General features: G+C 39.7%; 1 protein-coding gene across 3 annotated transcripts; it reads left to right on the top strand.

The window, feature by feature from the left end:
• The first annotated feature begins 17,088 nt into the window (after positions 1-17,088).
• Positions 17,089-43,483, top strand: CDC7 (cell division cycle 7). 3 transcript variants are annotated; one of them, XM_060624951.2, is made up of 12 exons: positions 17,089-17,214; positions 17,922-18,116; positions 26,014-26,097; positions 27,530-27,665; positions 30,828-30,921; positions 31,007-31,149; positions 32,520-32,769; positions 33,369-33,464; positions 34,239-34,417; positions 35,272-35,354; positions 38,031-38,180; positions 41,707-43,483. In XM_060624951.2, the coding sequence occupies exons 2-12, from the start codon at positions 18,002-18,004 to the stop codon at positions 42,099-42,101; spliced, it is 1,725 nt and encodes a 574-aa protein (XP_060480934.2). In that variant the 5' UTR covers positions 17,089-17,214; positions 17,922-18,001; the 3' UTR covers positions 42,102-43,483. The 3 variants fall into 3 exon arrangements, with proteins under 3 accessions (XP_060480934.2, XP_078307806.1, XP_060480935.2); XM_060624952.2 differs by having other exon boundaries at positions 17,098-17,214; positions 17,939-18,116; XM_078451680.1 differs by lacking the exon at positions 33,369-33,464.
• The last annotated feature ends 28,606 nt before the right edge of the window (positions 43,484-72,089 follow it).

Genomic DNA, 72,089 nt, shown 5'->3' with positions numbered 1-72,089 from the left:
GACGCTAAATGTTAACAGCTTTAGTTAATGGGACTTAATGAAATTAACAATTTTGTCTCACTATTGGTGCTGTGTATTTAAGTTAGAGGTTATTTGAAGATTTAAAAACCTGAAACAGGGACACATGGGTGGCTCAGTCAGTTAAGCATCCAATTCTTGGTTTCGGCTCAGGTTATGATCTCCCAGTTGGTGGGATCGAGCCCTGTGGTCGGGTTCTGTGCTGGCAGCAAGGAGGCTGCTTGGGATTCTCTCTCTCTCTCTCTCTCTCTCTCTCTCTCTCTCTCTCTCCCCCTCTCTCTCTGCCCCTCCCCCACTCTTGTACATGCACACTCTTTCTCCCTCTCTCAAAATAAATAAACTTAAAAAAAAAAAAAAACTGTAACAAAGTACTGTGTAGCTTTTAAATGTTTTGGAGACCAGTGAGGCACGTTAAAACTTCCTACCTACTTTATTTGAGGCTGTTGAAGTGGTTGTTTGTTTTTTGTTTTTTTTTTTTTTTGAAGATTTTATTTTTTTAAGTAATTTCTACACCCAACATGGGCCTCACAACCCTGAGATAAAGAGTCACACACTTTACCAACTGAGCCAGCAAGGTGATCCTGAAGTGATCATTTAAATAAGCTATATCTAGAGTGATCATAGGCTCCAGTTTTCCAGGAGTAACACCAGTTTATACCTGTTGTTCCATCATAATAATTATTAACGATTCCCCCTTTCACCCTCAAAACTATCCCAGTTTGAACAATTTTGTATAAAGTATTACTAACGTGTACTGCTTATGCTTACATATTCTTTCTCAAAAAACCCAAAAACCTCCTATGTTGAGTTTTCCTGTGTACAATCTTTTACTCAGGGTAAAGAAAGAACAAAGGGCATTTCTGTCTTTTTTTAAAATCTTTATTCCAAGACTACTCAATAGACTTGATTTATTTAAGTGAATTATAGAAAATTGACCCATGGGCATAACAGAGTTTCTTTATTTTCCGTCTTTCTTTCTTTAAGATTATTTTGTCCCCGTATGGTGTTCATTTCTGAACATAGCACTCTTAGCAATATGTTAGCATTCAAGTTTTGCAAAAAAATGCTATGTGGATATAAATAATTCTTCCTGCCATGAAGGTAATATAATTACTTACATTTTTTCCTTTGCTTTATTCACTTCAACAATTCTTCATTGAGCTTGCTTTTTTATTTTTATTTTTATTTTTTCTTCCAAGATTTTATTTAATTTTTTAAATATTTATTTATTTTTTAGAAAAACAGAGCATGAGCAGGGGAGGAAGAGAAAGAGGGAGATACAGAATCTGAAGCAGGCTCCAGGCTCTGAGCTGTCAGTACAGACCCTGATGTGGGGCTCAAACTCACGAACCATGAGATCATGACCTGAGCTGAAGTTGGACGCTTAACTGACTGAACCACCCAGGCACCCCTTCCCCCAAGATTTTATTTAAATTCAGGTTAGTTAACATATAGGGTGGTATTGGTTTAAGAAGTAGAATTTAGTGATTCGTCACTTACGTATATCCCAGTGCTCATCACAAGTGCCCTCCTTAATGCCCATCACCCATTTAGCCCACCCTTTCCTTTGTCTCTGACTCAGAAATCTCATGTCTTCTGCCTTCACCCATGAAACTGTGACAGCCTAACTTGATAGCTCACAGGTAGGGTAAAAGCTGGGCTCTTTCCAGTTCTTGACGTGAACTTCTTCAAACCCTGTTGACCACAACTCTCACTTCAGCCACTCCTGCAGCAACTTGTTCCTAATTTTGGGCAGAAGCAATTTGATAGTACCTTTGCTTCAACATGTGATATGTCCTTCTACCTGTCTGCTGTGGGGGACCTCTGACACCCCTGTGTAGAACACCCAGAAGATCCCCCTCCATGTTCCGGCATGTGCAACCTGCAAAAGAAGAGGAAGTTGACCAATGGGAAACAGAAACCAATGGATACAAACTTGCTTCCTCTTTTAAACCCAGATGAAAAGTTCTACATACATTTCTACAATAAAAGCCCCCTCGGAGGACGATATGTCAATCACCCATGGGGTAGCCAACCCCTTAACACATCCTCGTTGCCTTCTCTGCTTTCCTGCCTTGTATGCCTGGCTCCCTAGAGTCATGTTTAATAAACGTTACTGGCCTTAAGGAGAACCCAGACAAAGATACCATCTTATATGTCCTGGCTTTAGCAATTGTTATTTTCCCATAAGTTAATATCCAGAATATTTGAAGAGTTATTGTTGCATCGGTGTTAGGACTGATCTGTTTAGTGTAAAGAGTCTGGGATCCTGGGTTCTAACAGAATACCAATGTTTTTCAAGTGTGTTAAGAAGAACATTTAGTCCTTTTATTAACTTCTATTATAGGACTTACTTCCTAATCTCATACTGAAAAAGAGCAAATGTAAAATGCTAACCGCATAATGGCATGGAAGAGGGAAGTGGGCATATTCCATAAACACATTAGTCTTTATAACTGCCTACTTAAGTTTTACTTAAAAAAAAAAAAGAGGCAGGAAAATTAGAATGCTGGTTGTTAGACCAATTTTACAATAAAGTGCTCACTTTGTTCAAGCAAAATGTAAAGTTTAAGGGAATTTATCCTTCATTTTTAACATTCATAGTGACTATCCATGGGTAAACTGCAGTGGAAATGTGGTGGAAAGAACGCATTGGCCAGGGGTCTTGCTACGAGGAACTATCTTGTAAAGTTAACTTGCTTTGACAAGTTCCAGATGTGCTGCATCTTACCAGAATTTCTGACATACTGGAGTCGAGCATAGATCATGGAGATGTGATTTCTTGCTATATAGAAGATGAGTGTTTATATAAGCAGTTGTTGTCTCCTTCTAGGATCTAAAAATAGAATATATGGGGTCTTTGTTGTAATCTTTCTTGGTAAGACTGTTTATTTAGGATATTATCATTTATACGTCACATGTAAGAAGGCACCTACCATTTTAATTCCAGCACCTCTGTTTTTCCTTTTATTTTTTGGTTGCCACCCTCACTCACTTTCTCAGTACACAGCTCACCATCTTCGGCGATGGCTAATAGGCAAGGGATCCTCTTCAGCTCCCGGTAGCATGTTCTGAGATCCCTGTTATCCTTCTGAAGAACTTCCAGGTTTCCAAAAAGGTACCATAAAAATCATTTTAAAAAGTGTCTTAAAAACTGAGAATAAACTGAGGGTTGATGGGGGGTGGGAGGGAGGGGAAAGTGGGTGATGGGTATTGAGGAGGGCACCTGTTGGGAGGAGCACTGGGTGTTGTATGGAAACCAATTTGACAATAAACTTAATATTAAAAAAATAGAAAAATAAAAGTTTGTGATGTAACTTATTTTAATTGGCTCCAAATTTTATGGCATGTGTACTACTTCATGTGGCTAGGGGAGACAATGTATTAGAATGTACATGTAACAATGTAAGCTGGACTTAAACTGTTAAGAAGGATTACAAGCACTGCTATTGAAGGACGTTGAAGTGATTTTATTGGCTTTACCACAATTCCCAGCTTTGCAAAGACAGAAAGAAAAAACTCACTTCACTTCAAGGAGGCACTGAGTATTTGTTTGCGTCTCTTCCCTGGTGTCAAAATTAAACATCCAAGGCGCCATCCATCTACAGTAAATTGTGCCTGTGCCTCCATTTTAAATTACATTTTAATATTTGGGGGAGGAACAGAGATTTACAACCTAACTGTAAAATTCTTCTTTGGGATAAAGTTTGGTCTTTAAAAATATTTAAAAATATTTATTTGTTTACTTTTGAGAGACAGAGAGAGACAGAGAACGAGCAGGGGAGGGTCAGAAAGAAAGGGAGACACAGAATCCGAAGCAGGCTCCAGACTCTGAGCTGTCAGCACAGAGTCCAACAGGGGGCTCGAACCCATAAACTGTGAAATAATGATCTGAGCCAAAGTCAGAGGCTTAACCGACTGAGCCACCCAGGCAACCCTAAAATTTGATACTTACAACAAAAAATTATTCTACATCTGAAAACTCACTAGCATTGAACCCCAATTAACATTACTGTATTAAATTATATCTTGATAAACCATCTTGAAAATAATGCACATTTACTCCTTTGAATTTTTTAAAATAAAAGTTGACTAATTAAAATCTTATCCTGGAATTTAAAGACACACAAGGGTATTAAAAGTTCTATACAATACTGATATATCATTTTAAGAATTTACTCTCTAGTAAATTCTTTTTTTTTCCAGCAAAAGGGCATCAAGACAAAGGCCCTGAACTTGGAATTTCTAGGGATTTTTCAAAACCTTAAATCATCTTCTTTAAAGATAACAAGGAATGGGAAGTCAAACCTTTACGACTTCACTGGGGTGAATATTCTTCCCATTAATGGCTAAACTGAAATTGTCAGACCGTTTCAGAGTGGTACCAGATGCTACAGTGTTTCAGTGCCTGGAGATGAAACTTGACACATCCCAGGATCTGCTCCTTGACCCCCCAGCCATAGTAGTATTTTACTTAACATTGGAGCCCAGTAAATGGGAAAAAATATAATGAAATAAATAAATAAATAAGACAAAATAAAAATGAAACTCAACTTTCATAAGTTTGCATTTAAATTTTAAAAATATGAATTTGTTCCTATGGTCTCTGAATTTTAGTGACAATGACAAGATTTATTCCAGAGTTTTTGAAATCTATATGTTTTAGGGGAAAAAATACGTTGTTTTCTTTGTATGCTGCAGTTACCTTCAAGTATAACATGATGTTATTTTATCCTATAAATATTTTTTCTTCTTTGTCAGATTTCCAGATATTTCTTACAAAGCTTCCTATTCTTCCTATTTTTAATTTTTAAACTGGGTTACAACTACCTACAGGTACCACAAAGATGGACAGATGAACAGACAGAGAAGACAAGATAGATTTTTATACTGAACAGCTTGGCTTCCTTTTTTCTTTTTTTTTTTTTTTTAACCTAATTCTAAGATAATTAAATCTCTTTAAACTATGTCACAAAATAATAAGACAAAAATCAGTATCTTCTTTTTAATAATAGAGCATGCAATTACTTGTACTTTCAAATTGAATTTAAAATTTAACTTAACCTGAGCCATTTATTTGCTAGCTGTGTTGAATGAAATGTTTTTAAAAATATAGTTGATATCTACTGGAAAAACTGGGTATCCACATGCAAAAGAATGAAGTTGAACTTGTACCTAAAACTATATACAAAACTTAATTCAAATGGACCAAAGTCCTAAACAGAAGAGCTAAAACTATATATCTCTTAGAAGAAAACAAAGGGCAAAACTTCACAATATTAGATTTGGCAATGATTTCTTGGCTCTGACACCAAAGGGCACAGTCAACAAAAGAAAAAATAGACAAACTGGATTTTATGAAAATGAAAAAATGTTGTGCATTAAAAGACACTATCAACAGAGTAAAAAGGCAACCCACAGAATAGGAGAAAATATTTGCAAATCATATAGCTGATAAGGGACTAATATCCAGAATATATACAGAACACCTAAAATTCAACAACAGCAAAATCTAGTTCAAAAATGGGCAAAGGACATGAATACACATTTCTTTAAAGAGGATATACAATTGATCACACTTGATCATACAATTGATATACACTTGAAAAGATGCTCAACTTCACTAATCATTAGAGAAATGTAAACCAAAACCACAGTGAGATACAACCTCACACTCATTAGGAAGCTTCTATTTAAAAAACAAAATTCAGTGCCCAACTCATTGCCTATGACAGTGCTCATTAATGTTTCTTCTCTTTCTCTCATTATACCAATAATTCGAGCATACATCAAATGGGATTGAGAGGAAGCTCTTGGAGGTTTTCCCATAAAACACTGCTATTGAGCTTTCCTAATTTCTGTTCAGGATGCCTGAATGGGAGGAAAGTCCTATAGTTTGGTCACTATAATTATGTCCCCCAATGTCAGGAAATGCCCATTTCCCCACACTATTTTAATGCAGGACTAAGCTTAAATATTATCTACCTACCTCAACTACAACCAAACCCTGAGGAAAGGGGAACAGTTGGAATCATTTATCCCAATTCTCTCTCAACCATCCACCAGGTTCTTGAAAATAAGGAGACCTCTTTCTTACAGGAGAAGCAGCCAATAAAGAAAGCAGTGCCGCCAGCTGCCAGACTCATGTGACCCCACACCTTATATACAGGGCATATCTATCCTGAATGTTCATATTCTCTCACCATTGACTCTAGAGTAGCATATTCTCCTGTTTTGGGTGTTTTCTCAAAGAAGAGATATGTCTGGAGGCAAGTGCCATGTTAGTGACTTCTTGGACCAATGACTTTGACTGCTACTAGCTCTCCTCTTCAGGAGGAAGCCCAAAAGGTAGAATCAACGCTCAATCCATCACCCAGATAAAGCAGGACACACATAGGAAGCACCTTGTGTGTCCAGGGCTCACGTTGTCCCCTCCCTAACCCCTCCTTCCAAGAGGACCCACTGCTCACTAATCTACCTCCTGTAAAAATATCTACATAAAAATAAGGTAAATAGTTTTCATTGGCTAATTTGTTCCTACATCCACACATTAGAATCACTGACCTAGTTAATATTGCTTCAACCACTTTCTCTTGCAAAGGAAACCACACTGGCAATTCTAGAAACAACATTCTTTCAGTCAAGTCAGCAATAACGAGAACATGGTTGCTACTTTTCATTCTTGCACACCTTTTAATTCATAAACAAACTATAGTCTTGCTCTCCTTTCAACATCCCTCAAGGAGATATAAACACAATATAGAAATGACTTGTACACAGCATAAAGCCTTATGAAGAAGTAGACTCGAAAAATTGAAGCTTTTCCAAAAAGAGACGATTTCAGGTCATCTATTTCAAGTTCTCGCTCTTGCTGACTCTAAACATTTATTGAATAGGTCATGCAGCTTGTAACCTCTTTCTCTTATAGTTTATTTTCTGTACTCTCCTCAAAGTGATGTTAATACAACTCAAGTTTATATTTCTCTTACCCTGATTTAACACCTTTATTAGCCCATTTTGAGGGCTAATTATTGCCCATTTTGAGAATAGCATACAAGAATGCTCATGATGAGGTCTGTGTCTACTCTCTGGCTCATCTCTCTCCAATCTTTTTCTATTTGTGTTGAAATAATACTAAATCACTTATAGTTCTGTGAAGACATTTGTCTGTTTCAGTTCTCCTTCAATGGCTAAGAGAATGCCTCTTTCTTTCCCTACTACTAGGTATAGTGGTAAACTCATATTAATTTTTCAAACCTCAGCTTGGACTTCAATTTCCCCAGAAAAAGTTCTCTGATTCATAGTTAATAACTCCCTCTTCTATGCATTTATTCCATTTTACTCATTCATTCATTGGACAAGATTCAGTAACATTTGACAAGTATTTCCTGACTTACTTAATATATGTCAAATATTGTGCTAGGGAATCTCATCACCACTGTTATCCTCCTGGCTAATACTCTCATAGAGTTCACCATGTGCCAGGCACTGTTCTAAACAATACACATTTATTAATTTATTCACCTAAGCACAACCTTGTGAAGTGGATACCATCACCATTGTATAAATGAAGCAACTGAATCCCCAAGAGGTTAAGTAAGTTGCCCATGGTCACCCTGGCAGTCCAGCTTCAGAATGCATGTTCCACACCAGTCTCGTCCCCATCATAAGAGATAGCAAGTATAATGACAAAGGTCTACATTAACAAGTAATTATAGCAAAATGTGACAAAAGAAAGAGTACAAGATGTTATGGAAGAATACACCTAGAGACCTAACCTGTTCAGTTGGTGAGGCTTTCTTTTTTTTTTTTTTTTTTTAATTTTTTTTTTCAACGTTTTTTATTTATTTTTGGGACAGAGAGAGACAGAGCATGAACGGGGGAGGGGCAGAGAGAGAGGGAGACACAGAATCGGAAACAGGCTCCAGGCTCCGAGCCATCAGCCCAGAGCCCGACGCGGGGCTCTAACTCACGGACCGCGAGATCGTGACCTGGTTGAAGTCGGACGCTTAACCGACTGCGCCACCCAGGCACCCCTGGTGAGGCTTTCTTGAGAAAGAGGTGCTTAAAGTCATATCATAAAGGATGAATATGAAAACTGTCTCCTTCAACCCCCAGATAGACTTCATGCCACTTGAGAGAGGAGTCCTCTTCTTACTCATCTCCATATGACAGGATCTATTCTATTGCTAGGCATGAGTATGAGAAAGTGTTGAATGAATGAATTAATTAAAATGTATGACTACAATAAAAAATTTTTTTAATGTTTATTATTTTTGAGAGAGAAAGAGCAAGCAGGGAAGGGGCAGAGAGAGAGGGAGATACAGAATCGGAAGCAGGCTGGAGCCACACCGATGTGTGGCTGTCACCACAGAGCCCGATGTGGGGCTCAAACTCACAGACCACGAGATCATGACCTGAGCTGAAGTCGGCCGCTTAACTGACTGAGCCACCCAGGTGCCCCTGTATGACTACAGTTTAATGTAAGGTATGATTAATCAATGTATGATTAATTAAAATCTATAAGCTCTACCAGAAACCTTAAATGTTTTCTTAATCTGCGTAACATTTCTGCAAGGCAGTTATTTTTTACCTCCTGCATTACTAGTTGAGAAACTGAACTTCTGTTCATTCATTTATATATTTCAAAAATCCTTGCTATTCCACTGCAGTTTCAGAATTGAGTCATAGCTCTTTAACTTTTAAATAATTTATACTTTGGGGGCACCTGGGTGGCTCAATCAGTTGAGCGTCTGACTCTTGATTTCTGCTCAGGTCATGATCTGAGGGTCATGGGATTGAGCCCCATGTTGGGCTCTGTGCTGAGCGTGGAGCCTGCTTAAGATTCTCTCTCTCTCGGGGCGCCTGGGTGGCTCAGTCGGTTAAGCGTCCAACTTCGGCTCAGGTCATGATCTCACGGTCCGTGGGTTCGAGCCCCGCGTCGGGCTCTGTGCTGACAGCTCAGAGCCTGGAGCCTGCTTCAGATTCTGTGTCTCCCTCTCTCTCTGCCCCTCCCCTGTTCATGCTCTGTCTCTCTCTGTCTCAAAAAAATAAATAAACGTTAAAAAAAAATTAAAAAAAAGATTCTCTCTCTCTCTCTCTCTCCCCCTCCCTCTCTCTCTCTCTCTCTCTCTCTCTCTCTCTCTCCCCTTCTCTCCCTCCCTTCCTCTGCCCCTCTCTCCTGAACTCTCCCATGCTCTCTCTCTATATATATAAATAAATAAATATACACACACACATAAAATAATTTATGCTCTTATTTTTGAAATGGCTTCTTCCCATGAAATGCTATGTTCCATGTATATTTTACAATGAATGTGTAGAATTTTATTTTATAAGGTAGGGGTTTATTTCATTTACTTATTTTTGTTGTAGTCCATTCAGGCTGCTATACTAAAATACTGCAGATTTGGGGGCTTAAAAAACAAACATTTATTTCTCACATTTCTGGAGGCTGGCAAGCCCAAGATCAAGGCCCAGACAGATGAGAACATATTCCAGGTCCACAGATAGCAGCCGTTCTGCAACATCCTTACCGGGTGGAAGGGACCAGGGAGCTCCTTGGGGTGTCTTTATAAGGACACTAATCCCAATGGAGTCGTCTGCTCTTAGGACTTAATTCCCTTGCAAAGGCACCACCTCTTTACACCTATCACAGTAGGGACTAGGTTTCAAAATCAACATGTGAATGGAGGGGGCACAGAAACATTGAATCTACAGCTTTTGATTGCCCTAAGAGAAAATTTCTGTTCACATCCAAAAACTACATATTTGCTTTATCTTTATCCTAGGTTATCTATCTTTGAGGATTTCCTGAGAGAGTGCCTCAGCTTAATAATGGAGGTAAAACACAAACAAACAAAAAGTGGGAGAGGGGATAAGACCTCCAATAACTTTTCCTGTTACTAGTTGACTGCGTGGAGAGAAAGAAAGATGAACAGAATTCTTTGAACGTTACGCTGGGAACTTATTCTGAGTTGACTATACAGCTGACAGGAACTCCCTGCTTTTTCTCGAGTGACAGACTGTACCCGATTCAAATTCCTCAAGACCCAAGGTCTCCACCTGCTGGGTACCTGCTTTTTGCAGATAAGTTGTCTATAATTACTTGGCGTCTAAACACAGATTGCCTGATGCCCAAGTAGTTTCAATCCCACTAATCAGATTGTCCCCGTGAGTTCCCTATAAAGAAAGAAGAACAGTAGGAGGGTAGGACAATCTTTGCTGCAGAACAGACTCCCAATCTCACTGGCAACAAGAGGTCCATGACTTCTCTTGTTCACCGTTAGCTAATAACTTTTCCCAGTAAAGTTTATTCCTTTACCCAAACTGTGTGCCTCCGATACTATAGAATTCATTCTTAGCCACCTTGGAGGGCAGCCCTAAATGATTCCTTATTTGTCAAATAAAAATTTCTGCTTTACTTAGCACTCAGGAGCAAAAGGTTTTGAGAGGGAGCTGTGTTAAAGGGTAGAGGGCGAGAGGAGGTGCGCTGACAGGGGAGAGATTTCTAACACGATAGGATAAACATAAGAGGACTTGGGGCCATATGGTACCCAGGCCCCAGCCCAGGTAGACAATAGCTAATTGTCCCCCTAACTTGCTCACTCCTCTAATGGAAAATGAGCAGGTTTGGGGACATAAAGAGGAGAATCATAAATCCTGACTCATTTACTGTTGCATGAACTTATTGATCAGGTTCAAGTTCCAACTCAGCTGTTCAAAAAACTGCTGCAATTATTTATCTGAATCCGATTTCATTTACCTCCGAGACATCATTCTGCTGAGATGGTAGGAAATTCAATCTCTGCATCCCCTCTAATCCTGGCAGGAATTATGCAAAGATTCGGGGTGGGAGTGGGGAGTCTCATGCAGGACCAAGGCACTGGGGAAACCACCTGTTAGTGATAAGGTACCCACTGTCCAGCCCGCTTGGTCCTTCCCTGCTCCTGTCAACAGGGATGATGAGCATCTTGCCAGGCCTGGGAAGCAGTCTTCCTGTAACTGCTGAGTCATTTCTCCATTCAAGATTTCCACCTCCCCCTCCAGTGGACAGGACCTACCAACCTGGTCACACCCCTCTGAAGGACGCTTATCTCCTCCCCTATTTACTTTTTTTAAAAAATTTTTTAATGTTTTATTTATTTCTGAGACAGAGAGCGACAGAGCATGAGCAGGGGAGGGGCAGAGAGAGAGGGAGACACAGAATCCGAAGCAGGCTCCAGGCTCTCAGCTGTCAGCACAGAGCCCGATGTGGGGCTCGAACTCACAGAGCCCGAGATCATGACCTGAGCCGAAGTCGGACGCTCAACTGACTGAGCCACCCAGGCGCCCCAATCCCCTATTTACTTTTTCCCTTCCATGCAGAACATCTAGAATAATAAGATTAAAGCCAGCACAGTGATCTGTATTTTCATATGTTAATTCCCTTTTCTACTTCCACTTTCTCTTTCTTACTTCCCTTTCCCATTCCCTATCTCTTACTTTTGAAGATGAAGAAGTCAAAACATTTATTTTACATAGTCATTGTCTTTTCTCTGACCCAGTTTAGAACCATAAAAGGACCTATGTAATAATAAGCCCTGTTCTGATATCGATTGCCGAAAATCATTGCAGAGCTTTCTCATGCCTTTGAAATAAGACTACCTCCTAGATCCTTAACTGTCTCCTGTGGAAGTGGAGGAAAGAGAAAACAACCTACTGGATAAACAAACTCCCTCCCTCAGAATATGAATTCATCTAAATAGGATAAAAAGACTCAGTACATATATTCTACACTTGAAACTAATATAACACTGTATATTAACTAACTGGAATTAAAGTAAAAGCTTAAGTGGGGGGGTAGGGGAGAAGGGAAAATGGCTAAAGGGCATTGAGGAGGAGGGCACTTGTTGGATGAGCATTGGGTGTTCTATGTAAGCGATGAACCACAGGAATCTACCCCCAAAACCAAGAGCACACTTTACTAACACTGTGTGTTAGCCAACTTGACAAGAAATCATATTTTAAAAAATAATAAATACAAATTAGGAATAATTATTATAGAAAAAAATAAAAATAAAAAATAAAAACTTAAAAAACTCAGTACATGTTGATGATGACTGCAAAAAGCATTAGTAAAACAACTACTCTGTGGCTAGCATGGAATTAAGTGCTGTGAAGAATTAAAGAAATCCTTGGAAGACAAGGTCCTTCACAAGATTGCAGTCAAGTTGGAATATGAAACACACAGAAGAGCAGTGTACCTCAGAGAACATGAAAGTATGTTTAATAAGGAACTAAAGTGTCCAATGCAGTTAATTAGAAAACAAAACAGCATGTGATAAGTTTACTTGTAGATGGTCCATAAAGAGTTAACCATGAAGAAAGGGACAAATCCTCAGCTGGGATATCTGAAGAAATGGAACCTTCACTAACTTTGGAGGATGCATAGGTACAAACAAAAGATAAAAAGAAGACACACACACACGCACACACACACACACAGGCCTGTGGAGTCTGAATAAACATGCTGTGAAGGAAAAATAGTGAAGGCACTGATCTGACCCTAAAGAAAACTTTGTGTTACATAGTTACCAACATCCCTAAGTAACAACTATTAATTCAACCCACAAGTCAAAAATTACTAAATTTTTATTTAATAATTAAATGTCAAGTATATGCCCATTTATATTATTAAACTGAATTTTATAATCAAAATTCAACAATCAATCCATCTTCAATTTGCTCTTGGAGATATAAATGTAACCATTTAAAACCTAAACTCTAATTGTTCATTAATTCCACAGCTATTTTTTGTGTTTCTACTATGTGGACGGCACTGGGGATAGGACATAGGGAAAGGGGAAAAAAACCCTACTGTAAACTAAATGAGCTAACATAGTCAGGCCTGCTATGCTAAGCACTTTACATGTTTTATCTCACTTTATCTAACTCAATCCATCACGCCAAACCAAGCAAGAACTGTGTCCATCTTACATTTTTGAAATAGAGACTGAGTGTCAGAGATACTGAGTAATTCATGCAGGCTACACAGCTAGTATAAAGCTTATAAATAATTTGAGACACAAGGTACAGTCATTCAAAGAAGTAGTTACTGCACACTTAGTATAAAAGATACAAAGAAGAAGTTAAAGATTGTACAAGTATATAATTGAGGAGAAATAACTTTGGCAAGGATTATGATAACAGGCTTTACAGATTAATGTGACCAAATCTAAATTAGTGGTTTTCACTCTGTTGCACATTGTAGTCAAATGGGGGAGCTTTAAAAGAATCTGATGTTTGGGGGCACCTGGATGGCTCAGTTAGCTGAATGTCCAACTCTTGATTTCGGATCAGGTCACAATCCCAGGGCCACGTGTCAGGCTCCTCACTGAGTGTGGAGCCTGCTAAAGATTCTCTCTGCCCCTCTCCCCTCCTTGTGTGTTCTCTCTCTAAAAAATAAAATAAAATAAAATAAAATAAAATAAAATAAAATAAAATAAAATAAAATAAAATAAAATAGGAGTCTGATGTTTGGATTCCACCCCCAGAAATTCCTTTAAAAAAAATTTTTTTTTAAATGTGTTTATTTATTTTTGAGACAGAGAGAGACAGAGGATGAGCAGGGGAGGGGCAGAGAGAGAGGGAGACACAGAATCGGAAGCAGGCTCCAGGCTCTGAGCTGTCAGCACAGGGCCCGATGTGGGGCTCGAACTCACAGACTCACAGATCGTGACCTGAGATGAAGTCGGATGCCTAACCGACTGAGCCACCCAGGTGCGCCTCCCCACCCCACCACCCCCCCCCCCCCCGCCCCAGAAATTCTGATGTAATTGATCTGAGGTGTAGTTTGGTCTTCAGAATTTTTAACAGTTTCTCAGGTGATTCTAACGTGCAGGCAAGGTTGAGAATCAGTGTTCTAGAACAGTGCTTCTGGGGCTCCAGAAATCATACAAATAACCTGGAGACCCTATTATACTGAAGATTCTGATTCAGTAGGTCTGTGGTGGTTCCCAGATTCTTCATTTCTTTCTTATACCTGTGTCCTAAAATGGCAGCATGCATAAAATGCTAATGGGACCCAAAGGAGGGCTATTACTGCCTGGGGAGAAAATGGATTAAGCAAAATAACTGATACCTTCCTGGCCTGAGCATGGGTTTTGGACTCAGGATAATACAATCTGTTCACACCAAAACAGATCTCCCCTCCCCCCGCCTCTCCCCCCACCCCTGCCGCAAAGTTAACTACCCTCTCGAATGCTCTTATCTAAGAAAACCCAATTTTCATCACCCCATGCCCCACCTGCTAGCTCTATCCTTCTAACTCAACCATATACTTCAATGATATCAATTCTTACACTACAGAGAGAGTTCCAATCCATAGTTCCCAGCACTTTGTATTTGTCTATGTATCGACCTGTCAATCTATATACCAGTATCTATCACCTTCCTATATAACTTTTCCTTCTTGCCTGCCAAAGATTCCATGGTGCATTATTCCAATCACTTCATTGTAAACACCCTCACTTGCCCCTGTGATATTTATCCTTAGTTAAATCCAACCATTCTTTTCCATGTCTGCATACTCTTGACTGAAGGTTGAGAAGATCATACCAGTATGCCATCTGGACTGTATATATTTTTAAAGTTTATTTATTTTGAGAGAGAGAGAGAGAGAGCAGATGACAGAGAGAATCCCAGGCAGGCTCCCTGGCACTGTCAGCGCAAAGCCAAACTCAGGGCTCAAGTCCACAAACCGTGAGATCACGACCTGAACCGAAACCAAGAGTCAGACACATAAGTGACTGAGTGAGCTACCCCGGTGCCCCCAGACTACTTTAAATTGAAAATGGGCACTCAACCATGCTGGCAATAGCACAATCTTTCCACAGTTCACCTTCTTACTCTCAGAACATCCCTCTGGTCTTCTCACTCCTCCAACCTCTTATACCCCCTCTTGCCTCATTCTCAGCTGAAGACCTCATCTCATTTTATTAAGAAAATGTATGTGATCTGGTTGGAACTACTTTATCCCCCCACCCACACACAAACCACCTGCATCTGAATTCATCTTATGTTTTTCCCTTGTGTTAAAAGGATGGGAATCTGGGTTGTTTTCAAAGGCCCACTTATGCTTTGGATCCATTCCTTCATTCTCCCCTATAATTTCATTCCTGTAGGTATTCCCCTTTTATCCAACATCAACAATTTCTTTCTGTACTACATCATTCCCACCATAATATAAGCTTTTATCTGCCAGCACAACAGTAACAAAAAATTTCCCTTGCTCTACTTAACCCACCAGCCACCATCTTATTTCTCTAATCTTCATCCTCCTCCCCACCAAAGAAAACAACCAAAGAAACAAAACCTTAAGGCTTGTTGCTGATTGTTCATCTTTTGTTCTTCAACACACTTGTCTTTCTGTCTCACTACACTTTGAAATTATTCTTGCCAGAGATTCTAATGATTGCTATGTTGCCAAATCCACTGGTCATTTCTGTGTCCTCACTACTTCACTTCTGTGCAGTATTTACCATAGTTGATCACTTCCTTTCAATTGTAAAACTTCCTTCTCTTGAAGTCTATGACATCACCTTCTTACTTCACAGGCTGCTCCTTCTTGGTCTCTTGCTGGCTCTTCTTTCTTCCTCCTCCACCTAACTTTGAAATGTTGGAGGTTCTCGTAGACCAGTTCTCTCTCTGAAATCTGCTTAGATAATCTCATCTAGCCCCAAGGTTTTAAGGTTCATATATAAACTCATAATTGCCAGTTTTATGTCTCCAACTGAGACTCCATTGCAGACCAATATATCCATCTGTTTACTTGACATTATTACTTGGGTACCTAACAGGCATTTCAGACTTGATTATTGTCAATGCCTACCAACCAAAGACCACTAGGAATAAACCTGTAGTTGAACAATTTGGGTTTATTGTTTCAGTAAGTGAGAATACCCACCGTGGAGAACCGTGGGTATCTCAGTAAGAGTGTTAGAAGTTTGGAGTTGTTAGGTAATTTAGGGGAGGGTTCAAGGAAGAGGAACTTTATTCTGAATTGGAAGTTGTAGGGAGGCAGGAGTAATTTTATAGTTGGGTATTTTAATAAGGAGTATTATTTACTGGGCTGAGACTATAACTGTAATAGGTAAAGAAGCAGCAGTCAGTCATATTAGCCAGGATAGGAAAACATTTGCTCATTTTTGTGGTTTGGACAATGTTTTTGTTTTGCCTATGTTCAGATATGATTACAGATATAATTACAAAAATAATTTTTATTTTTGTCTTGATTTATCATGGTCAGGGTGACTTTGTCTGATGTTGATGTTCTGTGAATTTACAGTCACACACCCCGCCACTACACCAAGTTCATTTCTACCTTTGCACTTGCTCTATCCTTTGCCTGGCAGTCTCTCTTTGTTGGCTCCCATCATGGTGCCTCCTTCCTAGTCACTAACACATCCTTCTACTTTCTTTCAGAGCACAGATGAATATCTGAAAGAATGTTGTTCTTCATTTGTTCATTTGTTCCTTACTGGAATTTGTTCCTCCTTACTGGAATTTTACTTCACAAAGAGATGGTGGTTTTCTGTGGTGTTCACCTGTGGAACCTCAGCCTCTAGAAACCTGCCTCGCAGCCACAGGCTCAATAAATACACTGACTGAATCAGTGTTTGAATGTCTCTGGGCTCATTTCTGCGAATAAAGTCATAAACAACCAACAGTTGCAGGTTTTGTTTGTTTTACTGAAGTAGGGCACTCAACAAAAGGAAGTGAAAAGCAGGGGGTCGGGAAAGTAACCACCTTTTACTCAAAGTGTGCCCGGTTTCTTGTGTGGCCACGGTATGTCAGGATGTGTCAGTACACCTAGAACCTGAGACTTTTCTATTTCTGAATTATCTTTCCTGATAATTGGGCTGGATCCTTAACCTCACGGTTCACTATTCTTTAGCAAAGAATCATTCCCGGGCTTTATTTCTGTAACCGCTCTTTTAACCAACCACCGCCTAGGGCAGAAAACCCAACCCTATCGCGCAAGCGCTCAATGGCTGATGCCGCGGCACCGAGGCCTTTACAGTGCGCATGAGCAACTAGAAGCAGCTAGGCGGGAAGTGTTGCGCAGGCGCTTTTGGCAGAGTCGCTAGGTGGGGATCTCTTGGCAGCGGCGACCCAGGCAGCTGGGGAGCCACAGAAGTCGTATTCCCTTAAACTGTGAGTTTCCGACGGTTTGTTCCATGGCGCGGGATTCTGAGGGATTAGAAACGAATTCTGGATCGTGACTTCGGTCTTGTCGCAGCGCAGTAACCCATCCTCCCACCCCTGTTCGGATCCCGCTGACCCACGGCGGGAAAGTCATGCGCCTGCGCACTAAGCATCCCGTTGGGTCTCGGGTCTGAAGGAGGAAGGTCCTTCCCCGCTGAGCTCGCGGCCGGTGCTCCCAGAAGGATCCCATTCATTCCCTCTTTCTCTCCCCTCCCCTGGTGGCCAGTATCGGATCAGTTCTCCATCAACTTGCATGGGGCCTTGAGCGAACCTCCTGTCGCTCCTTTTCAGTACTCATTCCTCCTTAATTTCCCTCAGGTCAAACCGCTCTCCCCATAAGGCCTACCGTACCCGCCCCTGCTCCCCTATTCTCCATCTGGCTTGTGTCCCGTCGCGCTGCCGCCCCAGTTACCGCCACCACCCTTCGCTCCGCCGCTGAGGCGGCTCCCCTGACTAGAACATTTTCCCCTCGCCCCCCTTGCCTGTGTTGCTGTAAGGTAAAAGGGAAGTAAATGTAATCCTTAGAAATGGCCCACAGTTTTACCCCCTTTGGGGATTTAGACACACGGTGCGCTTTTAAATATCTGCCCCTGTGGGGACTGGCGTTTTTTTACTGCTTGGTTCAGTGAGTGATTTAAACTTCTCATCTTCTCCAGTATTCTAATTTTCACAGCTGCTTTGCTCCCCCGGTGGACATGACCCCTTAGCTGGCATTTTGCATCCCAGTTGTTTTGTGATGGAGGCATCTTTGGGGATTCAGATGGATGAACCAATGGCTTTTTCTCCCCAGCGTGACCAGGTTCAGGCGGATGGCTCGTTAAAAAAACATGAGCAGAATTTTAAACTACCAGGTATGTGTTTAATTCCAAGGATGTGCAGGCAACAATTCTGTGATTTCGGTTATTTTTTTTTAAAGGAACTTCCCGAATGGTAAAGTGAGTTGTATGTTTACATGGGAGTGTTTTACATATCAGTAAAGCTTCCCGAGGTCTGGATTTAAGATTGGATTGCATTTTAGAAGGATTGTAATCCATCCATGTCATTTTACAGAAGTTGCTAGAGTCTAAACATTGGTGGTTATCCAAGAACAGTTTGTTGATACCCAAACTAGAATTTCTTCTCCCAGATCTATGTTCTTATCTGTCTTCATATTGCATTAAACTTGGATTTAGAAGTCGACGATGGAGGAATTTTCACTGGAAGTATTGAAAAGCAGAATTCACTGACAAATAAATAATGAAATATATGTAGCAGTACAAAAGCACTGCATCTCAGTGTACATCTCAGTGTTGACCTTAACCCAGACCCTGAAGTGAGGAGAGGGTCAAACAATACCTGATCTTATACACTAAAATGTGTGCACCTTCATTCCTGCTCTAGCAGTGCCTGGGACATAATAGGCATTTAATAAATATTTGTTAAATAGAGAAGTTCCAGGTGACCATTTCCTTTTTCCTAAAAAATAGCTAAATCTTCTTTTCCATCTTTGTTTTAAGCATGTTTTGGTTGTCCAGAAGATACTAATTTTGACCTTCTATCCATGAGATCTATTTATCCACTACAAAACAGACTTTAACAACACTCTAGAAAAATGATATCACATGCTTTTGCTTTCTGACTAAAACTTAAACTCTTCTTTGGTGTCAAAATGAGTACCCTTTCTAATGTCCCAGTTGTTCCAGTTGCCTGTGCTTAAAAACTCTAGAGTTGTCTTCGACTTAATGATTTATATTTGCTTCTCATAAGAAATTATCCAACTTTATCTTACTTCTTTTTTAATATGTATGGCATTGCTTCTTATTCCTACTTCCACCACAGTAATCTGTTCTCTTACACCATGCTCCTGAATTACAATGAAGTTTCTTACCCTAAACTGCCTGCTTTCACTTCTTTTCCATCCTCCAGTTCATTTGGTACACTGCTACTAGAATAATCTTAAAATGCCACTTCATCCAGTTTCATGGTTGCTGTCCCTCTTCCATTTGTCCTGTTCTTCACAATTCAGCTTTCTCCTGTGTCATTGGACCCATAATACAATAACAACAGTCATTGTGTTATCCTTCTTGTATCTTTTAGCATTCTGTGTATTTTGTCTTTTCATTTCTACTGTAAGCTCCTTGAAGGCAGTATCTCATATAGCTCCTGGTGTATCTTGTGCTTTAGGCAGAGTGTATGAACAGATGAATCCGACATGGCTTTAGCATTATGTTCAGGTGAAAGCTACTATTCTAATATTCTGAAAATCTGGGAAATAAAGAGTAAAGTGAATTGTGGTCTAAATTTCTAAAGTTTTGTGACTTTTATGTAACAGAACATTGAACCTTATAAGCAGTACCTTTAATAACTCATAAAACATGCTGAAATTTTATTCATACTTATTTTTAATATGATGCTTAGTAAAAGCTAAGGTTATATAAAAAATAACTTCAGTAAGGAGTAAAGCTAATGATATCCAGGCCCATAACTGTCTCATGAGCTAATATGATTCACTTTCTCTTGATGGAATAACTTTTGAATGGTAGGACATTTTTGTATATCTTTGTATTCCCAGAACCTAATAGTATCCAGCACAGAGTAGGTGCTTAAAAATACATGAATGAATGGTTTAAGGCAAGGATATAAAGTAAAATACTTAGTGTAATGGACGAATAACATGGCCCTTTGTTTTAGGATATGTTAGCTTTTGTAGCTCTTTTTTTTTGATAAAAAGTGTATGTGATTATTGACGAAAATTTAAAAAGTGTAGAAAACTCAAATAAGGAAATAACGTCCAAATTTTATACATTATTATACAAATATTGCCCCGTTGACCTTTTGTTACAGTCCTTTAGTCATCCTGCGCATAACGAGATACATTTCAAACAAGCAAAACTAAATTAGGATCGTAGCCAACTTATTTCTAGTCTTTATTTTTTACTTAGCAATATGTAACTTGAACATTTCTTATGTAAATTATCTACAGCTTGGTTTAAGTTGACTGGCTAATGTTTCATTGCATAGTATGCTACAATTTATTTAATTACCCTTTTTAGTAAACCTTTAGATTGTTTTCCATTTTTTCCTATTAAGAAAAATGCCACAGTGAACAAAATATTGGGCATAATATTGTATCTAATGTTTACTTTCCTCTGTATTGTTGAACTATACTATAAGTTGCGCTTGTGATGTGTTATATGGATGCTCTTAGCTCTTGCTACTAAAATGGGTTATAGTATGATTTGTGTGGGACAGATCCAGTTTATGCCTGTTGTCACACTGTAATTGTTATTAGTGTCCCCTTTCACTCCCAAGAGTGCCTAAGTTTGGGCTAAATTATATGATCTTCCTAGCTTAAGAGATGTAAGTCAGTACACGAAGCTTCAGAATAAGCGTCACATATATTTCTAGAGTGGCAGTTTTACTCCATTGTAAGTAATTGAAAACATTTTGTTTATATGATGAATATTAAATATTATGTGCAATTACTTTTCTAGGTGCTGGAATAAATCAGTGCATAAAACAGACAAAAATCAATGCCCTCAATCTACTGGAAAGATAGATGATAAAAGAAATAATATGTTCAAGGGTGGTTAGTATTGTGAAGAAAATATAGAAGGGAAGTGGAGATAGGAAGTGTTGGAGTAGGAGATTGTGATTTTTAAGAAGTGTAATTGGTCAGAGAAGACTTCAGCGTGGTAACATTTGAACTAAGACTTGAAGGTGGTAAAGTGATGAGCTACATAGATATATGGGGGAGAGCATGCCAGGCAGAGGAAACAGCAAGGGAGAAGGCCCTGAGATGGGAGTGTGCCTAGCATTTAGGAATAGCAAGGCCTTGTCCAGGTCCTTGTCACTGGAGGCTGGAGGGTGATGAGAGTGATGGCAAAGAGAGGTATGAGGAGAGGAGGTAGTTCCTTCACCTTTATATGAAGCAAGCTGTGAAACTTTTACTAGGTTTGAGCAAAATAGTGACATGGTGACTTAGCTTTCTCAGGATCACTCTGGGTACTATGTTACGAATAGATGGTACAGGCCAGCAATGATGGAAGTTGAGAGCATAGTATTAAAGCCACTTGGATATATTATGTAGCAGGAAAAATATTTTTCCTTAAAATTTCAAAATGGAAGCCTAGACCTTCATGTTTAAAGTATAGGCATTTAGGGGTGCCTGGGTGGTTCAGCTGGTTAAGCATCTGACTCTGTTTTGGCTCTGACAGCACAGAGACCTGCTTGGGATTCTCTCTCACTCCCTCTCTGCCCCTCTCCCGTTGGCACATACTCTCTCAAAATAAACTTTAAAGAAGAAATAAAGTATAGGCATGTAAATGTTTTTGGCTTGTAGACTTTTCAGGATCTTCCCCCTGATGCTCAAAGTATATATTCATTCTCGTCTCTGCCTTTAGTGGTGTTTTCTGTCATTTAACATTAATGTTCTCTTTTGCTATTTACTCTCGTCTCCTTCAGAAATGAGGATTTTGCATTCAGTTTGGTTGTCAGAAAGTTTTACTGTTGTTTGAAAATGTCAGAGTTGTTCTGTAGTGACAGGAAACTAATATAAACATATTTTGAGTTTTGTAAAGATACGTAAGTGCCTAGCAAGTTAGTAGTGGCATGAAAACACCTTGAGCTTACATATTGCTTCACGTGGCTTGTGTATTACAGTAGTTCCTTATCCTCTCTGGTGATTTCTAATAGTTAACCAGTGTCTCTATTACTGACTGCCAGCTCATGCTAATACAACGGGAAGTTCCAAAACATAGAACTCAAAGGAAAATTCATCTAATCTAACCCCTTTGATTTTCAGGTTAAGAAAATGAGTATTAATGTGGTTTAATGATAGGAGTTGAATCTGGGCTTTCTTCTATTTCAGCACCCAATAGTACCTTCTGTAATAATGGAAATGTTTCTATGTTGTCACCTATAGCTAATACGACAGGAAATTTTTAATTTTTTTAAATTTTAATTTAAATTTAAGGGGCACCTGGGTGGCTCAGTCGGATAAGCGTCCAGCTTCTGCTCAGGTCATGATCTCACAGTTCCTGAGTTTGAGCCCTGCATTGGACTCTCCATTCTCAGTGCAGACCCTGCTTCAGATCCTTCCTCCCTCTCTTTCTGTCCCTCCCTGCTTGCGCATGTGCACTATCTCTCTCAAAAATAAACATTTACTATAATAATAATAATAATAAAATCTTTAAAAAATAAATTTAGTTACATGAAACTAGAAGACAGCACAACTCTGTATCATATGACTACAGAGCTTTTAGTATTCTCATATATACACACACACAACAAAACATCCACACAAACACTTCAATACATTTTGTAGTAAAGAGACTACAAATAGGGTTCTTAACATTTCATTGTATTTAAATACCATTGATTTAAAAAAAATTTTTTTTAAGTTTATTTATTTTGAGAGAGAGAGGGCACAAATAGGGGAGAAACAGAGGGAGGGAGAGAATCCCAAGCAGGCTCTGCACTGTCAGTGCAGAGCCTGATGCAGGGCTTGAACTCATGAATCGTGAGATCATGACCTGAACTGAAATCAAGAGTCAGATGCTTAACTGACTGAGCCACCCAGGTGCCCCTAAATACCATTGATTGTTAGATAACCCCATTTTATCTGCTGCTCAGAAATGCTGCCAGTTATACTATGACACAGTGCTTTCTTATCACCTAGAATTTTTTATCTTATACTTTTTGAAAGAGTTCTTTTGGATGTAATTAGACAAATAATTGTATATCTCAGGTACATAATTAAAAAGGAAATTAAATATTTAACATCTTTCTTTTCTGAGTCACTTTGAGTATAGTCACACTTATTGACACCCCATTTTCCCCCTCATAATGTTCTCTATACGTTAATGATGCAGAATTTCTTTGAAGAGTTCATTTTTTAATTACCATTTGTTAATGCACTCATAAGAGCCCAATTATGTGGAGCTGACCTACATTTGATTCTGCTTCATCACCTTTACCACTTTTCCCTACAACTGTTTGCTCTTAAAGGGTTAAATGTGAATGCTCTTTTATGATTTCTTAGATTTTCGTCAAGTCACTGATACCTGTTCTGTAAGTATTGATACTGGCTGACAATAATTGTAAGTTGCATCCCAATTTCAGAGTTTTTAAAATTGTGTTTCAGAATCAAGGACATGTAATATAAAATTGAATATATCATTTTTATTACCCTTTCATGGTGCCTTTCCTGTGACACTGGAATTTGAAGCTGGTTGGAATTGACACCCATTAAGAAAGATTATAATTGACTATGGCAAGAATGACTGCTAGAGGCTGGCTTTTCCCCCCTGGCTTTGGTTTTGGTTTCTAGAGTGAAGTAGTGTGGTAGCGTATAGTGAGGTAGCTGCTACTGTCTTGACTTCTTCACTCTTTTGTAACGTCTAAACTTTTGCTTTTTTTCCCTTCAGCTATCTCTGAATGCCCATAATGATAGTAATAATTCATTCACTGAACAAGCATACCAGGCACTGTTCTAACTAGGAGCTGAGTGTACTGTGGTGAATTATGCACACAGGGAACAGTACTGGTGGAGCTTATGTTCTAGTGGGAAGAGGCAGAGAGCAAACAAATAAACAGGATGATTTTATAGTGGACAAGCACTCCAAAGACAATAAACAGGGTAATGAGAGGAATGCTGTTTTAAATAGGATATCAGAGAAGAACTGACCTTTGAGCCAGCCACATGAAATAATAAGGGAAAAAGATTTCAAGTAAAGGGTAAAGCAAAAGTGCTAAAGAAATAATGTTAATAACTACAACAGAATTACCACTTTTATTTAATATTTGCTATGTGTCAGGCATTGTGTTAAAAACTTCTTATGTATATTATTTCATTTAATCCTCACAGTATCTCAGTGGCATGGGTACAGTTATTACCCGTTTTCTGTGGATGGGGAGACTAAGGCTCAATGTAATAAGCTGTGTGCTCAAGGAAAGTCGTACCTAGTCTGGTAAATAATGGAGCCAGGATTTTAATTTAGTCCTCTCATCTCCAAAACTGGTACTCATAATTACTGTTCTAGTATTGCCTCGTGTATTGAAACCCATGAAGCTTCTCCAGTTACCCATGAAGTAGATGGGAAAGTAAGTTCTTCCCATTTCCTTAGATGGATTGATACAATGGAAAGAATACTAGATCTTCTTGGACTAGATCTTGGCTTGTTATTTAGTTTCCAGCTCTTAATGTTCTTCTTCCCCCTCAAATTCATCCTCTACTTGTCATCTTCCTGCTTAAAAGTTTTCCATGGCTTTCAATTGCATTCTTTCCCTCTCCCTTCTTCAGCCACATTGAATTTCATTACCTCCCTCACCGACCTCTCCCCTTGGATAAAATAATCCATGCCTTTTTCCTTTTCCATGCCTTTGTGTACATAGTTCCTTCTTCGTAAAATGCCTTCATCCACTTTTTCTACTTGGTGAGTGCTTCAAAACACAGCTTATTTGTCACCTGGAGCTTGCTGTGTTCATTCCCCTCCCCTTCCTTATATCTAGTAACATGCATTCTTGTATTATTATAGTTACTGTCTTGTGTTCAGAGCTTTTAACACCTGACTTTTCCACTAGACTAAGCTCTTAGAGAACAGAAGTTGCACCAAATTTGTTAATTTTTTTTTTTAACATTCTCATCGCTGAGCATTTTTAAAAAATTTATTTATTTTGAGAGAAAGAGTGAGGGAGGGGCAGAAAGAGAGGGAGAGAGAGAGTCCCAAGCAGGCTCCACAGTGTCAGCATGGAGCCCAATTCGGGGCTCAATCCCATGAACTGCAAGACCATGACCTGAGCCGAAATTGAGAGTCAGACACCCTACCAACTGGACCACCCAGAGGACCCTGAGCACTTTTTAAAACACAGTGTTAAAAGGACACATAATTTCACTTTCCTAAATAGGGTTTTCTTATCTGAAAATCAGGATAATTCCTGTTTTGCCAGTATCCCAGTGCTGTTGTGAAGATCTGAAAAGAATACATGTGAAAGTGGTTTGAAAATGTCTTAAACCATTATATACATTATTTACATTATTACTATTATAACTTAAAAAGTAGCTGATGTTTGTCTTAGATACTGTAATAAAATCCGATAACTCTTAAGTATGTAGTTTTCTTTTATATCCAGTAGTTTATCACATTTGGTATTACTGCCTTTCTTATTTTAACCATGTATATTTTTGTAAAGAGTTTATATGTATTTAAAAGTAGCAGTTTATCTTATCTGGTCTCAAAGATAAAGGATACTATTGATAATTGGGATAGTTGTTTTTTAAAAAATATTTTTAACATTCCTGAGAGCTTTGGTAGAATTTCTCTCTGAGGGTACACTGTGAATACTCAACATATAAAACTTTCCCAAGCTTGTAAGATTTTGTATCTTTGGGGAAGAGAAATAGTTTTCAAGAAGATTACATTGTGTCCTTGTCATGCCATCTAGTGATCACAGCACAAATTGTTTAGTTATTTTTTAAATTAAGCTTCTTTATTGTGTTGTACTCTATGGAGTGACAGTGTATCTGTTAATATAATTCTGAGTAATAGAAATTTGATGTGTGTGATTCTGGGACTTAACAGTTTTATGTTTTTTCAAGAAGTGTGTTACAGCAAGTTAACAGGGTTTTAAATATTTTTGTCATGATTTATTATAGCTACTTTTTAACTTTTTAATTATGTTTTAGAATTTATTTCATTGAGGTTTTTTAACTTAAAGTATAAAATATACTTTCATTAATTATAACTATAAATTCTTTTTCCTTGATAGGTGTTAAAAAAGATATTGAGAAGCTTTATGAAGCTGTACCACAGCTTGGTAATCTGTTTAAGATTAAGGACAAAATTGGAGAAGGTAACTTAGAGATCTACTTTATTTAAAAGTTTTTTTCCCTTATGTTTTGCTTTGTATAATCTTGATTTTCATTACTATATCCTTTTGAAAAGTATATACTTTTTAAAATAATGAGATCATGGTCATATTACTAATTATGACATCAGGTTTTCTTTTTCCCCTGGAAAGAATGAAAGAATAAATATTTACAGTAAAATGAATAGTCCTATTTTAATCTTTATGCTGTTATACCGTTAAAAGTGTTGATATACTAATGTATTGTTAAGGATAATTATTGAAAATGAAAAATTTAAGATTCATGTGGGGGAATTTGATCAAGGAAAGTCCTTTTTCTTTCTCTGTTGTAGTTAGGTAGAACTGTATGTTGAAACAGAAATCTAAGGTGACAAAATGATGGAAATCAAGTGGTAACAATATTTATAAGATGGTCAGTATCGACATAAATGTCATTGAGAGACTGGCAGTCTTGTTGATTAAATGAAGGGTGAATTTATCAGATGTGAAGTGAATGAGAAGGTAAAAGATAATAAAAGGTTTTGGTGGCTATGTTAGGAAATGCCTGAATAGTTAAAAACAAAAAAGCTTCCATTTACTTCATTGTTTGCTTTTCACAATGAAAAGTGTCAAACGCAAAGAAGCCTAGGTCATTGGGCAAAAAAATTAGAAGGTGAGATGTTTTGGGATGTAAGAAGCAGATCTTTACATCTTTACCTTTTTTGAACACTGACTTAGTGTTCAAAAATTTTGTTCTGGAAAACACTGCTGTCCTCCTAACATTAATAGCTATTCCTGGAGAGGGGGAGGGGAGAAGGGTGTTCTAAGGCTAAATAAGTTTGGAAAATGTAGTATGTATGGCTCCCTTTTGGTTATTTGTGATGTACTTAAACACACAAAGCACACAAAGCTCTAGCTTTGGAAATTTTTGTAGTAAAGAAATTTATCAATTTGTTTTAACTCAGTTTTCTCAAATTTAACTGACAACCAGCTCTTTTATTTTTTCTATTTAGTTTAATGCTAAATTTAAAAGCCCAGGTGGTTTTGTAGTTTTTTCCCCCCAAGACTGTTAACAAGTCTACTTCTAACAGACCTGTATCCAACTCTAAAGGAAGTAATTTCAAATGACAGTACTATAGAAAAATACTTGCTAGAATGGATCATGACCATGGAAATATTTTATGCTAACCCAGGCAGATTTACTGTAGAGCTTTGGTAAATTAATATATCCCCTAAAGAATTGAAGACAGTTAAGAATTTATTACAAATTGAAAGTCCTATTTTTAGGTGTTTTTGCTCTTCATGTATAATATCTTTAAATATATTAATGATAGATTAGGATAATTTCATGGGCTCCAGTTTTGGGATCTATTTTAGCATTGTTTCATTAACATTTTTAAAAACCAAATATTGAAAAATTGAATACATTGTTTTACAGGCACTTTTAGCTCTGTTTATTTGGCCACAGCACAGTTACAAGTAGGACCTGAAGAGAAAATAGCTCTGAAACATTTAATTCCAACAAGTCATCCTATAAGAATTGCAGCTGAACTTCAGTGCCTAACAGTGGCTGGGTATGCATTATCTTTAACTGAACTGCCTGTATATTTAAGATTTTTAAGGGGATATCTAACAGAGGTGGTTAGATTGTCCATGAATTCAATATATTTTTCAGTCAGGAGTCTGCAGTTTGGTAGCACTTTTCCCCTCTAATGTTCGGATGGTTAATTAAATTTATATTTTTAGAATGGATTATCCTTGAGGCTCAGCTTGACTTCCTGTTCTCTGACCACTTCTTTTTCTAATCTTCCTGCCAAATCAAACCGTGGTCTAGATATTTTTTAAAATGTAGGGAACTCCTATTTCACATCTCCCCAGCTATTGACAGCCCCATCTCATATTTTATTTGAACAGCAGAATCATCTGGCATGTCTTTCCCATTGGTCTTTCTCTTCTACGTCATTCCTATCAACAAACATACATGATCTAGTATTTCTTATCCCCCTGTACTGCCATCCCTCTTCCATCTCTTTCATCATTTCTTTGCTGCTTTTCCCAGCCAGACCCCTCAAAAATGATCTATACATACTATTTTCACTTCCATACCCTACCTTCACTACTCTCACCGTGTGTCTACTTTTCTCTATACTAAACTGAAACTACTTTAGATAAGAGTCCACTGTGACTTCCATCTTGCCAGTTTCTTTTTCTGTTCACATGAACCCTAGGCAGAGTTTAACATAATTGATTTGAACCAATGTCTTTTGACTTCTATACTGTCACATACTTCTTGTTTTTTTCCTCCTTTATTTGGCCTTTCATTGTCAATATCTTTTGCCAGTTCTTCCTCTTCTACGTGACATCTAAATGTTGGAGTTTCTTGGTGCCTTATCCTAGGCTTTCTTGCTCTGTACTCTTCCCTGGGTAGTATGTATTTCCATGTGGCTTTAAGTGTATGATAGTGATTCCCATAAGTGTATATCTTGCCTCAGACCTCTTATCTGCAGATTTGTATATACCCACCTACTGATTTGACATTTCTACTTGAGTACCTAATAATTATCTCAAACCTAATGTGCTGAAAATTAAATTTTAATACTCCTTTGCCTGCCAAAACCCCCACAAAAACGCCTACTACAACAGCCTGTTTTCATCTGCTCATCTCAGCCTCCATCATCAAGTCCTGGCTATTTTTGCCTCCAAAATATATCTAAAAACCCATTCATGTCTATTTTCTCAACCACTACCTCAGACCAAACCTAGATTACTACAATAGCCTGCTTCTTCTCTTTCCCCCTGAATCCCATGGTCACAGAACAGCTAGAGTAATCTTTGAAATATAAAAATTTGTATGTATGTAATATAAATTGTATACTGTTATTTCCCCCTCTTAAAATCCTTCAGTGGTTTCCCAGTATTCTTTGAAAAAAAAAAATCCAACCTTATATCATGCACTCTTCCCACCTCCCTCTCTGTGCTCTAGTCACTTTAGTTCCCTCAGATTTGTCTCGAGCTTTCTCATCTCAGGGTCACTACCCATTACTGTTCCCTGGTCACTAAGTCCTCTCCCAGTTTTTGCGGGCTGATCTTTCTGATCTGAGCAAGCTTCAAAGATGTCATCTGAATTAAATTAGATTCACCTGTTTGTTATTGTCACAGCACCTTTTGATCTCTTTCAAAACCCTCATAATCTGTCCTTTGTTGTCTTGTTTATTATCTGTTACTGTTCATTAGATAGTAAACTCCATGAGGGCAGAAATCATGTTAAGTTTAATTCACCTTCCCATCCCTAATATCTAACATACTGTCTGCCAAATAACCATGCCCAGTAAATATTTATTGCGTGAATGGACAATCCTATTTCTTTGTTTTGCCCCTATGTTTATTAGAGAAGACAAAAGAATGAGATGGCCTCTGTAAGGCATAATTACATACATTCTACTCCCTTGAATAAAATTGTTCCTTTTTCCCTGTTTTAAATATTTTTCTCTACCACTTTTCTATTCCATGTACTTCAAAAAAAGTTCATGCTAAAAAAAAGTCTTTATCTGATCTTGCTTCCTTTCTAGCTCCCACACTGGTTTTTCTTCTTTTTTTTGCCAGATATTTTAGGCAAATTGTATGTTCTACTTCCAGTGTATCTTATTTTCCCTTCTTAAGTCCTGTTTGGCCTCTTCCTTTCCACTTAAATTATTCTCAGAAAAATTACCAGTTAATTCCTCTTTGCCAAACTAAAAGCCTTCCCTCAGTCCTTATTCTCTATGACCTTCATACTGATGACTACTTCTTTTAAAATTCCTCATCTGGGTGACATCCCTTTCTGGGCTCTCTGCCCCTTTTTCCTTATTTTGCCCTCCAACTTGGCAATTTTCCAAGGCTCATTTGCTCTTCTCTCTAATCATTTTCACAGCTTTAGGTATCACTTCTCCACAAGCACTGTCACTGACCTCTCACTTCTCACATAAGATTTAGTTCTGTATCTAGAACTTCTTATCAAAAAGAGGGAGGTCTTCGTTTTTGATGCTTCTTTTCCTGATCTCTCTACATTTTTAGGTGGTATCCATGTTGTTCTACTGACTCAAAACCATGTAAAGTTAATTTCCTCATCTTTTATGATGCAATATAGCATAGTAGTTAAGAGCATAAGACCTAGAGCAAGCTGTCTGGATTCAGATCCTGGCTCCATGACTTACTAGTTTAGTTAAGTTCCTTAACTTAACTTGGGGGGAAGTTCCTTAACCTCTCTGTGCCTTAATTTCCTTAATTGTAAAAAAAGGGGGGAGGAAATAATAGCACTTTCCTCATAGGGCTGTTGTGAGGATTAAGTGAATTAGTTAATAGATGTAAACTGCTTACTTAGATCAAAGCTTGGCAAATATAGTGAATGCTTAATAAATGTTAGCTATTATTTTTTAATTAACTTATTCATTACTATTGCCATTTTATCTGCTACAAAGGCTTATTAATTCATTATTGTTTTTCATCTTGTCCTTCTCATTCTGTTACTTCCCCAATTAAAACTAATGATCTCATGTTTGAATTATTATACTAACCTCATAAATGGTGCTATTTTTGTACAAGTCAGTTAAACGTGTATACTGTCATACAAGAGAGTAGTTTTAAGTAGTTTTCCAGCATTTTATGCATAGCTAAAGTTGCATTTTTAAAGAAACTTAGCATAAGGTTTTATTTCATTTGACCTTTCCTTTAAAGTTCATTATGCATTTTTCCACTAGGGGGCAAGACAATGTCATGGGAGTTAAATACTGCTTTAGGAAAAATGATCATGTGGTTATTGCTATGCCATATCTGGAGCATGAGTCCTTTTTGGTAGGTTTTAATACTTACTGACTTTTTATTGGCTAAATATTTAATTGAAAGCAATTTTATGATCTTATTCATAACTTTATTTTAGGACATTTTGAATTCTCTTTCTTTTCAAGAAGTACGGGAATATATGTTTAATCTGTTCAGAGCTTTGAAACGCATTCATCAGTTTGGTATTGTTCACCGTGATGTTAAACCCAGCAATTTTTTATATAATAGGCGCCTAAAAAAGTAAGTATGAAAAGTTACTAGAAGATATTTACACTTGAATGAATTTGTGCTATGGGGTTCACCTGGGAGATAGAGAACGTACTATGACAGCCATGCACAGATTTTTTTGTTTTAAATTTTCATTGTGGTTGGGGAATGGAAATACAGTGAAACAAAAGATAAAATTATATTAGTAAAGCAGTGTCCATTATTAGATACACCATGGTTCAGTGGAAATAGCACTTAGCTAAAATAAACTTAAAAACGGTATAGGCCTTTTTAACTTTCACATTTCTCTTATCTCTGGGCTTCATGAGGGAATTAGAGCACATGATAGCCAATTTCCTGTTTCAACACTGAAGTTCTGTTATTATGTAAGTTTGTATTGTATATGTTTATATATATATATGTGTTTTTTATACTGATAGAGGTGTTGTAAAGCTGAAAACCTGGCTTAAATACTGTTTATTATATGATGGATCCTACCGAGAGTGGTAGGAGGTATAGAACTATAACTTCTTGGATTTTACACTTCTGACTTTTCTCTTTAATTTTCTTTAATTGAATCAAGTTTTAAGCCTATGGTTTTATTTTATTTTTTTCTCTTAAGTTTATTTTTTGAGAGAGAGAGCAGGAATGGTGGAGGGGCAGAGAGGAGAGGGAGAGAGAGAGAATCCCAAGCAGCAGGGAGCCCGATGTGCAGCTCAAACCCACAGATCATGAGATTATGACCTGAGGCAAAATCAAGAGGCAGGCGCTTAACCAACCTGAGCCACCCAGGTGCCCCTAAACCCATGATTTTAATTAATTTTTCTTTTAAGCTTGTTAATTAAAAAGTATCTACTGTGATGCCATCTTAACCATCATAAGAGAACAAAGAATTGGGCTTATATCCTGCAGTCCTTGTCTGTCTTGTCAGCACAGGCCATTGGAGAAAAGGGAGAAAGATTTTTGTGTGTGTATGGGATGTATCATTCCTTAATTTTCAAGCCTAGTTAGCTTTTAAATCATTACCTTGGCTATAAACTCATTTTTCTTGTCTTTTTTCAAGAATGTTATAAATTGTTTGTTTTTTTTTAAACGTTTATTTATGGAGAGAGAGAGAGTGGGGGGAGGGGCAGAGAGAGAGCAGGAAAGAGAATCCCAAGCAGGCTCCCTGCGGGCAGCACTGAGCCTGATGCAGGGCTTAAACTCATGAACGGGGAGATCATGACCTGAGCTGAAATCAAGAGTTGGACACTCAGTCGACTGAGCAGGTGCCCCAAGAATGTTATAAATTCTTAATCCCCTAAAGAATTATACTTTTTGTGTAAATATGATTAGAGCATATTATGATGTTACTATGCTTTAGTTGTTACAAAGAAGTAAAAATGCTTGCTTTTGTTTCTTAGGTATGCATTGGTAGACTTTGGTTTGGCCCAAGGAACCCATGATACCAAAATAGAGCTTCTCAAACTTGTCCATACTGAAGCTCAACAGGAGAGTTGTTCACAAAATAAATCCCATATAATCACAGGAAACAAGATTTCCTTGAGTGGCCCAGCAGCACCTAAGGAGCTCGATCAGCAGCCTACCATGAAGACCGTGAAAAGGCCCTATACAAATGCACAAAGTCAGATTAAACAAGGAAAAGATGGAAAGGTTCTACCTCTTTTATTTAAGTATTAATACGGTTTTAGAAATGTACTTCTTTATCCAACAGAGGGAGATGTAATACCAGGATAATACTTGCAATTAAAAAATTTGTTTTTACATTTGTTACATATTCAGTTGATTAGATTCCACTAAGATTTATAATAGATCGTTTCAAAACAAATTACTTGGTAGATTTATAATGTCTCTATGTTACATTATGTAACAAAAATGGAAAATAATTTTTCCCTGCATGTTATAAAGTTCAGATTAATTATCCTTTTTTAAAGAAAACATTAGTTATAGGGGAAAAATTCTGAAGTGTCTATCTCCATTTTAGCTGCACAGCAAAATGTAACATCCATGCAGGTGGTTTTTAAATTTTTTAGTTATATATATTTGTGGATTATGGTAACAGTTATATGGGTGTTAAGAGTTCTGTCTAGACTATTTTCTCCTTTCACAGAAGTGTTTTGGTGCCTGAGAATGACTTGGATGCAGCTGTTTTTGTTTCATGTCACTTAACTCTTTCAAAACTGGCAGAGTACAGCTGGCAGAAAGTGTTACAGATATAATCCTTATTTTCCTTGTTTTTGTTGGTATTGTAGGAGGGATCTGTAGGCCTTTCTGTCCAGCGCTCTGTTTTTGGAGAAAGAAATTTCAATATACACAGCTCCATTTCACATGAGAGCCCTGCAGTGAAAGTAAGTAATGTAGCTTAATAGTGCAATCATCAGTCAGTACACTGAAGAGAATTTAGGGATTGGTAGACTAGCATTTATTATTACTCCGTTTTTAAAAGTAGAGTTTTGCTGTGGCAGAAGGTATTACTGCTTTGAGCATCTTGTCAACACTTTTATTTTCTCCAGTTTTTTTCCTGAACTTTTCTGGTGGAATTTTTCATCATTTTTGGTTAGCTGACTGTTTGTTGTTGCTGTTTTCTAAAGGAACATTTAGAACATTAAGGCCTTTTCTCTCATTACTAGGATGTGAGCTCCTAATAACTAACACATTTCTGACACACAGTTGATGGTGTAAAGATGTTTATAAAGTTTACAAAATTGTCATCAATATTAAACGGTTTTAAATTGACTTACGATATCCTATAACAGCTAGATAGCATAAGCAACAAATTAAAACTGATTTTAGCCAATGTAATTGTGCAGTTTACAGTTCTGAAATGGAGTTAGACACTAGAACGTAACTGTATTATACTTGTGTAACCTATCAGGAAAAATTCTAATAAAGTGTAAGTCACATATTTACCAATTGAGGACTGATTAGTAAATTTTAATACATTTATTCCACAGAAGAAAACTAAAAAGATTTTAAATACTTTAATAGACAACTGTTTACTTACAATCCAACAGCACATTCAGCAGTTTTAAACTGTTCTGCTGTTATGTTTTGCCATGCTAGCATTTGAAGGCATTAGGTTAAATATCACAGAAATAGGAAATGTGACTTTTCTTTTACAGCTTATGAAGCAGTCAAAGACTGTGGATGTACTATCTAGAAAGTTAGCAACAAAAAAGAAGCCTATTTCTACAAAAGTTATGACTAGTGGTGTGATGAGGAAAACTGCCAGTTCTTGCCCAGCTAGCCTGACCTGTGACTGCTATGCAACAGATAAAGTTTGCAGCATTTGCCTTTCAAGGTAATGTGATTTAATGCTGCTACAAAATCATCAGCATGCTGCCAGACATGATTAGAAATTGCATTGATTTGGTGGGCAGTTGATTTAGTGCAAGGAAGAGAACAACACGGTTCTGTGAACTACGCAGACACTAATGTGGAGAGGTATGATGATGAGCAAATGATAACTATTGTCATCTAGTGTTCATTTGACATGAATTGCTCATTGGAAAACACATTTGCTCTTGTATGCAAGTAATTTTGGTGGGGGCAGGGATGGTTTCTTTGGAACCTTGGATTTGCACATTTTACTTGCTGATTTAATCTTTTGTTACCTTATTACCGCCTGTGTAGAATAATCAGAACCAAATAATAGGGTGTCTCTCTCACTCCCACCTCCTACTCTTAGTCTCATAAATTCCTCCCTTTCTTTCAAAACTTGCATGAGCTTTCTTGAGCCTTTCCTGATTAACTTAAGTATATAAGTCAATAAGTATGTCAAATTAATTTTCTAATATCACTCCAAACAGAAGTGATTTTTATGCCTCTGAATTCTGTTGCATTCAATTCTGGTGTATTTTATTTTTCTCTTACGGTTCTTATAATCTGCTACCTCCTTTTACACCTGGAAGTTACCTTAAAATTTTTCTGGAATAAGGCCTGGTAACTTGAGGGGTGGGGAGTGGGGGAGGGACCAGTAGGAAGCAGAATCTAGGATTTTCATCACACTAGATTATGATTTGCTTTATAAATAACTTTTATTTATATAGATATCAAGGCAGAACTTATTGTAAAATAAATAGATAAATGTTACTTTTTGGTCTTAAATAATTAAACTTTAACATAACTAGAAAACTCTTATTTCGTCATCATAAGGCGACAACAGGTTGCCCCTAGGGCAGGTACACCAGGATTCAGAGCACCAGAGGTTTTGACAAAGTGCCCCAATCAAACCACAGGTATGTTGCACTAGAAATACAGAACCCAATTAGAATTGGTTATCCCAGGTATATTTTATTTTATGACCTTTATGTTTTACTAATATTAAGTTTTTCTGCTTTTAATAAGTTATGTAAGTAGTTCTAGCAGTGTGGCAGTCCCATTTTTGAGATAATGCTATTGAAAATTTCTACTCCTAGTGTTGGGTTTGTTTTTGCTTTTTTTTGTTTTTTTCTTGTAACAGACTTTTTCCTGTACAATGCATCTTGCTTATCTATTTACAAGATGATTTTGCTACGAATTTTGTTAATGTCATATTTGTAGAAGAAAAATTGTGTTTAGTAGTCTTTGCTAACTTAAGACTTGCAGCATTTTATCTGTTTGCCCAGTACCCCCCAAAAGTCTTCTGTGCTGCACTGCACATAAGATTGTGTATTTGATTAAAATTATTTTTTGTTATTGTGAAAATAATACAGTAGAATTAAAGAGTTTTGAAAAAGGAAAAAAATCTAGAATCTACCAAAGTTGTCATGAAGCCAGAACCCAGGAAAAAAATCTCATTGAGTAAATGAATCCTGCCATTCCCCTAGATAATGGACTTGAAAGAAATGCATTCGTCCATTGTGTGTATTCTGTACTTGCTAATGATACCAAAAAAAAAAAAAAAAAATTATCTGCTTATACTCTCAAATAATTGTAACCTGTTGAGCATGATTGTAAATCTTCATATGAGGTATTTTAGGGATATTTATTCCTTTTTGAAGGGAATATGGAAGGAAGTTCATTGAAGAGAAAACCACTGAGAAGAGAACTTAAATTGGAGTAGATGGTTGGCATTGATGCATGAGCAGAGAATCTGAAGAAACAGCATGGTCTAGTCTAGTCAATAGGAAACAAGTTTAGTGTTGCTAGAATGTAAGATGGAAGTGAAGGAATGGTGAGAAATAAACCTGATAATAGGTAGGCAAGTCAGATCACACATGTTAAACAGCTTGGACTATATCCTATAGGTGTTGGGAAGTTATTCAAGGGAAAGAGATGGTAATAATTATGTTTTTTAAGTTTATTTATTTTTTAATGTTTATTTATTTTTGAGAGAGAGAGAGAGAGAGAGAGCGCGCGCATGAGTGGGAGGATGGGCATAGAGAGACGGAGACACAGAATCGGAAGCAGGCTCTAGACTCTGAGCTGTCAGCACAGAGCCCATTGTTGGGCTTGAACCCACCAACTGTGAGATCATGACTTGAGCCGGTGTCAGCCACCCAGGTGTCCCTTATTTACTTATTTTTGAGAGAGAGAGCACACGTGCACAAGAACAAGGGAGGGGCATAGAGGGGGAGAAGGAATCCCAAGCAGGCTCCATGCTGTCAGCTCAGAGCCTGACACAGGGCTTGATCCCACAAACTGCAAGATCATGACCTGAGCTGATATCAAGAGTCAGATGCTTAACCAGCTGAGCCACCCCGATGCCCTGATAATTATGTTTTAACTGCATTATTCTGGCAGGTGTGCAGACAGCATAGGTTTTGGAGAGTTGGGGCCTGCTGTGGTCCAGGTGAGAGATGATGAAAGCCTGAATGAGGGCACTAGTAATAGGAAAGAAAAGAAAGGTAAAGGAAAGGCAGAACTTATTGGATAACTGGATGTGAGATTTGGGTGTGGGGTGGTGAAGGAAAAGGCACCCAGGATGTTTATCAGATTTCTAGCTTGGGGGACTTGAATGGGTATCAGTAGCCAAGGGGGAGAATAAAGAAGTAACTGGTTTACAGGGAAAGATAAGGTGAATTGGCTTGAGATATTGGTGGGGACACCAAGATAGAGATGTCCAACAGAGTAAAAGTCAAACTTAGGGAAGTCTAGGCTGGAAATACAGTTAAATGTCATCAGTATATAAAAGATGGTTGAAGCTGTGAAGTAGATGGGGTCAGTCCAGGGAAGAGGTTGGAACTGTGGGGAACCTCAGCCTTAAGGGGTGGGGAAAATGTTGAAGGAGCAGGCAGAGCTACAGAGGGAACAAAGAAAGGCAGGTGATACAATGGCCAAGGTAATGGAGAGCAAATAACTTGGTGATACTGGGAGGTCAGCAGTTAGGAGAGATGTCCCTAAAAGAAAAAATTAGTTTAACATGAACTTAACTTAGTTAACATGAACATTAACTTAATGTCAGAATTCTAGAGATTAAAGATTGTATAGCAGAAGTTAGGGTAAGCACCTGGCTGAAGAAAAGCTTCTAATATTCAATACTTTTCACTAAAATAAGCCACTTTCACTATGGTACATAATTCTTGAGGAACATCCAGATTTTTCCACATAGCTATTTTTGGATTTCTTTTGATCTTACAAAGTACATATCTACTTAGTGTTTTATAATGATGAAATGTCCTTTTAAACTTACCAACATGTTGCTCAAGAAAGAAAATATTGTATTTTGTATTAAGGATGTTAGACTAGGGTTTCTCAATCATGGTATTACACTCTAAGCATCTGAGGAACTTAAAAAATTCTGATGCCTGAGCCCTACTCCATAATTAAGTCAGAATCTCTGAGGGATTGGGCCTGGACATCAGAATGTTTTTTAAGGCTCAAGATTTGCATAGCAAAGGTTGAGAACTATAGATGTAACAATGATGTAAATTGACTACTGATGATAAAATTATAGATATGGAATTTTTTTTAAAGTTTGTTTTCTGTTACAGCAATTGACATGTGGTCTGCAGGTGTCATATTCCTTTCTTTGCTTAGTGGGCGGTATCCATTTTATAAAGCAAGTGATGATTTAACTGCTTTGGCTCAAATTATGACAATTCGTGGATCCAGGGAAACTATCCAAGCAGCTAAAACTTTTGGTAAGCAGTTTTATATTATAGAACAAAAGAAATGCCTTTTTTAATTTCCTATAAATCAAATTATTAAGAAATTCTCTGATGTTATGTAGAAAATTTCTCTGTTGCTTGAAAACTAATAGCATTGTGTAAGAAAATAATTTATCCATTTTTCTTCTATATAATCATTTAATCTCAGCAAGCACAAAGTGCTATTTAAATATTTTAAAGTTCAACTTTATAATCTTAAAAGGATAAGGAATAAAATCTTAACTCCCTGTAGTTATGATTTGACTTTATTACATAAATATTTCTAATAGTATATGTTTTAGTTTATTATATGTTTATTAAGCATCAGGTGTTCTTGGGCTTGCCTTAATTGATCTTAGTTTATACTAACAAGTAAACAGTTAATTATGAGACAGAATAATAAGGACTCAGTAGGGAAGATAATAAAATGTGGGTTGTTAGGTTCCTTAGGGTCAGGGGAGCAAGGAAGAGAAATGTGCAGAACACCTTTGCTGATGGAGTATTATTTTAAGCATATAAATAATATGTTGTGGGAAGTCATCTCCTTAGTTACACAAGTTCTTATACTTCTAAGACTTCATGGGGCACCTGTGAATTCTCTCAACATTGTTCTGGCCAATGACTTTAACTCACATGTTCACCTTGTGTTTATTCTCCATGCACAGTTATAGTTAATATTTTCCAAAGTGGGTGGCTGTGATTGTACCACACAATATAGAATACCCCTGTGGGACAAAATTTCAAACAACCCACTTCATAAGTAGCTGGGTTGCCTTGTGCCCAGCTCCAGGATCAGTAGGTCTTAATCGGGTCCATATCAGAATTATCTAAAGAACTTAAATACATATGCCTATCTCACTCTACTCCTTCCTAGAAAATAAGATTCAGGAAAATATGATACATAGGAAGGGCCTAGGCTTGTTAGTTTGGAAAAACAAGTGATTTTAACCAAGAACTACTTCTAAGAACCACTGCAAAAATGATTGCCCCTTACTTAGACACCATTGCTATGGTCTAATCTATCAGAAAAGCTTGGTGGTGGTTATGAAGAAAGCTCCGTGATGGAGGCTTACCAAAAAGTGTTTCTTCAGCAAAGTCAATCCACAACTTCTCACTTTCTTGCACCTAGTATAAGAAAATTTTATCAAAGGATAATAGGTTGAAATAATACACATACACAAAGGGAAAATGACCATAAATGGAAAGCAAGATGGATTGATACCTTGGAAATTGTATTCTTACGTGAGTATGTTTACTCTCAACTGATTGAGAAAACTTTTCGTCTAGTGTTGAAAAACTTCATGAGAAGTTTATGAAGTTTATCAGAGAATGGACATCAAAACATTTTGTTGAAGAGCTTAACTCTCCCTTATCTGTAGTCAAAGTTATAATGAGGACCAACAATGGAAGCACAACAAGTGATGCAAAAGCATTTAAGGGCAAGTGTCATGATAGCAGTCCTAGGCTTTTAAAGATTTATCATCATAATGTTTGTTCTCATATTAGAAACTAATAATGCCACGTAGTTTTTATCTCGGTTTATTAGTATGACTTCTGCAGCTGTTTCAGTCAAATCTTACTATAACTTTGGGCTGAATACAGAAGGACTCAAAACTTCAGTAGTCACCTTTGTGTTCTCCTTTATGACCCAAAGAAATGACTTGCTTGGGATTAGCAGTGAGAGTACTTGTACTTCTCTTGTGTATAACGTGCCTCACTGTCCTCAACACCTAGACCTGGCCCCACTGTGGATTGTCATCAAGGACTCGTTATATCAAATAAATTCAAAAGAAGGGCGCCTGGGTGGCTCAGTCAGTTAAGCAACTGACTTTGGTTCAGGTCACGATCTCGCAGTTCGTGGGTTTGAGCCCCGCATTGGGCTCTGTGCTGACAGCTCAGAGCCTGGAACCTGCTTCAGATTCTGTGTCTCCCTCTCTCTCTGTTCCTCCCCTGCTCATTCTCTGTCTCTTCTGTGTCTCTTGAGCTAAAACAAATGCCTGACACTTGGTCTGTAACAAAATATTTTTGATTGAATGTATTATTTTCCCTGAATGAGCCTTCCTTTGATCATGTGAAAAAATTTAAGCATGTTGTATAACTTAGGGAGATATTGTAATACATACTGTTAATTATTTCATAACTTCAGCATAGCCTTTATATTAATGAGTAAAACTATATGACTATTTTCCTCTGCCTATAATTTTCTAGAGAGAATAAGAATGATAAAATAGATTTAGAGTAAAAAAGGATTGCCATGTTGTATCCTGAGCAGACTTAGTTTTTGGTCATTTGTTTTCCTTGGTCTCTTCCCTGCCTGCCACCTCCTCCTCCCTTCTTTCCCTGCCTTAGAACACCCAATCCAGTAGTTAGATCAGGACATGTAAAAGTAACTTTATAGCATCCAGAGATAGATTGCTTTTTTAACAACCCATGTATCCCAGAAATCTGTATGCTGTGCTACTCCATTGTTTAGAGCCACATTTCTGTTTAATAAGGAAATCTATAAGGCAAATACAATACACTTTTGCCTGTTTGTGTGCTTAGCTTATGTTTGCCCATATGTGAATAATTCTGTCAGGAAATTGTTTCAGAGACATTTATATTTTTAAAAACTAAGATCTGGCTTATTAACTCATTCAGAAACATTTATTGGGACTTTATGTGGCCCAGGTAGTATTGTTGAATCTGTTCTTACAGAACTTAAATTCTAACCGGGGAGACAAATCTGTCAGACAAATGAGTAGTATTGAGAAAGATAAAATAGGAGAAAGGGAGAGAAGAGGGCTCAGCTGTTTCAGATGGGTCGGTCAAGGACCCAAGTATCTGTCGGGATGTGATATTTGAACAATGACCTGAGAGACTGAATAAAGCTTTTTTATCCAGTCCAGCCACCATTAATTGAGGACCTAGTATGTACTAGACATTGTCTAGGCTTTGAGGATTCAAAAGTAAATAAAATAGACCCTGTCTTCAAAGAGCTCAGAGTCTAGTAGGGGAGAGAGCTCTACAGTTACAATACAGGCTAACAAAAGTAATAGAAATTTTCACAGTTTGCGACACAAGTTTAGAATGTTCAATTCTGTCAGAGTGTCAGGCCTCACAGAGGCCTGAAGCTGAGTGAGGATATAAGTTGGAGTATCCCGAGCACATGGGGGAGCACAGGGGATCCTAGGCAAAGACAGGAACCATATAGCCAGAGGAATGTAAAAGCTAGGAAGGGGGAGAGGGAACAGGAGCTGCAGCTGAGGGAAGATTACAGAAGGATATGGTGAAGCTGAAGGAGTTGACAGTCAAGTGAGTCCCTTACATAGCTTAGTAAGTCACTGCTTTCTACTTACCACTGCCCACTTTATGATTTGACCTTCAACTATGTAGTACAAGACACAAATATTAGCATGTGGTACTCTAGCTCTTACACAGGGCAAATATATCCCCAAAGCACACAATTGGGCATGGATGTTTCCCATTAGAGAGGCTTCTGGTATACTCAAATAATGTACATGTATTTATTCTTTTTTAGGCAAGTCGATATTGTGTAGCAAAGAAGTCCCAGCACAAGACTTGAGAAAACTTTGTGAGAAGCTCAGAGGTATAGATTCTAACACTCTGAAATTAACAAGCGATGTACAAGGGCCTGCTTCTCGTGACCCAACATTTTCAGAGAAGACTGACCATAAAGTTTCTCACCTTATACAAACACCTGAAGTACAGCATTCAGGAAATTCATTGTATAAAGGAGACAGTAATGGCTGTGGGGGTGGTTTGGATACAGATACTACCAATTTAGCAGGCTGGAATGAGGTACCTGATGAAGCTTATGACCTGCTTGATAAACTTCTAGATCTAAATCCAGCTTCAAGAATAACAGCTGAAGAGGCATTGTTGCACCCTTTTTTTAAAGATATGAGCTTGTGATTATCGTTCCTTATTTATAATGTTTGCTATTTGTGTATTATGAGATGGGGTGAAAAAGAGTTTTTTGTAATAGCCATAAGTTCTTGATTAGAGACCAGGGCAGGATGAATAATTTATTTTAAAATTTTAGTATTTGCTGTCTGGCAAATGCTGAAATACGGACTAAGATCAAAGATGCCTAGGATAGTTCGTAGGGCTAACTACATGATCTTTGAGTTAGATCTACCCAAGTAGAACTAGATCTTCAGCTTCCTTAATTACTTGTCACTGCCCTATGCAGAGAAAGAAGCTATTTTAGCCTTAGTACATAGAGGTTTGAGGTACAAATCTTAAAATTAATGGATGTGATCTTAAAATTAATGGATGTAATGGGGACTAAATGAGTCAAAAGACTTACTTTATTGGTTTCTTTAAGCAATGAGCTATGCGTACTTTTAGAAAACTCAACCTGGTGTTGGTGCTCTAACCATTCTATAGGTAAAGGCAATCATTTCCTCTTCTAGAGGCATATATTACACCTTTTATGAACACTAAAATAACTAATGAGAAAATGTTGGCGGTAATACCACTTAAAATTGAATTTATCCATTTTTTAATGTATTTTGTTAAAGTATTTTTTGTGTGAATTGCCACATTAATGGTTTCTCTCTTGATTTTCTTGCCTTCTCTACCCGCACCTAAATTCTCCCTGAAAATAACATGGTGCTTTCCACAAAGTTTCTGTGTGCTTTGTTAAATATTGCACGTGTTTACAGTTGGGTACTTCATGCATACATGGATTGATTAAAGGAAAGCTGCAGGGCCAAGGTGAAGACTGATAGTCCAAAATGCTTTTATTTTTCTCACCATCCTAGGTGTAATTAGGTAGCTGCTAAAAGGAATAGTGAATACAGCTTTGAGAATATTATTGGAGAGTCTCTCCTCTGCGTGGAGCCATCAGGATCTCTATATCCTATTATAAATAAGTTGCTCCTGCTCAAAGAAGATTGATTACTACAGTCTTGGGCTGATTGGGAAGAGAGATAATGAAGTGGGCAGAGTAGAAGAGGACCAGAGGTAGACTTATGAATTACTACATTCCAAAATGATATATATCAGTGACAGCATATCAAACTCTTTGTGGGAAATAAGTTTGGGTGTGTGGATCCACGGAGAAGTTTCCCATTCAGTAAGGATAGAATATAGAAACAGCTTATGGATACAGAACATTTTGTTATTTTGTACATTCAAGTCAGTGTGTCTACCTACTCTGGTAAGTATGGCATATGTTTAGCCATTACCACTGATGTACTCGTTCTTCTCATACTATAATCTTTAAAAAAAAAAAAAAAAAAACTTGAATGTTCTTGAATTTGTATGTTTAATAAAGTTATTCTTTTCTATTTTTTATGTCAAACTATTCATTTGAAAAATACCTCTTTTTAAAAACACATTTGTCACTGGAAATATTTTCCTCTTGAGACTAATGAATGCTGTCTCTCCAGCAAATAGTAGACAGATTAACAAAAATTGACCTGGCTCAACAAATATATGAAAAATGGAAGTAGATTGTTTTATAGAAAAGGTGCTCATTGACCTCATTTATAGGAAATTTGTCACAAAATAGTAAAACAATAAGTCATCTCAGTAACAGAAAGAAGTCTTAGCTAAAAAAAATTTTCTTGGTGTGATTCACAATCAAGTTAACATATTCTAAGAAAATTAACGAAGAAAAATTTAACTACCAAAAGTGCAGGGAAGGAGACATTCTCTAAGAGAATTTAATATCTAAGAAAGAACATTTCAGGGCGCCTGGGTGGCTCACTTGGTTAAGCATCCGACTTCAGGTCATGATACATGGTTCGTGGGTTCAAGCCCCACATCAGGCTCTGTGCTGACAGCTTGGAGCCTGGAGCCTGCTTCACATTCTGTGTCTCCCTCTCTCTGTCCCTCCCCTGCTCACACTCGGTCTCTCTCAAAAATAAACATTAAAAGAAAAAAAATTTTTCCACTTTTTATCAATATCACTGTTAGAATAGAACTTGGTTGATATGGAAGGGGAGGTGAGAGGTAAAAGGGAGCCAGTGCTATAAATCAGTTCTTGGGGATCTCAGTCCCACTAGAGAATCCTGCCTCCATCTGTGGTGCTGTATAGGCAGAAATTAATAAGGAGCTTCCATACACCTGTTCTTCCAAGTTTTTCAGCCTTCTAAACACCATTTTATAATGGTGGATATCGCCCTACAAGATTTTAGTCAAAATAGTCATTTCTAGGGAAAGGTTAAGAAGGTAACTAGTTAATGCCATTTCCTATTATGATGGAAGTTCCCAGAATATTCAGCTATTTTTCATTGTCAGCTTTTTAAAATTCTTATTGCTCACACTATTGAGATAAAACTGTTAAGGGTGTTTTCATTTAATAAGGCTTAGACATTTAGAACTATTAATATAACAAATACAAGCGTTGGTTTTTGAAACAGATTGCAGCTCTCTAGCATTTTTAATGAAACTTTTCCTTATATGGAGATGATTATGGTTGTCTTAATGACCTAAATAAAAATGTGGCTCAACAATGATTATTCCAAAGAATTAAACTTAGTTTGTTTCAAAATCTGAACAAAAGTCATCAAGTGATGTTAATCTCATGTTTCTGGCATTAGCATTTTAGGAACAAAATGGTGTTACAGATGTCAGAAAATTGATTGCATAAAATCTTGAAACCCACAAAACATGTAGGCTTAGGTCTTAGTAATTTCTGCTGTTTATGTAGTTTCGGCCCTACGCGTCACCGAGAAGTTATTTATCTTAAGAAACTGTGGCCAAATTTGGCGGGTAATGCTGTCTGCCAGTGTCTGCAGATGTATTGTTTCCGCCTACATTTGTGCGTGCCGTCTGTGGTCTTTAAAGAACACTATCTAACATTCGGCAGAAATGTCAACTCAACTGTTCAGATTTTTTTCTCTGTTCTAAGAACTGATGTTGCCATTTCCTAATTTTGTCAAATTCTGTTTGAACTGCCTGCCTTTCTTGAAAGGTGGGTATTATCACCCATGTGGTAGATAAGTAATCAGAAGTAGTTAATGCTGTGTCAAATTACAGCAAGATTTTCAACAAAGTAACCACAAAGGTCAGTGCTAAGGCAAGTATTTACTAAATAATGACATTTTAGGTATCTAAAATGAAAAGACATTATTTTAGGAAAGCAGTTGCAGATTGGATGAGAAGTTCAGAAAAGTGAAGGCAACAGCTTAATGTGACCTAAATTTTTCTCAATAGAAGAAAATGCATTAGAAGAATAAATTGTCCTTGACAACTATTTTAAGTGTTTTAGAAAATTAATAAAATAATGTATGGAAAAGAATTCAAAAGGATAAGTAAAAATCTCATGGGTGTGTGTGTGTGTGTGTGTGTACATAGCTTTTCTAAGGCAAGGAAGAGGACTAGAAAACAGTTGTAAGTGGTTTAGAATTCAGATTTAAGAATATACCATGTGCAAGTGCCATTTTAAGTTTAACACACCATCCCAGCCCTTAAAGTGGATTCCATCTTGGACCCTACTGAAGCAATTTGAGAAAAGTAGCAAGTTTAGCACTAGAAAATTTAATACTATCTTATGAGGGAAAACAGAATAAATAACTTCTAGATTCATCTCTAATTCTAGATTTAGAGAAGGCAAGTGTCACTCCCTCTAGTAGGAAACCCAAAATGAATCAAGGGATGGGCTTTTGACACCTGAAATCAACAGAAAAAGCACTGTCAGCTGGTGAATGAGTTGCAGAAATCAGAAAATGCAAGAGCCACCTTATAATTTCTTTCCAATCGGAATTTTCGTATATATTCCTTACCTACATTCTATGGTGTGTTTTTATAGGTGTATAATTATGTATTCATCTTTTGTATAAATTTCTTCTGTCACTTCTCTTAAGACTAGAAATGACTCCAGCTCGGACAAGACTAAGACAGTAGATCAGAAGCAGATGTAGGGCTATGTAGCCTCACATTGTTTTTTTAGCTCCATCCATAAGCAAAAGGAGGGGAATCCAGCCACCTCCAGATTTCTCTAGATACTCACTTTAATGCTTTTTTGCCCATAAGTTTCTGTATTTCTTCTGGCATGTAGCTGGTCTTCCTACCCTCAAATATTCTGATTAAAAACAAAACCAGCCCCACTGTATATGTGTGTGTGTGTGTGTGTATGAGTAATCTTTAGACAAATATTAGCAATACTCCTTTACAGTTTTCCCCCAAGTTTTGTGAAATAAATGCCTGGTGTTTCTGTGAGTGTCCTGTCTTTTTAACTTCTTATTTTATTGTAATGTTTGTTTATTTTTGAGAGGGGGGAGGTGCAGAGAGAGGGAGACACACAATCCGATGCAGGCTCCATGCTGTGAGCTGTCAGCACAGAGCCCGACACGGGGCTCTAACTCACAAATCGCTAGATCATGACCTGAGCCAGAGTTGGACACTTAACTGAGCCACCCAGGGGTCCCTAATTTCTTAAAACTCCACAGATAAATGGCATATGAAATGTGTACACTCAAAAAATAGAAACTCATTATCACTTTTATGTGTAAAAATAAACAGCAGCATCTTATATCTCTATTGTGTGTTTTGAGGAAGCATCTTTCTTATTTGTCCCTATGCAGTATGAAGACTAGGCCTGGCATTTACTGACCAAGCGTTCAATAAATATTTGTTAACTGAATACATTTAAGTTACATTTAATTAATTTGCTTTCCTGGCAAGATATTAAGCCAAAAACCTCTCTTAATAAGGATGCCTATTCTCTTAAGTTTGGTACAATTTACTTGATAGGGAGTGACATAAAAATGAAATGCCTCATTCCTTTTTACATAATCTCTTTTCAGTAGACTGTCTCTGCCCACTCCCATTCCCCACCCCCCCAAATACGTAATTTAAATGAAAGCAGTATTTTGATTGCAGGACTTAGGTTCATAAGAGACCTAAAGGAGCCTTTGGACTTTTAGTTGCTGTTACCTACAACCCCTTTCCCTCCTGCGTATCCCAAATGTGTTCTTAGTAGGCTGTCAGACATCAGTCTTCCTCTAAAAAACCTGCCCTCGTGACTCCAATCCAAATGATCATCTCCTTGATTTTCTATACCCAGATTATAAATTTCTGGAAGGTGGAGACTGTTTTATGTCCCCCGCTCCTCCATCCCACATTTCTTATCACATTAGAGAAGTACTCAGTCAAAACTTTGGGGCTGACTAGGAACCTGACACCAGGAGGTATTTCCAAACGCAACCAGAATAATCCCAGTTTAAGAACAGCCTCTCTTTTTTTTTTTTTTTTTTTTTGAGAGAGAGAGAACGAACAGGGGAGGAGCAGAGAGAGAATCCTAAGCAGGTTCCCTACAGTCCACATAGAGCCCAACACAGGGCTCAAACTTCCAAACCATGAGATCATGACCTGAACCAAAATCAAAAGTCTGGATACTTAACCAACAAGCCACCCAGGTGCCCCACCCCTTTTATTTTAAACATCCACAGGATTTTCCATCTCCTGATTTCCTGACTCCCCATCCTAGCTGTATCAGTTCTAATTTCCCTCCACTCCATTTTACTGGTGTTCCATTCCCATTGCTTTGACCTCAGTGGAGACAGAACAGCTGGTGGACATTCTGTCTGTAGTAACTCTTCACATCCTTGTGAAAGAGGCTAGTGAGCAAAAGTTTCATAATTATTGCAGTTGTGTTTTTACCTCCCACAATGTGCCAGGTGCCATAACAATCAAATCAATTTAAGGACTTGAAAGTATGCATAAAGTACTATGGGAAAGCATTATACACACACTTGATTATGCCGTGCCAAAGTGATTCATTTTCATACATGTAGGACCCTGTTCATCTCGGATTTTCCTGAGACTGCTTCAAGTTAAAAAATGTCAGTCCTTGATGTGTTCTGTGGATTCCAACATTTCTGCATCCAAATTGCATTTTTAAGAATGTCAACTAGAAGTAGTATAAACTTGTTAGAAATGTGTTCTAGTTTTTTAGCTTTAAAAATATGTCTGCTGTATGGGGCACCTGGGTCACTGGGTTGGTTGAGCATCCAACTCAGGTCATGATCCTAGGGTTGTGAGATCAGACCCATGTCGAGCTCTGAGCTGGGTGTGGAGCCTACTTGAGATTCTCTCTGCCCCTCCCCTCACCCTTGGGTGTGCTTGGTCTCTCTCTCTCTCTCTCAAAATAAACATTAAAAAAATACATATAGGTTTGCTATAATGTGGCACTTGAGGCTCTCTTCTGCTGTGGGAACCAACTGATTTGAGTAAAATAGACAGTCTTCCAGTGTCTTTTAAACACCACATAGGGCCTTAAATATTTTCATTGAGGTTAAAAGCATAGATGTAACAACTGGGAAACCAATGTCCCTGTACCTGTTACTGATTAAAAATAAACCATGTCTAGGAAATAATCAGCAAAACTAAAAGGCAACCGATGGAATGGGAGCAGATACTTGCAAGCGACATATCAGATAAAGAGTTAGTATCCAAAATCTGTAAAGAACTTCTCAAACTCAACACCCAAAAAACAAATAATCCAGTGAAGAAATGGGCAAAAGACATGAATAAATTCTTCTCCAAAGAAGACATCTAGATGGCCAACCGACACATGAAAAAATGCTCAACATCACTCATCATCAGGGAAATACAAATCAAAACCACAATGAGATACCACCTCACACCTGTCAAAATGGCTAACGTTAACAACTCAGGCAACAACAGATGTTGTCAAGGATGCGGAGAAAGAAGATCTCTTGAACTGCTGATGGGGATGCAAACTGGAAAACACTGCAGCCATTCTGAAGGGAACTACAGCCACTCTTGAAAACAGTATGGAGGTTCCTCGAAAAATTAAAAATAGAACTAGTCTACATCCCAGCAATTGCACTACTAGGTATTTATCCAAAGGATATAGATATGCTGTTTCGAAGGGGCACATGCACCCCGATGTTTATAGCAGCACTATCAACAATAGCCAAAGAATGGAAAGAGCCCAATGTCCACCGATGAATGAATGGATAAAGATGTGGTATATATATACAATGGCGTATTACTCGGCAAGCAAAAACAATGAAATCTTGCCATTTGCAACTACGTGGATGGAATTAGAGAGTATTATACTAAGCAAAATTAGTCAGAGAAAGACAAATATCATATGACTTCACTCATATGAGGACTTTAAGAGACAAAACAGATGAACATAAGGGAAGGGAAGCAAAAATAATATAAAAACAGGGAGGGGTCAAAACATGAAACTTAAATATGGAGAACAAACAGAGGGTTACTGGAGGAGTTGTGGGAGGGGGATGGGCTAAATGGGTAAGGGGCACTAAGGAATCTACTCCTGAAATCATTGTTGCACTATATGCTAACTTGGATGTAAATTTAATAAATAAATAAATAAATAAATAAATAAATAAAATTCAAGCAAATGCCAAAAGAAAAAAATAAAATAAACCATGTCTAGAAGCAGCATAACAAAGGAGTCAGCCAAGTTTGGTTTTTCCCTGTACTGTGAGCCTTGGTTTGCTTAGCTGTAAAATGGGGTTTATATACCCACCTTAGCATTTGGAGGAATGTAAGAAGCATGCTCCCTCAGTAGAATGTTGACACAGTACATAATTATTTTCCTTCCTTCCTTTCTTTCTTCCCCTTTCATTTCCCCCACTACAGGGGATCCTGGCCTAAGAATATTCTTACATATTTCTTCCTTAACTTTTCTTTTTCAAGCTCCTATTAGGACTTTTTAAACCACTGAATCGAAGATTGCCATAATCTGGGATGCTGTGAGCCTGACACTAGTAGCTCATTTTCTATACCTGGTGATGTTCTATCCACCAGATGGCAGGAGTTCCTCTGGCATGTTCTATCAGTTGTCCTGACATGTTTGGACTGGTGCATCAGTAAGGCTATTAAAACAAACAAACAAAACATACACAAAAATAATGGCCCTTACACAATTAAAGCAATTTTGCCAGGCAAAGGGGAATGTGGGTGGGGTGGCTAGTGATCATATACCACACCCTCATCTTTTCCAGCCACAAACTTCTCATATGTTCTACTCTTTCTCCCCTGGGCTTTTTCATATCCTCCTTCCTTTGCCTGGAATACTTCGTTAAACGACGGCCTTGGTCACCTGAATAACTCCTGTTCATTCTAAGGGCTCAGCTCAGACATCACCACCTTTAGGAATCCTTCCTTGACCTCTCATTCTGAGTTTAGTGCCCCATGCCTTTCCTCCCTAACCCTCAGATCCTGCTCATCATTAGTATCCTGTTCAAATGTTGCCTCCTCAAACAGGTCTCCCACTTATTTATCATCTCTTCCTCTAGAACCTAGAGCAGTGCTTTGGACAAGCGGACCATCAAAACCCTGTGGTAAGAAATGATGGTACTTCCACAGCACCCTGTAGCCTCCAGTCATTCCTATGTGGCATTCACGGCGTAAATCATCAGTCTCTTACCTGTATCGTTTACTAGATTGTAAAGTTCATGACAACGAGAATCATGCCTATTTCATGAACCACTGTATCTTCAATGCCTAGCATACAGTGAGGCCTCAGTAAATATTTGTTGAAAACTGAGCATACATAACACTAATATACACCTGTACACAGTGGGACTAGAGTGAAGCAAATTGTGTTTTGAGGAGCTCAGTGAAGCAGAGGAAGAGACACAGTCGCAGGGCTACTATTTATGCTCGGCTTTTTCCCTGCTACAACAGCATCTGTGTGTGAGTGCTTATTGTGAGCCTCCAGACAAAAGCATTCTAAGCTCTTTGCCCCATGGGTGAAGACTGAACACCTGGCTGAAAGAAAGCCACGTTCTAGAGATGAAGCCTCTGTATGGTTTAAGGGTGAGGAGATGCCTGATCAAAGTAAGTCTCCAAGTACAAATGCTGGAGGCTTTTCTGTTCCCAACTAAGTTCCCAAGTGGAAGAAAATGCAGCAGGGCCTGACACGTAGTATGCCTGCAGAAATATCGAGTGGCTCATTTTCTCCCCCCGTGCTCCCTACTGCTGAAGTTAACACTGATTCTGTTTTGCCCACTCTCCCCCACCTCAGCAGTGAAAATGGGGCTGAGCAATTCTCCCTGCTCCTTCTTACCTCCTCCTGCCTCCGGCTCCCTACTCACCTGCTTCTTCAGCCTTTCCTTCCTGTGCATCCCCTCGGCCCCGCCTCTTGCTATAGCCACTGACCAAAGGCAAGCCAAGATTGGTAGTAAGTGAAAAGGCCATGGTATTTCCCACCCCAACATCAAATCCTAAACTGATTTTCCCTGACCCTGAGGAATCATGAGGTGCACCTGGTGCCCTCAATAAAGCCAAGTTGTTTTGATCACCCCAGTGGGACCAAGATGTTTACGTTCTTCTCTCTCTCACCACCACCACGTGAGATGGATCCAAATATGTTGCAACAGCGTGGCCTTGGGCCTGCGGCTCTTGAGTTACGAAATGTTGTGGCAAACTCTCCTTGTACAGCGATGTTATCAGCAAAGGACTCCGTCCTGAACCCTATCAGTAAGGATGCGAGAGGGCTTTCTTCTTGTCTGTGCTCGCAGATTTTCAAAAAGCGTCTCCCTGATGGAACAAACACCTGAAATCCTTGCGGAAATATAGGCAAGAATCCTCTAGCAATTCCCTTTTTCCTTCCCAGACACCATGTTTATACAGTCCATCTAAGCGGGGGCTTGGCAGTGGCACATGAGCCCCCTGAACCTGATGCTTCCCTAAGTGCACATTTAAGGGGTGACAGATGTTTGAATTGGCGGCTGGACCGCAGTAGGTGGAAATAAGAACACCGTGTTCCTTTCCATGTGGAATCATGGATAGTTTCTCCAGCATGCGATAAAGTCGCAGTGAGAAGGAAAATCTGAATTTTAGTTTTTTGGTTTTCCTCTGGATATAAATTTTAGGAAATCTCTCCATATTGCAAAATCTCATAGGTCTTTCTCCCTCCTTTTTAGAGCCTTGCATTGTCCTGATTTATATGCCTAGTTTATCCTTGAGCCATGTCTCATTGGTGTTCACATTCCAAACTCATCCTTTTCCCCACCCAGTGTCCGACATAGGTTTTTTTTTTTTTTTAAGTTTTTTAATGTTTATTTTTGAGAGAGAGAGAGAGAGAGAGACAGAGAGCACAAGCAGGGAGGGACAGAGAGAGAGAGAAGGAGATACAGAATCGGAAGCAGGCTCCGACGCAGGGCTCGAACTCACAAGCCTTCGAGCCATGAGATCATGACCTGAGCCGAAGCCAGCTGCTTAACTGACTGAGCCACTCAGGTGCCCCCCGACATAGGTTTTACACTGAATAGGCATTCAGTGACTCTGTGGGATAGTTCCAGTCGCTTTAGAGCTGTTTTCATCCAAGCCTTCCATTACCCAGTCTGATTTGGGGAATTCAATATTTAAGATGCTAGAAATACGACTGTAGGGAGACTCAAGTTGGGGTACATGCTTAAGTCTCAACAGCTCCCTTTTTCTTTGGGGAACTCCCTAATACACAGGAGTGGTCCCCCAGTGATCATATCAGTGTTGTTACCCTGCCCTCTCCCGAACACACCCCACCAAAGCTGATTTATCCCAGGCTCACAGCTGACCAGGCAGGTTTCCTTCAAATTTTTACTTCCAGATGTTTGAAACTTTGAGGGAGTGGGCTTGAGCTGGGTCCTATTAAAGACTGGGATCTTAAGGGAAGATTCAGACTTTCATTCCCAGGTCTGTGCTGGTTCACGCTTCACCTGCGATCTGGCCTTCAGCTCCTTCAGTTATGTAAGCTGCCCTAGCATCCTTCCAGGAAATCCTTTTGTGCTCAGGTGGGCTAGGGTTAGTTTCTTCTGCACATACTCAAAGGATCTGAGCCAATGCAGTGATGGAAAAGCACTCAAAGAAAGCCTGCTGGGCTTTGAGACCTGACACTACCTTCCACTTGCTGTGTGTTATAATACAAGTCATGCCCTACTCTGAACCTCACACATTCATCTTTACGTGAATGATCCAGACCAGTGCTGGTGAGAATGCACTGAAGTTTGGATGCAATTGTAAGATGTGGAAATGGCAGAGGGAGTTCGTTCTGAGAATGACAAATAGCATAGGCAAAGACATGTATGCAGGAAAGCAGGAACCTGTTTGGGAAGCAGAGAGCTCTTCTGGAGGATGAGACTCCTTGTATTTATTTATTTATTTATTTATTTATTTATTTATTTATTTGAGACTCCTCGTTCTAAAGTAAAAGTTGTATTATTACTTAAGTATGACAAGGCTGACAGGAGAAGACTGCCTTTGAAAAGAGTTATACTCACAATCCCAGGAGAAAGGGCATACCATGCCCCAGGGGGCCACATGGGGAAGCATCACAGCTGGTCAGGAGCAGGGCAAAACATGGCCAAGAGCCTTCAGTGTGGTTTCCATGGGAAGGAATAGGCAAGATGGGATGAGCATGTTTAGTGCTCGGTTAGGTGGAGTAACCACCTAGGTTGGGGGGTTCAGGGGCCTAGGGGCTGGCCCTGGGGTGTTTCAGGCAGAGGAGGGTCGTCCTGAGGGTGAGAGACTGATAAAGGAGGTGGTTGGGGTGTGGGCTCTGGACTGGGTTTTTGTTTTGTTTTGTTTTTAAGTAAACTCTATATCTGATGTGGGGGCTTGAACTCATGACCCCAAGATCAAGAGTCACATGCTCTACTGAGCCAGACAGGTGCCCTGATTTGTCTTTTTTTTTTAATTTTTATTTATTTATTTTGAGAGAGGGCATATGCACACACGTGTGTGCACGCGTGCTCACACACACACACACACACACACACACACACATGGTTGTGGCTGAATACCACAACTGTAAGATCATGACCTGAGCCTAAATCAAGAGTCTGACACTTAACAGACTGAGCCACCCAGGCACCCTGGTTTGCCTTTTTTAAAGTAAACCCTACACCTAACGTGGGGCTCAAACTCACAACCTTGAGATCAAGAGTCTCACCATCAAATGAGGCAGCCAACTGCCCCTGGTTTGCCTTTCAAAGGTGAACTCTGGGGCTAGTTGTTTACTATCCTAGGAATTAGTAGGCCCTAGGAGGGGCAGTCCCTCCAGGGTCAGCAAGGCCTAGATGTCGAAGAATCACAATACAAAAACAAACAACCAAAAAACAAAAAGCCATGGTTGATACCTCCCTGTAGGAAAGAAGAAGGACTTGAGAGAGGACATGGGAGTTGGGATTAGATCATTAGGCACCACAGACATTAAGCTAAGGGGTTTGGGTTTCATTTTATAAATTCTTCTGCAGCACCCTGAAGGACTTTAAGCAGGGGGATGATATAAGAGCTCTCTATTAGGAATGCTATTCTGGGGAACTTGGGTGGCTCAGTCGGTTAAACATCCAACTCCTGGTTTCGGCTCGGGTCATGATCTCCCAGTTCATGAGATTGAGCCCCACCTCGGGCTCCATGCTGACAGTGCAGAGCCTGCTTGGGATTCTCTCTATCTCCTTCTCTCTGCACCCCCTCCCCACTCTCTCTCTCTCTCAAAATTAATAAATAAACTTAAAAAAAAAGGACTACTATTCTGGTGCCTTTGGACAGGATGAGGTAGAATTTAAGAATTAGATCAACAGGACCTAGTGACTAACTGGATTTGGGGAGGTGGGAGAAGAAAGGGGTAAAAACTAACTCCAATATTTCAAGCCTTTGTGATTAGAAGATGGTATTACTATCAATAGATAGGGGCATCTGAGGAGCAGGCACCCCCAACAGGAGACTTGGGAGGGAAGTGGGCAGAAATGATGGGATAGGTTTCACAGATGTCAGGAGGGAAATGGCACCAGCACATTGTGCTGTGTGACAGTGGTCAATAGGCAGTTCCCAAGTATTGTTGCTTTGTGTGATTATATGGCACTATGCGTATCTCAGCTCCCCAGCTATTTCAAAAGAACCCTAAAAGACTTGTGTCTTACCGTCTTTGTCTTACCCCAACACACAGCACAGAGCCCCACTCCCTTTGTCCCTGCCCTTTGGAAGGTTAACCTAGACTATTTGTCAGAAGGTACAGCCACCAGACTTGTCCACCGAAAACGGAACCAGTCTCTGTCACTGCCTACCAAAGGTGTCAGAAAGTTACACACTCAGGATACTGATAACAGACTGCCTTACCTCTGCAAATGAAGGGGCTTTCTAGATGTCCTCTAAGATCTTTTCTCAGGCTAACAGGAATCATTTCTAACAAATTTATGAATTTTAAGACTTTGTGATGCTAGAAAAGTACCTAGTGGTACCAGACCTTGTTAGCCTTAGAAGCAGTCAATTGTAAAGGTGTAAGTGCTTTCCTATTCCCTTTCCCATCCCCCTAACCTTGGCCTCCATTTATGCCTGGGTAAGCCCACGTGTTGGGGTGAGTGGCTTCCAACTTCTGCCTCAGACACAATAAGCAGAATCTCATCAGGACTTCTCTGGAGTATCCTAATTCTACTGTAAGAACATGGCAAAGATCATTCAGTGGTGAAGGTATCAGGATGAAGAAGAAAGGAGAAAGAAAGGGAAAAGGAAGTCACATTAAGGTCCTTCCATATGTGGCCCTCTACTGGGTTCTTTGAATCCCCTTATTAACCACTCCTACAGTGCCTTGTACCATACAGAATAACATCATCAGACTTGTAAACCTAGGTTCACTGTCTCTCTTCCCATTAGAGTGTCCCTCCATGAAGACAGGGACTGTATTCTGTCTTGTTCACAAAGTCCCTGTTCTCATTCCTCATAGAGTATCAAGAAAACGGTGGCTATGAGTAAATATTAAATGAATGAGTGAATAAATACATTTCATCCTAATAGTTCTACAAAGAAAGAGTATTTCCATTCTGCTGAAGAAGCTGAGGCTCCGATGGATTTAGTAGCTTGCCTGTGGCCACATGGTCATCCTTCTCGGGCACGTCCTTCCCTGCCAAGCTCCATGTTGGTTCTTTGAAATGGAAATGGACCACAGCTAACTTAAGCAAAACAGAACTTCTTGGGATGATATCAGGGGCTCATAAAATAGAAGAAGAGTTAAGAACCTGGGGCAGAAGCTGGTATAAGTAAAGGTTGAGTGAGGGCCTAGAGTCAGATCCTCTCCAATCGATTTGGTTCCATTCTTATGGATAACAGCTCAACTCGGAGTCCAACAGGGAGAGTTTCCTTGGCCAGAGGAGGGCAGCCTACCTGTATTGATGGTCCCACCAAGAGTGTAGTAACGGGGAGAGGAAATTCCCCCCCAGAAAGAATCCACATGATCTCACCAGAAAAAAGTAGGAGTGTGTCCTGGGCATCCATGGAGGACTGCCAGCATCCTGGGCCAGAAATGAGTTGTCCCCTCAAGCTGCTACTTTTCCATCTGCTCCTCCAGCAGGTGTTAATGGAGGAGCGCAGAGGGTGTGGAGGAATCTGTCACGAAGCCATCTTTGAATGCCTGATGGGCTCCTCCTTAGAAGTTCCCAAAGCATTGAAGAAAGTGAGAACTCACGTGTCTCCCAACCCAACACCCCCCTGGCAGACCTGGCCTGGCTGCCTTTGTTTGTTGCCTCTGTTGTTATTCACACTTCCCGTGGGATCATTTCAAATCCCTGTTTCCTGATGGTCCAACATCCTTCTGCAATCAACTGGCAGGGGGTGAAGCCTGCCAAAACCTCAGGTAGCAGCCCTGCCCAGCACCATTTTCAGCAACATCCTGTGTTCACAGCTTCCCAGTTCAGCTCCAAATGCCAATTTTGGTTTGTGAAAATTTCCACGGCCTCCCGCTAGGCTGATGTTCACATATCCCAGCACATAGGCACAGTAACCTTGGCCAGACTGTGTTCCTCTCACACTGGACCCCAGCCCTGACTCTGTGCTCTGTGCTATCATTCCCTTATACAGAACACTTTTAATGTTGGCAATAAGCTCTGACTTCCGGAACATCCTGGCAACCTGTTTGGTAAGTAGACATACCTCAGGAGCCCAGAGAGCTTAAGAAACCCCCTTAGAGTCATATGGTGTGATGTGGTAGAACCAGTGCTGGAAACCAAGCCTTTTGGACAATGGTCCCAGGCTTCTTCATTAACAAGGCTGCTAAATCAGGTCAGCGAGAGGCTTGTAATTCTGCTATGATACACCCAGAGAGCCCATAATTTTATAGTTAAAACAAAGCCCTGAAATTTCTGTAGAAGTAATTGGTTTAGAAATTTCTCTCACTGAGTACCTATTATGTTGTCAGACCCTCAGCAAAGCACTTTACGTACATTGCCTTCAGTGCTCACAGCTAGCTTAGTATTTACTATTAGCCCCACTTCACGGAAGCTCAGAGGTTAAGTAATTTGTCTGAAGTCCTTACAGGTAGTAGTAAGTGGTAGATGCCAGATTCAGACCCAGCGGTCTGGCTCCAGAACCCCTGTGTTTTTCCACTGCACTTAAATTCATAACTACCTCCCGTGGGTGTTTTCTCTCTTCCTGTAACACACACACACACACACACACACACACACACACACACACACACACACACCAAAGACCTCTCCAGGAGCCTCCCTGTCCTTCAAAGCTTTATTGAAGTATAATTTACATACTATAAAATTCACTCATCATATGTGTACAGCCTGATTACACAAACTTATATTTTTTGAATTTTTACTATTACTTTTTTACTTTAGAGGGTGAGAGAGCGAGCAAGAGAGAGGGGCGGAGGGAGGGAGAGAGAGAGAGAGAGACAGAGAGAGAGAGACAGAGAGAGTCTCAAGCAGGCTCCACACTCAACACGGAACTCAATGCAGGGCTCCATCTCACAACCCTGGGATCATGACCTGAGCCAAAATCGAGAGTCTGACACTTACCCAACAAAGCCACCAAGGTGCCCTTTGATTAAGTAAATGTAAACAGCGGTCCAATCACAATTATCATAATAATCCAGTTTTAGAATGCCTTAGTCCCTCCAAAATGGTCCCTCTTGTTCTTAAGCAGTTCATTCCCACTTCTACCTCCACTCCTCTCATCTGCTTTCTGTCTCTATACCGTTGCCCTTCCTAAAAATTCCATATAAATGAAATCATACAAAAAATGTTGTCTTCTCAGTGACCTTTTCTGCTATGCACGTTTTTGAAGTTCATCTCTGTTGCTGCATAGATCAGCAGCTCATTCTTTTTTATTGTTGTGTAGTTGTCCCTCCCCTTGTATGGATAAACCAGATTTTGTTTATTTACACACTAGTTGATGGACATTTGCTTATTTCCACTTTGGGGTGCAGGGAAGGAAAAACCATTTTCCCTCTACTTTTCTGACTACTTGGCCAAGACCCCTGTAATAAAAAACAAATGAACAAGAGACAAACAAACAGTTTATTAACATGTATACCTTGTGCGTACATGGGAGACACCCAGGGAATAATGCGTAATACCCTGAGGTGGCCTAAACTTCCAGCTGAAATACCATTTTTGGCTAAAGAAAGAAGAAAGTCGTGTGTGGGGAAGGAGTGTAGGGATGGAGGCCAGTTAGTTATGGGAGGTTACTAGAAAAAGCATGGTAAAACAGGGGAAGATTTGTTATGTAGCTTTAGGTCAGTGCCCTCTCTATTAATAAGATTCTCTTGTGATTTAGAAACATCCTTCTCTTCCTGGTACAGAAAGGGATACATCGTTACAAATGGAGATTTCTTTATAAATGTAAATTTCCCTTCCAAAGGGGTAATTTGCTATTTTCAGAGCTTCTCCTGTGTCTGACGTTTCTTAAAATAATCCTTATACCAAAGAGGCATATTTTGGGGTGGCATATTCTGCTACCCTTCAGGGGCTGTTATGAATAATGTAGTTATGAAAATTTGCACTTAAGTGTTTGTGTGGATATGTCTTCATTACTTTTGGGTAGATAGTTTGAAGTGGAATGGCTGGGTCATATAGGAAATATATATTTAACATCTTACTATTTTTATTTTTTGAGAGAGAGAGTGTGTGTGCATGCATGGGGAAGGGGTACAGAGAGGGAGAGAGAGAATCCCAAGCAGTCTCTATGGCCAGAGCAGAGCCCGACCTGGGGCTCAGTCTGACAAACCTGAGATGATGACCTGAGTAAAAATCAAGAGTTGGACGCTTAACCAACTAGGCCACCCAGGTGCCCCTTAACATTTTAGAAACTGCCAAATTGTTATCCAAATTAGTTGTACTATTTTGTTTCCAAAACCCAGGTAGGAAAGTTCCAATTTCTCCACATCCTGGTCAATACTTGATATTGTCAATGATATCATAGCCATCCTAGTGTAGGTAATATCAGTTCATTTCAGTTTTAATTTGCATTTTCTTGTGGCTATTGTTGAGTATCTTTTCATATGTTCTTTGATCATTTGTATATCTACTTTAGTGAAGTCCCTATTCAATCAAATCTTTTGCCCATTTTTTAAAAATCAATTTTCTTCTTATTGAGTTGTAAGAGTTATTTCTATATTCTGGACACAAGTTCTTTATGGGATATATGATTTGCAAATATTTTCCCCTGTTCTGTGGCTTGTCTTTTTATTTTTTCAATAGCATCTCCTGAAAAGCAAAAGTTTTTAATTTTGAGGAAGTCCAATTATCAATATTTTTCCTTTAAGGATTATGTTTTTTGGTGTCATATCTTTGCCTAATCCGTGCTCTCAAAGCCTTTCTCCTATGCTTTCTTCTAGAAGTTTTTATAGTTCTAGCTCTTACATTTAGCTCTATGATTCATTTTGAGTTAATTTTTGCATATGGTGTGGGGCAAAGATATGTCTGTTTGTTTATTTATTTTGAGAGAGAGAGTGTGCAACTGAGGAGGGACAGAGAGAGGGAGAGGGAGAGAGAGAATCTTAAGCAGGCTCCACACCCAGTATGGAGCCCGACACAGGGCTCAATCTCATGACCATGAGATCAGGACCTGAGCCAAAATAAAGAGTTGGATGCTTAACCAACTGAGCCACTCAGGTGCTCCATTATAAGTTGCTTTCTTTTTTCTTTCTTTCTTTCTTTCTTTTTTTTTTTGCTATGGATATTCAATTGTTTCATTGCCATTTATTGAAAAGACTATTGAATTTCTCTGACACCTTTATTTTTTTTAGGTTTATTTATTTTGAGATAGAGAGAGTGTGCTTATGCGCATGAGTGGGGAAGGGGCAGAGAGAGAAAGAGAGAGAGAGAGAGAGGGGGAGAGAGAGAGAGAGAGAGAGAGAGAGAGAGAGAGAGAGAGAGAGAATACCAAGCAACCTCTGTGCTATCAGTGCAGAGCCCAATGTAGGGCTCCAGCCCACAAACTGTAAGATCATGACCTGAGCAGAGATCAAGAGTCAGATGCTTAACTGACTGAGCCACCTAGGCACCCCAGCTTTGACACCTTTAGATCAAAATCAATTGACTGTAAACTTAAAGGTTTATTTCTGGAGTCTATTCTGTCCCACTGATCTATATGCCTATCTTTAGGTCAATACCACACTATCTTGATTCCTTTAACTTTATAATAGATCCTCCAAATTTGTTCTTCTTTTTCAAAAGTATTTTGATTTCTCTAGATCTTCTGCATTTTCATATAAATTTTAGGCAGCTTGTCAAAATCTACAGAAAAAAAAGCTGGTAGGATGATTTTCATATGGATGGTTTTGAAACTATAGATCAATTTGGGGACAATTCCTATCTTAACAGTATTGAATCTTTCAATTCATGGACACTTCATATCTCTATATTTGTCTAGATCTTCACTTTCTCTCAGGAATGTTTTGAGGTTTTAGGTGTACAGGTCTTATATTTCTTTTATTAGAGTTATTGCTAAATATTTTATCCTTTTTTGCTATTGTGCATGGAATTTTAAAAATTTCATTGTTTGGTCATTTGTTAATAATGATCCTGCAATTCTATTAAACTTGCTTTTTAGTTCTCTTTTTTTTTAATGTTTTTATTTACTTTTGAGAGAAAGAGCACAAGCGAGAGAGGGACAGAGAGAGAAGGGAACAGAGGATCCAAAGCGGGCTCTGTGCTGACCACAGAGAGCCTGATGCAGGGCTCGAACTTGCAAACCACGAGATCATGACCTGAGCTGAAGTCAGATGCTTAACCAACTGAGACATGCAGATGCCCCTAAACTTGTTTATTAGCTCTAATAGACTTTAGACTGTAGACTCTTTAGGCTTTTCTGCATATAAGAGCATGTCACCTAAAAAAAAAGAACAGTTTTGCTTCTTCTTCTCTAATCTGTATGTATAGTTTTTAATGTCTTTTTCTTGCTCAACCATATTGGCTAGGATCTCCTGTATAAAGTTGATTTGAAGCGGTGAGAACAAACATTCTTGCTATTTCTCTGTCCTGTCCTTTTGACAGATCTTGGATAATCTCTTTTCAAAGGGATCCCTGATGCCTCTTCCAGAAAAGGAGGAGTTACTGCAGATACCCAGGATCTCATTATAGCAACTTTCTACCAGTAGCTTGAGACTCTTGTCATCTCTCTTCTCTCCAAACCCTGCCCCCTATCTTAAAGCCCAGTTTCCTTCCACCACAGCCAGGTGACTCTCAACACCAGTTTTAGTATCTCAGTAGAGCACCTGCTGTTTTGGCTCCTTTCCATAGGGTTCAGTAAGGGGGAATTAAAAATCAACTGAGGTACTTGGAACTCTGACGTAAGATCTCCCAAAGCCCTAAAAGTTGCTCGGGATGAGTCTCATGAGAAGACCCTGACAGCTGAGACCCTCCCAGGCACTGTGAGGTCCTGCAATGAGCTCTTTGCCCAGTGCCTGTGCTTTCTTCTCTCCCATGCTCTTGAGAGCACCTGCTGAACCCAAACAGCCTAATCCCTCTAAAGCACCATAAACTCACCATGTTTATCTCATGGTCTTTGGTTATGCTGCCCCCTCCCTCCTGGAATGCCTTCCCACTTTCCTTTGCCTGTCCATAGCCTACCTATCCATCAGCACCTAACTCCAATTTCCTGACCACTCTGGGCCCTAGGGAGCTCTCCACCTCACCACAGTTGTACTCAACTGCCACCCAATTCACGCCAGGTTTGTGCTGTATAATTAGTACAGATTTTCCCAGATCACTTGGTTGTGAGAAACTTCACATTTATTTGTTCTAAACATGATCTCCAGCTTGGAAGTACCCAACAACACTGACGATTAATTCAATTTCGGCCACCAACCCCCTCTTTGGGGTTCTTGTAGTCGCTGTGGGGGCAAGTCTTCAGTATACTCCATCACTGCTAAGTTACTCACTATCTATGCCTCAAAGCCCATGAGTTAGTTAGGCAGTGGGAGCAAAGTGCAGTTGTCATGCTGAGCCCAGTAATGTCTTGTTGACCAACTGACAGATGGAGGGCACTGGATTCCCTCCTCCTATCACCTGACCTGTTCTTGGTGCCTTCCCTCCCTACAGAGCAGCCTCCTGGCTCCCCTTGACACCTTGCAGAACCCCGCAGTGGCCATCCCGGATTGGCTAACATTGACCCATGTGATCATAGAAGTGGGTGGTGCCAGCCCTTATGGCCCAGCAGGTGGTGCTGGGAGAGCTGTAGACCCTGGGGCCTACAGGGTCGACCAAGCCCCTCCCCTGGCAGTCCCTGCCTCCCTGAGGCTCCCCTGGCCCTTGAGGTTCCCATCCTTGACCCTGGGACCCGAAATTGTCTCATGGTTCATGCTCTTTCTGCCTGCAAATTACATGCCTGTCTCCCTGCCTTGCCAGCATTTCCATAGCACGCAGAGGGCTGTGAATTACAAAAGTTACTTTTCTCCAGTCAATTCAAGCCAGCCTGGCACTCATCCCTCATTCTCTTTTGTCAATGAGGCAAAGACTCAATTGTTCACCCAGCTTTGTCTTGCAGCAAGGCAGCCCTTTCCTGTCCTTCCTCTCTCCCCAGAAGCCCTGATTGTGCCTTTCACTTGACCCTCCTCTGAGGAAAATCAACGTGGGGCCCCTCCGGGGTAGGTGAGAATTGGGACGGGGAGGGAGGAAGGTGGTGGAAAGATTTTGCAGTTGGCAACTCATTAGTTGGGTGTTATTTTGCTGCTGGGCAAGAATGATCAAAATAACACCCTTGGGGAGGTCTCCAAAACCCTGGGCACTGTGTGCTGCTGGACCATCATGATCTGGAGGACAGGATGTGGGCTGGTCGCTGTCCCAGGGGTTCACCCTTGGAAGTAATAGAGTGCCCTGTGGGTCCTTGACAGACTGAGGTATTTTTTTCCGAATTGATGGCTCTCCAGGGAGGCTGCTCCTACAGCTTGTTCCTTCCTGCCTCCGCACCTCCACCTTCCAGCCCCTCAACCCAGCAGCCTCCTTCATCCCTTTCACTAATCCCCCTGGATTATCTCCTGCAAACCCTGTGTGCATTTCTACCTGTAACTCTTTCTTTTCTAATGCCATCCAGTCCAGTTCCCTACATGTTTGATTTCTTTTGCATGCGTTTAGTCAGGGCTTTCAAAGGATCTGAAATCTTACCTCTTAATTGAAAGACAGAGATCATTCCTTCCCCATCCTGCACAGTGCCTCATTCACTTCTTGGCCCAGAGTATACTGACCAACTTCCACAAAGCCTCCCATGTGCCTCACAACCAAACCCTAGGACATCTGAAGGAAAACTCCAGAGGATTCCTTGGACCTGGTAGAGCTACTACCCTCCCAAGACCCACCGTCTCAGAACTGTCGGGTCACCTGATACTTCCTCCTGCATGTAGACCAAGGTATATTCATTAGGTTGATAGTTAATTTTCTGTTTGTACTTCCTAATCCAAAGAAAGGGTTTGGTAGAAAAGGCAAGTAGAAACTCCTGAAGGGAAGCTATTTATTTCAGTGCAGGTCTATGGTTGCTAGAAGGAGTCAAAACATGTTTGTGGGAACAAGGAGAACTGTTAACAGCCTATGGGGCTGGTGTGAGGAGGAGACCACGGTATCTGCCACAACCCTTTATTCCATGACCATCACATACCCGCCACCTCCTGTGGAGGTCTCCCCCAGGAACCGGTTACTATGAATGTTCAGCTCCTACATCATGGTTCCATTTTTTTCTAGTTCTTGGCATTGTGACTTTTTAATCCTGTTCTAGAACTTAGTTTGCTTCCCGGTTTCCAATCTGATTCTCTCATTAACCTTCAAAACTTCAACAGATAATTCTTTTAGTACCTTCTGTATAACCCTGGTAAGCAGTGAGGATTCAAAGTGAATCCGAGACCCAATCCCTGTGTCTCAAAGGGCTTCCAGCATTGCGTGGATGCTCTTACTACTGTGCTAAATACTTCACTTAAACAATCTAACTTAATTTTCACAGTTGTAACTGTGAGGTTGTCCCTACTTTCTCACTGAAGGAGCTGAGCTCAAAGAGTCAAGTGATCCTCCCCACCACCACAGCTAATTAGTGGCCCAGGCAGGATTTAAGCCCAAGCCTGATTGCTTCAAGTATGTCTTAAAGTGGACTATAATAGACTGTCTTCTCATCGCTGTTTCTCCAGTGTTCAGGACAGTGCCTAGGCATGTGTCACACAATCAGCATTTGTGGAAAGAAGGAAAAATCTTGTTTTGAGTCATCGTTTGGGTTCCACCCTTCAACACAGAGTCCCATCAAGCTCAGCCATGAAATCCCTCAGCATCTCTTGGGCATCACAGTCTTCCTGACCCACAGAGCTTCCCCCCACAAACCCCCATCTGGGGCCTCCCTGATTTGCCTCTGCCTCTCAGGGACAGACAGCCAGACCAAGAAGTCCCTTTCCATCTTGTCTGAGTATAATGTATATGGAGTTGATTTAAGACTTATATCAACCAGAAAATGACAAAGAAATACCATCCGGAGTCTTTATAATTTATATAGCAGATAATAAAAATGCTGAAGGAATTTAAGTAGATGGATATGGCACAACTCCTACTCTCCTGGTGCTCTAAGGGCTTCCACACATGCCAGCTGCCTCCCACCATGGCTGTGAGGTGAGAACCTGCTGTCCACCCCCTCTCCCAATCTACCTCCTGATCCTCCTCAGCATAGATCATGAGACCTTCCCTTTTCTATGCCTCTAAAGGGAAAAAGCACAGTATAGGCCACAAAGAATGATTTCTTGTAGTGTAGACGAGATTTTGATTGTATTGTGATTCTATTGTGACATGTCTTTTTTTCTGTGTACGTAGTGGATAGTGAAAAAAAAAAAAAAACCCTGGAGACTAAAATGGGTCGAAACTGTTTAGATAACCTAAATTAGAATCTTCCCCTTTGTTAGGCCTTTCAGAAAGCTTCTCAGGACTGGGAAATATAGGAGACAGATTAGTCCCATCTTATAGACCAGGAAACTGAGACAGAGAGAAGGTGAGTGAGGACCTGAAGTCATACCAATGGTTAATACAGGAGTGAGGCAGGACACAGAGGCTTTGACATGCTTTCCTCTTTCCACTACACCAAATACTGTCTCCTGAGTTGCACATTTTGATCCCTTTTATTATAAGAAGACTCAAGTGAAATATATCTATAATGTTTTCATAGCCCATGTTTGCTTGTTTTTTGTTTTCATTTTTTGCCACTCCCAAAGTGTTCCATTTTCTTATGACAATTACAATGTATGTTAAGACTGGAGAGTTGGAGAGGTTACGGGTAAAACCTTGAACCTGAGAGTCAGGAAAATCTGTCTGTACAAGTTAATTAACCTGTTTCATGGCCTATAGATAGAAATTACTAACCCCTCCCTCACTGGCACATGTCATGAGGAATTAAATGAGATGATGTATGTAAAGCACTTGACAGAGGGCTTGCCACACAGCGAGCACCCAGTAAATGTTAGTTGTTTTAACTGTTACTAGACTTATTACTATATAGACCTCTCTTGAGTACTTGGTTAGCTTGGTTTGAAATGAGCCCACTCATGCGGCTTCCTGAGAAGCCCATCTTGTTTGGTGAACCAGCAAGGCTAGTCCTTGGAAGGCCCAGTTCCATGTAGTTTTTGCTCGGCTTTTTTTTTTTTTTAATTTTTTTTTAAGAGTTCAGGTTTTATTGGGCTTTAGGAAGATACTGAGAAGGGTTGTTTTTTGTTTTTGTTTTTTTAAGTTTATTTATTTATTTTGAGAAAGAGAGAGTGCACAAGCTGGGAAGTAGCAGAGAAAGAGGGGGAGAGAGAGAGAGATTCTCAAGCAGGCTCTGTGCCATCAGCACAGAGCCTGATGCGGGGCTCAGTCTCACCAACTGAGATCATGACCTGAGCCAAGATCAAGAGGTGGATGCTTAACCTACTGTGCCACCTAGGCGCCCCTGGGAATTTTTTCTTGACCTATTTTCTGGCTATAACTTCTAGCTTCAGGATTACAGCCACATCCTTCTAGTCTTTACATTACCAGATATGACTTTCAAAACTGAGATTTTAGCTGATTGTCTGAAGACAATATTAGGTCATGTTCTTATGATTTCCTGATAATTCTAATCTGAAATGCCCATGCCTCAGGGTCCAGAGAAATTAAGTCAGATAGAAGTCCAAGTTCAAGAATTCATGTCCCTTTTGAAAGACAGTTCTTGTTTCTTTTAGCGTCTACAGCAAAAAAATGCTTCTTGGGCATTGAATTGTCTAAGACATGTTGCAAAAAAGAGGGTTAACATACATGAATAACATTAAATTCAAAACCATTTACATCTGTAGGACTTTGTCAAGAAGGAATTCTCCAGAAATGGACTTGTTCCTGTGTGTCTTCGGAGAAAATTTAATTTCAAGAGATAAGATATTGATGCCAATTGACATCGGTTTTTCTTTGATGCAAAATGATAAACATGGCCACTTCACTGTTCTCGTTTGGGACACATCCCAAGCTTGGCCATCTGTAAACAGATATTTACAAACCTGCTTTGAAATAAAACATTTGCTTTTTCACTCCTGTTTGGCCACATGCCATTCATTTATTTTGATAAACAGGTATGGAGCTCCTACTATGTGCTAGCCACTGTTCACCATGCTGGAGATAATGTCAAACACTGTGCTGAAGATAACATTCTTTTCTCCATTCTAGTGTGAGGAGACAGCTTCTAATAAAACTAACAAAATTCACAAACAAGAGAACTATCAGAGAGTGAGGAGAACTGCAGAGAGAATTAGAACTGCAGAGAGAGTAGAGAGTAACTGGGAGACTGCTTTATATCAAGGTGTCAGAAAGCATTCTCTAAGAAAGCAAGTGATAAGAAGAGCCTTCCTGGAAGGGGAAAGAAATCTAGGTGCCGGCTCTGGGATTTGAATGAACTTGGTATTCTCTTCCTGCTCTCCTCTATTCTACCTCATTAAATTGTAAACTCCAAATAGTCAAGGACTGGATGATCCATTACTGTGGTGAGAAAGTGATTCTTTCAATTAAACTATTACCTTCTTCAGTCATATTAAAACTTTCTAAAGGGTGAATTAGAATTTTTCAGGAAATCTCTATAGTATCTATTTTGGTGAATGCAACCACTATACCCAGTTGTTCAAATTGAAACCTGGGGTTCGTTCAAGACTTTGGTATTTGGCCAAAATATTTTGTGTGGTAAGTTGGCTCTTTTTAATATAGTTTTTTTTTTCCTAGCTACAAAAATATAATTAAAAGTGGCCACATCACCTGACTTAGCCAAGACAATTTATCCTTTAACACTAAGTTTAAACTTAGACATCCTTATGTTTAGAGGGTATGCATAAGGTAAGGAAGGCGAGGCTAGGTTATAACAAATAAATTCCACACCACAGTCCTTCCGTGGCTCTCCTCCAAGTGGTAACTCAGGGTTCCACATGCCTTGCATCTTATATTGATGCCATCTGGATTCGCCACAGAAGGGAACGTGAGACCCAGGACAATTGCACAAGGAATTTTATGGCCAGGCCTGAGAGTAACACACCATTTCTGCTCCTTCCTAATAGGTAGAGTCTAGTCACGTGGGCCCAACCAAATAAGGAAGTCTAAGTGTATCTGGGAAATGTAGTTTTCCTGTGTGTTGGGGGAAGAGGTGAATGGCAAGAGATTAGGTAAACTGTAAGCATTGGCTTTGCTAAAGGGAAGTCTCCCTTACTGTACCCAGCTCCTCTCCCCTTACTCTACCTCAGAGTTAGGTTGGGTTAGGCTCCCCTCTTTGAGGGTAGCACAAATTCTGACATGCAGCAGTAGGCACTAAATAAATATTATTGGTTGGATGCTAGGAGTGGTGGATAGATTGTAACCTAAGGTCTTACAGCTAGTAAAAGAGTGAACTACAATAAATATTTGTGGAGTTTATTAGCTAATTAATAGGAAATAAATTCACATTTTGCCCTAGAATTATAACAAGAAACCAAAACCACACTGTTCAAAAATAGACTAGAATTTCCCTAGGAAATTCTTTTTATTATTTCATATTATTTCAACATACAGCCTTGCTAGCCAAAGTCACTCCATCTCTCCTCCCCTCTGAATTACTCTGGCAATCACTCTGCAGTTATTTCAAAATTGGGAAATTATTCTGAAGACAGATGGCCTGTCGATGGCATTGACTTTGACCCCCCTTGCCATCACTCCTAGTGTTACCATAAACCTGTTTTTAAGGCCCTGAAGTTGGCTGCTCTTGAAATGAAATGGGAAAACCTGAGTTTGTGGGCCAGCTTGGTCTCCAGCCCAGTTCCCCAGCCAAAGAGAGTGAACAATCCTACATTTGTGGCACCCTGAGCCTGCAGTGACCTTCCGGGCCAGCCAGGATGCCGGAGGGAACACACATTCTCTGAAATGACAGTAGAGGAAGAACCAACCCATTGCCCAAGGACTGATAAATGGGCCCCTCTTTTCCCCTGGGACAGCCTCAGCAAGGCTCCCCATGCAGGGCTTAACTCTTTCCTATCTTGAGCTGTATATATAGAATCTCATCTATCCTGTCTCTTAACTGAAAATAAATCAGCCTGGAAATAGACAATAATTAGTCCTCAGTGCTAACAACTGTTACTTGAGTGATTGATTAATGCATTTCTCCACCTTTGTTCCAGAGGGCAAGGACAATGTCTGCTTCATCATTTTATTTTCTAGTACATAGCACAGTGCATGGAGAAGAACAGATACTATGAGGGCATCTCCATGGCTCAGTCAGTGGAGAAGTGACTCTTGATTTTGGCTCAGGTCATGATCTTACAGTTTGTGGGTTCAAACCCTGTACCAGCCTCTGCACTGACAGTGCAGACCTGCTTGGGATTCTCTGTTTCCCTCTCTCTCTCTGCCTCTCCCCACCATCTCTCAAAAACAAATAAACATTAAAAAAAGAATACATACTATGGGAATATTTATTAAATGCAGAATGACTAGTGGCAAACCTGTCTTAATGCTTATGCTCTCATTTTGCTTTGTTTTAGCACCATCTTCCCCAGAAGTGATTATTTTCCCTTCTCATTTTTTTTCTTAAAATTTTTTTTTAATGTTTATTTATTTTTGAGAGATTGGGAGAGAGACAGAGAGCTAGCAGGGAAGGGGCACAGAGAGAAGGAGACGCAGAATCCAAAGCAGGCTCCAGGCTCCAAGCTGTCAGCATAGACCCCAATGCAGGGCTTAAACCCACAGACTGTGAGATCGGGACCTGAGCCAAAGTTGGACGCTCAACCAACTGAGTCACCCAGGCACGCCTTTCCTTCCCATTATAAACAAAAGTATCTATCAATTGGCTTCTACTTTTTGTATTTGACTCAGTGAGCCTCAGAACCATCAAGACAGAAGCCTGGGGTCAGCACCTTCACCAAATTTCAATTTGGGGCTGGTGGTGAAAACTTCTTTGCTTTCAAATCGTTCATGTGTACACATACTCTGGAGGTGACAACCCATAGGACTACTCACAAACCTGAGGGCAAATACTATCATGTTTAGTTTAGGGTTTTTTTTGGTTTTTTGGGTTTTTTTTACACAGAACAAGAGACTTAAATTCCTGTGGTTTAGCAGATTGTGGGATTTACAGAAAGTCCAGCCATCTCTGTCTTGGGGCTGTCTCCCATCCTGTGACTCGTCCAGAATCTCAAAGACTCACATAATCCGTAAAGAGAGATCAGCCTGACTTCTACACCCCAGTAGCAGACTTGTTGCTGAACACTGACTGCCATGTGGCTGTGGATGGTGCCCGATAGAGCCTTCAGATGACGGTGGTCTAGGGCTCTGCACAGACTGCTAAAGAGTATGGGGAAAATGATCCTCTACCTTGTGTTCAGCTCAGCACACGTTCCCCGAATTGCAGCTTTTCCTGCTAACTTTCAGTCCTTTATGTGATCTTTCCTCAAAGATCCAGTCACCCAAATAGGCTGCATCAGATTCTACCAGGCTGTCCAGCCCTGTAGACCCTAAACTTCTGTCTATGTTCCATCCCCAGGGATCACACTACTGCAGGCCCAGCAACTTTTCCTTTTCAACCCTTGAAACACAAAAGGTCCTCGTCATTCCTCATTTCCAGCAGATAGGGCTACCAAACACTTCTTAAGATTGGTCACCCTGATGGTCTCTATGGGGCCTTATTGCCCACAGGAGGAGGGAGCTAATGCAGTTCCTCAGGACATTTCACCCTCTCAGGCTTTATAGTACCTTTCTCGGTAGGAAGAGAAGCAAGAAGAGGAGATGAGGAAAGAGAAGAGTGAGAACAGAAGCTAAATATCCTCATGTCGTGCCACCACACAGCTCTTCACACACTGAATGCAAGGCAAATTCCCTGCTTTCCCTGAGCAGAAGGCAGACTTCCTTCTCTAAATTGTACACAGCCCAAAATACAGTGCTTCACAATCAGAATCTTCACAATCAGAAAGAAAACTGAGAGATCGTCCTGTTGAGTTGTCTGGCTTCAAGGTGCTGAACCCTGGCTAGACGTTATAGTAGAATAACTGAAATTTTAACGCAAAATAATATTTCAGGTGATGGAGGAGATAGGCTCCTGGGGCGGAATAACAGTGTGCTTGGGGCTTGGGGGTCAAATTTTTCCTTTCTGGGATAAGAGTCGGTTTTACTTTGTTGTTGTGAAAACAGTGTTGGGGGACAGTTCCACAGACACTGCAGCGTGCCCGGGGTTCCTGGGTCTGACTCGGGGCTCCTTTTAGGGCCTCTGGCAGGCACATCCTCCAGGTCCTATCGCCATCTTAAAGATATTACCTGGCACATAATCACTGCTGTCAGCTTCTGGCTGTGGCAGGGGAGGAACAAGAACTGACTCAGAGGTGTAATCCAAAGCACTGACCGTCAGGTGTCATCAAACCGTGGGGGACGTGGGAGAAGTTGTCACAAGTGGTTGATTCTTGAGACAAAACTTTAAGGCTAATGGAAATATCCCAAAACTTACCTCACTCTGTGAGTCTGCTGTGAGAAACAAATGAACCAAGAAATCAAGCACAGAAGCCTCCAGGTGTCACAGAAACGGGCCCCCGTTTCTGCCTCCAACCCCAAGACATCAGAGCATGTGACACCTGTGAGTGAGAGGGATTGAGTTTCAGGGATTAAGAGCCTATGAGTTAAACCAACCTGCGCGTCTCCTGGAATGTGCCCCGTCACTAAATTGTGATGGTAGGTTTTTTTTTTTCTTGTATGATTTGCTTCTCTAACAATCACTTCAGAGGTTAAACAGTAACTACTACCCGTTTCCTCTTTTAGTCCTGCCTTTTAACAGGCAAAAAGCAGGAGCTGCTGGCCTCCCTGAGGATTCGCAGAGGGGAGTTTGACTGTGAGGGGGTTGTCGCTGGTCTCCTTGAGTTGACTGAATGTGATTTGATTCCATTCCATTCCAAGCAGGCAGTGAGCATGTGTGCAGGTGAGATGTGTCATCGAGCAGGGCCACTGCTATGGAGACTAGTAACTACCACATGGAGCAGAGGAGGGAGCGATGATACCTTTTGCCCCAGGGTGAGTCAGAGAAGGCTGGTGAGAAGGTGATGTTTGTGCTGGGTCTTGAAGGATGAACTGGCCTTGTAGGCAACAGAAAAAAGGGCCAGTAAGCTGAGGGAAAGCATTAATGGAGGTATAGTCACCTCAAAGTATGTGGGGTATGTGCAACAGGTAGGAGGTGGGGTGGGTGGTAGAACAGTGATATTCAAGAGTGGGGTTCCTGGATGTG

Source organism: Panthera onca, chromosome C1 (assembly GCF_046562875.1).
Source record: "Panthera onca isolate mPanOnc1 chromosome C1, mPanOnc1 haplotype 2, whole genome shotgun sequence".
NCBI lineage: Eukaryota > Metazoa > Chordata > Mammalia > Carnivora > Felidae > Panthera > Panthera onca.
This window is presented reverse-complemented; position numbering and strand designations above follow the sequence as displayed.

Excerpts from the sequence above, each read along its gene's own strand:
- CDC7 (XM_060624951.2), top strand. The coding sequence starts at position 18,002 with ATGGAGGCATCTTTGGGGATTCAGATGGATGAACCAATGGCTTTTTCT. Across the intron at positions 34,418-35,271 it reads TGCAGCATTTGCCTTTCAAG|GCGACAACAGGTTGCCCCTA; the intron begins GTAATGTGATTT and ends CGTCATCATAAG. Across the intron at positions 38,181-41,706 it reads CCAAGCAGCTAAAACTTTTG|GCAAGTCGATATTGTGTAGC; the intron begins GTAAGCAGTTTT and ends ATTCTTTTTTAG.